We start from the raw sequence: 70,803 nt of genomic DNA, 5'->3' as shown, positions 1-70,803 counted from the left end.
GGGACAAGAAATTCAGTTGCATGTTACTTGTGTTCTAAGTGCAAAGTAGTACAAAATGAAAGAAGGAACGTTTTCTTACTTCTAGCTCTTGCTTTCTTTCTGATAAATCATATTTCTGTATATGCACACCCGGAGCCTTGGGGAGATTTTTCTTTGAATCAACAATTAGGAGTCATCAGCCCCATTCAAAAGGTAACATTCACGTCGTCTAGCCCATGTTCTACGTTTCGGACATGGGCAAATGGCAATTTTGGTAACATGAGAAAAAATCTGCTTGGGGACTTCTCAGAAGAGCTAATTTGCTTTAACAAAGATGCAGAGAGGAAATGGTCCTTCTGCAAATGTTTTCATGTCTGGGTGATGTCACATCTGCAACTCACGTAGAATCTTGCTACCACCTGAAAATGACCCGCCCCAATGGGGAATCAGAGAGCACCTGTTCCTTGGTGCTGCTGTGGAGCTGGGAAGTCCCCGCGGCAGCTGCCTCTCTCTGAGTTCTTTCTTCAGGCGCATCGGGACTTCCTTCTTACTCCCAGTTTTATAGAGGTATAACTGATAAATTAAAATTCTGTGTATTTAAGGTATATAGCTGGATATTTTGACATATGTATACATTATGAAATGATGAGATCAAGCTAATTAACATCTGCAACACCCACATGATTGTCATTTTCTTTTCTTTTTGATAAGAACACCTAAGATCTCCTTTCTTGGCGAATTTCAAGCACACAATTTTAAGTTTAGTGAGGCACATTTACATATGGTTTGTAATCTATCCTTTTTGCCTGGAGCTCTGTCCCTTTTTGGCAAGTACATTAGAGTTGCCTACTTGTTATGCATTGGGAGAGCATCTTCCCGGTTAATTCACTCCTTCTATTCAGAAAATATTCATTGTGCATGAACTGTACCGATTTGGTTCCATGTAGAATGTAAAATGAGGCAAAACTTGGGGTTGGCCTCAAGGAAATATACAAATGAAGGAAGAGTCCAGTAGCAGCACCCTGAAAACTACATGGCAGAATCTCCAGCTTTGCCCAATTCATTCCCTAATTCACCCCTTCAATAAGCATTTGATAAAAACCAATTGTACACCTGTCTCTGCATATACATAAGCAGATAAAGCCCACTGCTTGTCAATGGGAAAAATGTAATTTAAAACTTACAACAGAAGGAAATTCCTCCTACTCAAGGGTTCCTGTAGGTTTTTATCAGTACATTCATTATGGCACATGTAGATTTCCACATTTTTAAAAATCGTCATTCTGTGCGTACTTTTTTATTTTTCTAGTTTATAAGATTCTCGAGGGAGTTCATAACCACTGTCCAACTCCTCTTTATAGCCCCAGGATACCTAGAACATTGTCTAGAGCAAACACTGAAGTCAGTGTGTGTTGGATAAATATTTGTTGAGGGGACAGCCTTGAAGGACCCCCGCCCCCAACGCACCTCTCATGCCACCTGGGTCCTCTGACAATACACTGTGACTAATCAAAAGCCAAAGGCACAAATGTTTATGAAAAATATTTTAAAACACAAGGTTATTAACAGCTATTTTTGTTCTGGACTTTCTAACCAGCACTTAAAATATATCAAGTGCTCCATCTCTAACTTTTGGCAAAGACAAATTGAGTGTCTATCTCACTGATATTTGACCAAATAATGATATAATGATATCCCACTGACCTTCATCTAGCGTGATTTGTCACGTCAGCTGAATCTAGCCTGGTCAGACACTGACATATACTTTTCTGTAATTCAGTATATTTTTTGGAACTCGTTTTTCGTTCATGTTATTCATGATCTCTCACAACACACCTGCTGGGTCTGCCCAGTTTTAACACCTGCTTTTGGAGGGGCTACTCGGTGCTAGGTCAAAGATAATCTGATTTAGTACTCACAACAGTCTTACAAGATTTCCAGGTGCCCTCCACACCTATTTAAAATGCTAGTGACGTACACAGTGTGCCTTGCTCTGCATGGGGTGCTGCTCCTGCAAGGGTTTCCCCAGGCACTTGAGAGGAGCAGAGATGTGGTCCAGTTAAGGAGGAAGCTGATCGAACCCCCTGTTCTTAGATGCCCTAATGAATTGTTAGACTCACTTGCTTTAATTGCATCTTATTTGCAGATAAGGAGTAGGACCTCGCAGGGGCCTGTCCTGCCCAAATGAGCTTGGGGGAGGGGAGGGGTAAACTGGAGGTGGGCAGTGGTGGCTCTGGCAGTGAGACCAGAAGTCATGGGCATATTGGGAAGCTCTGTGAGGAGGGGCTCTCATGCCCAAGGCCCTTGAGTGTCCCACGCCGTGTTACAGTCCCACAGCAAAGGCTCTGCGCTGTCCCACGGCAAAGAACCTCCCTCCACCGATTTCTCCAGACGACAGAGGACCACGGACAGGTGAGTGCAGGTGTGTGCATCATCTACTCCTGTGCCAGGTGTTCTGCAGCACTCCAGGTGCAGGAGGTGACGGTGGACAGACCTGCCTCTACGGATCTCTTCAAGCAGGAGCGTAGGGATCATAGAGCCCGCGTGGCAAGCGCTGGCCGCGGAGTCCTCGTGTCCACTTCTGTGAGCCGGAGCAGTCAGGGCTCCTGGTTTCATTTTAGACATAAGCACATGGAGTGGCACCTGGTCCACAGGGCTGTGGGCTCTCATCCCGCCTTGGCCCCACAGATGTTCTCTGGGACCAAAATGACGAGAAGGGCAGACTGGAGGGTAGGGTGGTGGCGCCTGCCCTGGGGGCTGTCTGACCACCCACACACCACCCACATGCTGTGCCAGGTCCCAGGCGCCTCCCGGCCCTTCCATGTGGCTTTCTGCCCTGGGTTTCCTCTCGTCACCTCCACTGAGCTCAGAGTTTTCTTTGCATCTCACCACTCAACCTCTCCCCGCTGCGTCAGTTTTCCTTGGTGTTTTCCATCTCCATGGGGGTCAGCTAGGCTGTGCCCGTCATTAGATGCTCTGATCTGCGCTTCCTGTTTGGCTCATGTGACCAGACACTGAGTCAGCCTCTTTAAGGTCCTGAAGTGGGGCCGAGCCTCTGTCCAGCATCCTGAATTCAAGGATCCGCAGATCCCTTCTAAATGGGCTGTGGAGGGCCAGGCTCTCCGGCCACCCCTTGTCCTCCCCCTTTGCCAATGGAAGAGACTCTGAGACTAGAAATGGAAAAGGGTCACCTAGGGATGCAGAATATGTGGAGAGGCTCTGTCCTTTCTGTCTATTGGATGGGTTTCTCTCCTTGAATCCAAGGTCCGTGGAAAAGCCTGCCCAAGAATTGCAAAAAAAGGGGAATTTGGACGTGAAAGAAAATTATTGGCATTTCACTCCTCATCTGGTTTCTGCTTAGCTCCCTGACTCTGACCTGTCTTGTGCCACTGGAATAAGAAAAACAGAACTGGGAACCTCCCGGGAGTTGTGGCCTGAGGCTGGAGGTCAGATTGAGAAGCAGGCCAAGCCTTACCAGGTCACGGATGCTCAGAGTCCAGGCAGGAGCAAGACCTAGTGGGACCCTGCGGCCATTGTTCATCAAGGTGCAGCTGGAGACAAGAGTCAGTGTCGCTGACCAGCGAGTGGATAACAGCTCATCCTGTTGGGGGGTCTGTGGTCTATCCACGGGAGCCACAGACAGCTCTCGGCAGCACTGAGGTTGCGAAGGAAGGAGATGATCCTTGAGTGAATTTGATGTAAAGATTCATAAGTGAAAGGACTAAGCTCTAAAGTGAAACGAAGACAGTGGAAATGAAGAGTACTCAGAAGAGTTGAGAAATCCAGGCCCAGGTTTGTTAAGGGACCCCGACTTGGCTGGAGTGGACGAGACCGCACAGCGCAAGCCACCACTGGAAGAACCCAGTTTGCTTTTCTACCCAGTCACTGTCGCTCCCGCCAATCAGTTACCAGTAAAAAGACTGGCATTGCAGGCCACACTCCAGGGTGAACTTCCCCAGGGCAGGAGGCACGCTCCTGTTAGTGCCTCCTCCTCATCCTGTACAGAGCTTGGGTCGCTGAACACCTCATCGGTGATGGAGACCTGTCATCTAAATTAGGTGTGGAGGGCAGACAGCGGGTTTCCTGTGCAGTTCGTGGGTGCCAGGGGACATCCTGGGATACGTAGGAGTCCACTCACGTTCAGAGCCGGTCCTTCCATCTGCCTGCGGACCCCACTGTAAAACTCCACCCTTCCTGACCTTGGGGTCCAGTCCGTTGCCAGTGACTGCTGAAGGTCTGAAAACTGACTGCTTCGGCATCTGGTGCCATTGGTTCACCCACAGTCCTGAGGGCCCCCGTGCACCTCTCACTGTCACGGTGTACACACCAAGTGAGGAAAAGGCACGTCAGCGGCGGGCCACCAGCCTGGCCGGCGGACCTCAGCTGTCAACCCACTAGGGGGAGCTTGGCCTGGATCCGTGTGAGATCACTGCAGCCAACATCAGGACCTCACCTGCAAGCACCCTCCAGGGCGGGACCCGGCGTCTCTGAGGAGCCTATCGATCATTTCAGGAAAACATCAGGAGATCATTAATTCTAGCCTGATTTGACGGTAATGGGTAAATCACCTGCCCTTTCATTTCCCTCCTCCCCTCTCCTCAGCGGCATCCTGGGAAGCGGTTTCTGCCCACTTGTCACTGAAAACCGTTATCAGACTCTCCATGGGAACAGAACCAGGCAAACGGGCATTCAGATAGCGAGGTGCCGACGGGCAGGGGATGGTAGATGACAGATAGGAGGGAAGGAGGGAGAGTTATTGGGGAATTGCTTCACGTGACTGTGAAGGTCATGAAGTCCTAGGATCCGCCGTCTGCGGGGCGAGAACCAGGAAGCCGGTGTGTCCTTGGACATGAGTCTGAAGGCCTGAGAACCCCGATGGTGTAAGTGCCCAAGTCTGAAGGGCCCTGAACCAGGGACTCTGATGTCTGAGGTAGGGCAACGTATGTCCAAGGACTTCCTAGCTTAATAGGAGAGAACCACCTTCGTCTGCAGTTCTGTTCTCTGGGCCCCTGGTGAGTCTTGTGCCCATCCACTCACCCCACGGTCAGGGTGGCCCTCTTTATGCATCTACTGGCTCTGACACACGCCCAGAAGGAATGTTGTACCCTCCCTCCGGGGCATCCCTCTTCCCTGTCGAGCCCCATAAAACCAACCATCTCCCAGTCTCTCACAGTGTTCCAGGACGTGGTCAGGGTCCTGAGCAACATCAGCGCAGCCACACCGGCAGACTCCAGCTGGACCCCAGCTCACAGGAGGGGGGCCGGGCAGCCAGATGAGCCTCCCCGCTGCCTGGGCACGCCGCGCCTGGCGCTGGTTACGGAAGCAGCTGACCTTGATGTCCACTGCCACTAGTTCTTCCCAGTGTTTGAGGGGAGTGCCCTGAGCCACATTCTTGCAGAAGCCAGTGCTGAGTGACCTCTGGTTCAAGTTCCCGAGAGACACTGAGGATCAAGGAGCCAAGAAGCCCAACTCTAAGGGGGAAGGGCAGGGGGTCTGGTCCTGGCTGAAGCAAACCAAGAGTCCTTCACTGCAGATGCAGGGAGGAGGGGGGAGCAGGTGAGGGGGGTCCGCCGAGCAGCCGCAGCCTCGTCTCCCTGTCAGAGCAGCCCAGACGGATCCCTCGCAGCCTCCGCCCGGAGGAGCCTGGCTCCAGGGTACAGTACGGCATCTTGGAGAGCACAGCTGATTTATGTCCAGCCAGGGAAGGGGATTCTCCTCATAGGAATCCTGTATTAAAGGGCAGTGGCAGTTTTGTTGCAAAACAAAAGATAACATATAACCTTTTTCTTTTTTATTTGCTCTAATTAGTTATACACGACAGTAGAATGCACTTTGACACATCATACATACACATACATACATACATTACTTCTCATCTTCTGGTTGTACATGATGTAGAGCTACACAGGTCACTTAATCATGTATGCACATAGGGTAATAATGTCCGAATCATCTACTATCATTCCTACTCCCATGCCCCCTCCCCTCCCTTCATTCCCCTCTGCCTACTCCAAAGTACCTCTATTCTTCACTAGCCATCCCCCTTATTGTGAATTAGCAACCGCATATCATGGAAAACATTCAGCCTTTGGTTGTTTGGGATTGGCTTATTTTGCTTAGTACGAAATTCTCCAGTTCTATCCATTTACTGGCAAATGCCATAATTTCATTCTTCTTTAAGGCTGTGTGATATTCCAATTTCTTCATCCATTCATCTGTTGAAGGGCACCTAGGTTAGTTCATAGTTTAACTATTATGAATTGAGCTGCTATAAACATTGATGTGGCTGTGTCATTGTACTATGCTGACTTTAAGAACTTTGTGTGTGAACCTAGGGGTGGGATATCGGGGTCAAATGGTGATTCCATTCCAAGATTTCTGAGGAATCTCCATATTACTTTCCAGAAGGGTTGAACCACTTTTCAGTCCCACCAGCAATGTCTGAGTGAACCTTTTCCCCACCTCCTCACCAACATTTACTGTATTCTTGATAATAGCCGTTCTGACTGGAGTGAGATGGAATCTCAGTGTGGTTTTGATTTGCATTTCTCTAATTTCTGGAGATGTTCATGTATTTGTTGATTGATTGTATTTCTTCTGTGACGTGTTTGATCAGCTTCTTAGCCCATTTACTGACTGGGTTATTTGTTTTTCCAGTGTTAAGTTCTGGAGTTCTTTGTGTTCCTGGAGATCAGAGCTCTATCTGAGGAGCAGGTGGGAGTGACTTTCTCCCATTCTGTAGCTCTCTCTTCACGTTATTGATTGTTTCCTTTGCGGTGACACATACAGCCTTGAAAGGGTCATTGACCAGATGGAAATGAGGGCTGTGGCTTCAGCCTTTGGAGGCTGAGTTGCTCCCACCACCGCTGGGCTGGCTTCAGGCTTCTGCTCTGGGGTCTCTGGACTTGTCCTTCTGGTGATCTCAAAGCCAGACATGGGGGCAGGCGCCCCTTGGCTGTCCCTTGGCTTCTGTGGGAGGTGCATTAGTCTGACAGCCACAACCCAGGGCTGCCGTGAGGATGGATTGGAGTAACTGGGGCCTGGAGCTCAGGTGTGGTGGCCCTCCCTGGCCATGGGCCTTCTTCTAGGTGTTTGTGCACGGCGGCGTCCTCGGCACCTACGACAGTGCCAGGCTCCAAGTAGGTGCTCAATAAGTGTCTGAAAGTGAAAAAATGGCACGTGATGCTCCGCAAGCGCTGCCTGTTTGAGGTCCAGTTTCCTGGGGGTGGGGGGAGCAGGACAGGCGCAGGGTGGTGGCTGCTCGTGGGGCTTTGCAGAGAGAAGGTGTTGGAGACCTCGAGCTCCCTCTGCCTTCACCGTAGACAGCTGCAAAGCGCCTGGCCATGATTTTGAAGAATGCCGTATCTTTGCCCAGTGCCACTTCCAGGCTGGAGGCTGGGTGTGGTGGAGACCAGTGCCCAGCGGCTAAGGACCTTGCCTGGGATCCCCCTCAGCCCCGCATTGGTTGGTACCCTTCAGCTGTCAGAAGGTACACGAGGGAGAAAACACCCTGAACAGGGTTGTGGGCACTCGATATTTAGTCAGATTTGGTTATTACCACCACCTGACCTTTATCTGAGCAATTCTTTCTTTTTTTTTTTTTCCTGAGAGAAGTGATTCAGGGAAATTTCCCCTATGAAGGAGGTTGCCAGGATCCTCAGGTCCCTACAGGTGGGAGGTGATCTAGCCCTCACACTCGTGGCCTTTCCCCTGGGCCTGCCTTTTATGACGTTTTCCGTGGACTCCTTTGAGACAGGTAAGTTTGAGCCATTCTTCAGGTGAAGAAAACCGAGTGTCTGCCACGTTAAGTAACTTCCTGTGACACTGCGTTTTTAGACTATGACGGGGACGATTCGTGCCCTGGTGAAGGGCAACCCGGCCAGCGGCCTGTGTCTGTCTGCGCTGCTGAGGTGACGTGACCTGCACACAGCCGGAGGGACTGGCGGGTGCCACGTAATTGATAGAAAGGCAAAAATGTTAATTTGTGATCAAGATTCACACCATGAAATGCCAGAAATATCGCATCTTTAAAATGACTCATGCCAACTACGTTTTTTTGATATCGCACGACAATCTGAGAAAAAGGAATGAAATCGAACATGATTTAAAAACCAGAAATAGCCCGAGTGGTTCTCATGGAGGAAATATGTAAAGAGAGTTTGACGTGAGTGAACGGAAGCCCCGTGTCCCAGGACCCGATGAGCCTGCGCTGTCCCTTCTCCAGTCAGCCCACCTCCAGGGACTGGCAGATGGCGGGGAGTAAAGGGCTTTGACAGCTCTGAAGGGTCACCAGGTCCATGGCTCCCTGTTCCCTGTCATGGGCTTAGGCAGCCCACGTTCCCTCTGAGTAAAAGATCGTCATTTTAGGACGTAGCTCGTTGGCGGTGGTCTCCTTATACGGCGTGCCTGCCTGTTTTTAACGCTATTAAGTACACACACCGTTAGAAATTGATTGGGAGGCACAGTTAAGCTCCTTCTGGAAGAAAGCGCACAGGAAAGCAGAGCGGGAATCCTGTTGCCCAGACGCTAATTCCGCACCTTCAGCAGCTTCCCCTGAATGAAAACTGCGCTGGGAGCAGAGCTGGCACCGCAGGTCTGGCACAGAGGTCTAGAACCTTCCTCGCAGGGTGTGACCTCCATGTGAACTTTCCTTCTGCTCAAACTCAGGGGCTCTCATGCTTGAATGGGACCCGGGTTTTGGACGTCACCCCTTTGGCTCCAGGGTGGGTGTAGATTGGAGAATGCCGACTTTGTGCAGTTCATCAGGTTAAGGTGGAGAAGTCACTGTAAAGACCGCACTCTGCAGGGATCAGGCCCTTCCCTCTCTGTTCCTGGGGCTCAGCGCCTCCTGGGAGCCCTGCTGGCAGCCACCCCGGGTCCTGTGCTCCCATCTCCGGCAGCAGGTGACAACCCAGGCTCTGGCCTCCCCCCATCCCACTGCAACCCAGAGCTTCTGGGAGCACACTGTCCGGCTCCCTCTCTTCCAGAACAGAGGAGGCTGTTGTGCTGGCCACTGTGAGCTACAGCCAGGTGCAGGTCACTCCATTTCCTGTCTCCTCCTGTGAGTCGGCCCAGGCCAGGGGTGTCCACCCGTATCTTCTCACTTTCCACTCGAGTAGAAGCTATTATCTTCTGTTTGCAGGTTAGTTCCCCCAAATTCAGAGCCACTCTCCAAGGTCACTTAGCAGCATCCAGCTCCACGGAGTGCTCCTGGCACCACCCTCTGCCCTGCTCACTCAGGGGGTGACTGGTTGCCATTGTGTTTTTTCCCTTGGTGAAGGCTGTGGGTGGGAGGCTTCTGACAACTGCAAACCCAGCCCAGAAGAGTGGCACATTAAGCCCACAGTCACATCCCTCATGGGACTGCACAGCCCAGGACATTTAGGCAAAGGAACATGCATTATATATGTCTGTATGTGTTTTGCAGTACAGGGGATAGAGCCCAGGGTACTCTTCCACTGAGCTACATCCATTTGAGCCAGTTTAAAGTCTGGCCTCGAACTTGTGATCCTCCCACCTTAGCCTCCAGAGTAACAGGTAATGTATTTTTAACAACCAAGATTTAGCAGTGATTTTGAGTTTACAGAACCTTTTTTTGTAAAACATTTTCATTAGTTCATTTTAGTCATACATAATATTGGAGTGCGTTTTGACATAATTATACAAGCATGGAATAAAGTTCGTTCCAATTCAATTCCCAGTACTTCCCTTTTCCCTCTCCTCCTCCCTCCCCTGGTCCTTTACCCTGTTTTACTGATTTTCTACTTTTTATTTTATTTTTTTAGATTAGAGCTTTGTGGATGTGCATAAAGGTGAAATTCACTGTGGCACATTCACATGTGTACACAGGAAAGTCTGGTCAGATTCACCCGAGCGGTCCTCCCTCTCCCATCCTCCACCCCCATCAAGCCCTTCCTCTGCAACAACTGCCCTCTCTTCCATCCCACAGAAGCCTTCTTACACAGCGCCGTCTCATCCTTACCGCAGGTCTGTAGAGTATCCCCCCCTCCCCCTGGGTTTACAAATGGCGGGATGGAATGGAAGGGAAGGGAATGGAAGGGAATGGAATGGAAGGGAAGAGAATGGAAGGGAATAGAATGGAAGGGAAGGGAAGGGAATGGAGGTGGAGAGGTCTAACAGTTGGTCTGACGTCACCCCATCCAGTAAGTGGCCAACCAGGACCCACTTAGCTCTTCTGACTCCAGGTCCACTGCTCTGGCACCAGCTCTGCTGATTCTGAGTGATCTTCAGTGGTCCATAGGAGAAAGGGGAGTGGGGAAGAGAAAGAAAGGGAGAGAGAAAGAAATAAAAGAGAGAGAGAGAGAGAGAGAGAGAGAGAGAGAGAGAGAGAGAGAGAAGGGAGCCCCGGGCTCCACCAGCCCCAGTGTCTGACCTGCTCCCAGGTCCAAGCCAGCACCATAACCTGGGTCAAGGTATGACGATGATGCTACTGGGCAGGGAAGCACTAATTCACTACTCAGACATTTGAATGATTGGCCTGGATCATTTTTCCTGATTAAAATTTTAAGCATTCAATGTCACTCCACAAATCTTGAAAAGGTTTTCAGATATTTGGTACCAACAGAGTGTGGGAGATTGAGGAAGGGGTGGAGAGGCACGTGGCACTGGACTTCAACTTCAGATCACTGAATGCTGGCCACGCGTACGTTCAGCCTTTCTTCCCTGTGTTCAACACTCTCCGAGCACCTTCCAGCACTGTGTGGCAGGCGTCGCGTCGTAGACAATGCCAACAAATGGGCAGCCCCTGTCCTTCATGGAATTTACAGATGCGCAGAGATTTTGCTATGTAAAGCCCTGGGTAAACTAAATGATTTCAGACCGTTGCAATGCTGTAAAGAAATTAGCCGAGCTAATAGGACATGGGCTGTCTGGAAGGGTCAGAAGCAAAGGGGTGTTCCCGCTGGGTGCATCCGAAAGGCTTCCCAAGAAGGAGGAGGAGGCACTGGTAGAGGTGAGAGGGAGCCACTGGCCCCAAAAGGTCACTTGAAGCAGAGTGAAGTACAAGGGCTGAGTCACCAAAGTCTTGGGGGACTTCCGAGGACAGAAACATGGACAGTGCAAGCAGAGCTCAGTTAGCAGAAGGGAGAGCAGCAGGAGTGGGTGGGTGGACAGCAGGGCCGGATGACGGGCTCTATGGGGCCAAGAGCTTGGTCTAGCCTAACGGAAAGCCATCGTAGGACCTTAAGCAATGCAATCCAATTTTTATTTCAAAAGGGTTACAATGAAAAAAAGAGACTCAGAGAGCATCAATCCTGAAGATGAGGGACCACGAGGACTTGGACTAGGACCCGGGTTGGCAAATAATGGCCGGGGACCAAAGGGGGCTTTTTACGGAAAGGCTTGCCGGTGCTTGGACTAGGAGACTGTAAAAGTGATCGGGTCGAGAAACTGCTTCCACTGTGGAGGTGACAGGGTCACTAATGGTGGGCCGTGGAGGGGAGGGTGCAGGGTGACTGGGGTCTGGGTCTGAGCAAATGGTGAAAGCCACCCAGCCCCTGGGGTGAGGACCAGGGGCAGGAGAGCAGCTCCCAGGCAGAAAAGCTAGGGATGCCATTCCAAGCCTGTGTGAGCCAGGCCCTAAGGAAGCCTCCCAGGTTAAGTCGCTTTTGTGCACTAATGTGGTCATATGATGAGCAGAGTCAACCCTGCCATGGACGCCCTCACTCCCGTGTCAGGAGAGAGGAGCCTGCTCTCAGCCCTGGCCCAGCAAGACACCCCACCAGCCCCTCGCAGGTCCTCAGCAGGCACTGCCACCTCACCCGACTCACTCGGCCGACTCCGCTCGGAGCATACGGGTGCACCCCCCCACTTGGCTAGGAGGGTTGCTGGAAATGAGCGGCTTCCTGGTCTCCTGGGCTGCACAGTCTCTGCTGACCCTTGGTCTCACCTGACAAACTGACTTGTGCTCTAGCAACTTCTCCAGCCTACAGCCCCTTCCTGGGCATCCAGGCCTCCCCGCCAGAATGGCCTGTCCTCACCTCCAGGAGGGCTTGTGCGGCCCTCAGCAAGGACGCTCCAAGTCCCCGCCCCTCTGCTCAGCAACGGCCACTCCTCCTCATCTCTGCTCCCCTGCCCTCTGTGCGGGAGGACGCGCTCCTCCTACCAAGCCCACTGGAGTCTACTGCTCCTGATTCCCTAGGGACCTCGCTCCATCCATTATAATCAGAACAGAAAACACGGAGCCTGTCAATCAGAAAATGAAGAAAGGACCAATCCATCTCCGCACATCCCTTTATCTCTTTTCCCCTCTTCCCTTTTTAGCCAAGCCACTGGAAAGGGTCTTTTCTGCACTGACATCATCCTGATCTCTGGCACAATCAGCCGCTGGCGGCTGAGAGCTGAGTCCTGGCTCCAGGGACAGCTGATCACAGTCATCATCTTCTTCCAACCCTGGCAGCACAGCGGAATCACAATGCTTCCCACATTCTAGGAGGAAACTGAGAAAGCTTACTTTGCCCTTGTGGCTCCTCGTACGTGGAGTGCCAGGACCAGACCAGGAACACCCTCCACGTCCCCGCAGCCAGGACAGCCAGAGGCCTGCGTCCCCACAGCCAGGACAGCCAGAGGCCTGCCTGAGCTTGGTGGCCTGGCTCAGGACGTGGAAGCTCTGGAATAGGAGCCCACGTTTCCCTTTGGCTTTCAGCTCTAGGAGACTGGCTGGCCTGTTTTCACTGTGCGGCTGCGTTTCCCTGTACTGCCTAGAGAAGGGAGTGGGGAACTTTTAAGAAAACAAGGCCTCCTGGGTGGTGACTGGGTGGTGACTGTTCACAGCCGGGAGTTGCTGCTTCTTGCTGACCCTCCCCCCTCCCAGCAGAGCACAGTACTGCTGACGTCAGCCCACTGACAGCCTCGGCAGCCGAGCTCGGCGAGCTCGGCGAGGACTCACAGGTACACACACGTTGACGACGGGATTCAGAATGCAGCTCACAGACCTGGGCAAAGCCGAGAACCCTGTCAGTATGCAGCCATCCCTCGCAGGGGTCACGCCCCGGCCACCTTCTGCCCACCTGCCTGACGGATGCAGTCGGGGCATGGAGGAGGGCGACTGTCCGGAGTCTGGGTCCTGCTTATGCTAATTACCTGGATGCAGAGTCCCAGATCCTAGGGCTGGGAAAACCCCTAAGGGCTTCAACTTAACTGTTTTAGAGGTCGAAAGGTCAAGTTCAATGTCAGGTAAACTGCCAAACCTGACACCCGATGTGACTGGGTCCGGTGTAAAGGGCCTGGTGGAGACGGGGGAGCTCGGACGCTCCAGCAGGTCTGTCTCTGATCTGTCCACGTCACTCCTGAGCCAACCCGATGATTTCCCACTTCCTCAGTTGCTCCTGGGCCAAGTAGGCTCTGATTGCACTCAGAGGCTGCTCTTGGATCCTGAGCTTTTCAGTGGAATGCATCCCCTTCGCCCTGGGCTGGAAGAGCAAGGCACAACAGGGTCCCTGACTGGGCAGCGAAGACCCCAGGAACTCACCTTGATGTGGTGTGCTGGGGTGGGGGGGGGGGCTGCAGCAGCCGGCCAAGCCCCCAGCCACATTGGCCACCTCAATTAATTAGGTCCTGGCTGAAAAGGACAATTGATCTCTATAGATCCTGCCTGCCAAGCTCCAGGATCTTTCTTTATGCTGATCCACCGAAAACTTGGAGCAGAGAAAAGAAGACCTGAAAGGCTGGCCCCTCGGGGAGCCTCCCAGGCTGCGTGCTGCTGCGAGCTGACTCATGTTCCTGGCAGAGAGGAGGGTGCCGGCTCCGTGCCCTAGAAACCCTGCTGCCCCTGGGAAACCGGGGTCCGGAGAGCAGCCAGTGTCTGCCAGGGCCTGGGAGGCGTTGGAATGAGACTTCCTCGGGGGCTCACCTTCTCTTCCCTCACATCCCATCTTCTCCTCTAGCCCTTGGGGACCTCATAAAAACCCAGACAGTCTACCTGCCATAGTGGAAAGGGCAGGCGACGGCCCTTTTAGTTCCCCCTCTCCTCCTCGTCAGTCCTGAGCGAAGTCCCCTACCTGCTTGAGCTTTGTGTCATTTTCCTGTGGCCACTGTGGTGCTTACCACACAGGCACCAGCTCAGACACGGTGTGTCCTCACCTTCCCAAGGTCAGAGTCTGAAGTCGGCATCATGGAGCCGAGATAAGGCGACAGGGCTGTGCTCCCCCGGGGCTTGGGGCCGGGCTGGGGCCCTGTCTCCTCTAACTCCTGGTGACTGGGCATTCCTTGGCCTGTGGCTGCATCACTGGGTCTTCAAGGTCAGCATCTTCCAATCTCTATCTTCACATCAGCTGCTCTTCTGCACACCTGTGTCAAATCTCCTCAGCCTGTCTCTAAGGACATGTGGTTCTCCAGGATGATTCAGCATAATCCTCATCTCGAGATCTTTAACTTGATCTCACTGCAAAGACACCCCCCCCACCCAACATAGACAATGGATTTCTGGGATTAAGGTGTAGTATCGGGGGGCACTTTTCAACCCACGGCTGGCTTCTAATGGCTCATTCATTAACACGTCAGCCCTTTGCACTACGCTATTTTGCATGCTCAGATACATATCAATTGCAGAATAGTCCACATTTAAACCTGTCCTGAAAAAAGCTGACATTATAATGTTGGGCTTAATCCAGGTAATTCCTTTGTACTCTCAGTTTTAGTTACTCGGGCTACTTGTCACATTTGAAAGAGTTCATATTAAGTCTCTGGGGCTTGAAATCTTGGAGGAGGAGGAACTTACAGAAGACCACCTACCTACTCTCCCTCTTTGAGAATGAATCCTGTTCTGAAGACTGAACGAAAAGTGACTACATTTTAATATTGTTACTGTCCTGCTTGGTTCCAACCTTTTTGGGATGTTGGATGTTGGTTACAATGAAGAGCAAAAATGTGTGTAAGGGTAGCTACAACAGGGAGGGCTACTGTGTCTGGGGGAGGATGAGTGAGACATTGCCCGAGGCACAGAATCTAAGACAAAAACACAAAATTTAAGACAACACACATGCACAGCTCTGTAATTAATGGAAATAATATTTCACTGTTACAATTTTAAAACTCAAAAATGCATGGAAAAACCCATGATGAAAAACATCACAAGTTTAAATAACAATGAAAAGAGCAATCACCAGTTGAAAATGGAGAAACTGGAATTAGTGGTTCTATTTTTAGATTTCAAACTAAATTTTGCAGTTACCTGGATTCTCCACTCCAAACTGAAAGTTTAGCCAGCCAGGAGGACTTTGATAAAGGGCAGGCCCCTGAAAGGCACTGACACCCAGTGGACATGATTCATTCTGCTTAACGAATGTTTGTGAAGCAGTTGCATTGTGGGTGCTGGGAGTACAGTCATGACAAGGTGGCAGTGTAGGTCTCTGCCCTGTGGAGGGCAGGGTCTAAAGGCTCGTGGATAATTACGGGACTCGGCAAGTGAACTGTCATGGAGAGGAGCAAGATGTGCCTTGGGTGACTTCCACCCCTTGCCACACCTGTGACGTCCCGTGGCCCCTCAGAGCTCCTGCTTGCAGGAGCCTCCTGTGATCCAGCCAGTGAGTGTATACACCCAGGCCCAGATGCTTATCCCGAATCCCCCAAACCCCACATGTTATGGGGGTTTGGATATTAGGTGTCCCCCAAAGGCTCATGTGGTGCAAGAAGGTTTAGAGGAGAAATGATTGGTTAGGAGACCTTAACCAGTGCATTAATCCCCCGATGGGATTACCTGGGTGGTGACTGAAGGCAGGTGATGTGTGGGTGGAGGAGGTGGGGCTTTGGGGTGCGCCTTTGGGGTATATATTTTGTCGAGGCGAGGCAAACTCTCTCTGCTTCTTGGTGTGATGTCCTAATCCACTTTCCTCCATCACACTCTTCCACCATGATGTTCTGCTCATCTCCAGCCCTGAGGAATGGAGTCAGCCATCTGTGGACTGAGACCTCTGAAACTGTGAGACCCCCCCAAAACTTTTCCTCCTTAAATTTGCTCTTGTTGGATCAGCAGGAGGACTTTGATAAAGGGAAGCGCCTGTTGGACCTTGTGGTCACAGCAACGAAAACGCCGACTAAAACTCATTTCACTTCAACTGTGTTGGTCATACTCCATCTACCTCTTGGTTGCTATGTTAAAACCGTGGTCTTTGTAGTTTCTTGGGGTTTTCTTAGCAGGTCTCAAACCCAGGATGAGGGCAGGAGAGGCTGGACTCCACTCAGCGAGGGCAGATCTACACTCAGTTTTATACCCTGAGCTTCTAAACAGGATGCCACATTTGGTAATAACTGGTCTTGATCTGTTAGTTCCCATCTTCGCTGCAGTAACAGATTCCTGCTGTGCTGTGCAGATGCCCCACTGTCCCCCACTGCACTCCTGCCCAATGTCCAGGAGGTCCACAATGGGGTGCAGCTGTTCGCTGGGCAACAGACGCACAGTGAGGTGTGGGTACCCAGGCTTTTTCACTGAGTTGTCCGTTTCTTGACAGTTTCGGATTTGCCTTTATGTGTGTCTCAATGCCAGAATACAGCAGGCACTCATCTGAAATCTTGGATCTTCAAGAGTATCCGTTAGGAAGACTGGTTATGTTGCAGCTATAAAAATAACAAAACGAATCTATATACTTAAATATACCTTCATGTTGTGTGACAGCTGTCACAATCAAACCCACTATCCCACCCATCGCCACCCATGCTGTCCATCAGACCCCAGAACTTGCTGGCCTGTAACTGGAAGTTTGTACCTTTGATCAGCATCTCCCCGTTCCCCACCTCCACCCTAACAGGGCACCATTCCACTCTTGGCTTCCGCGAGTCTGACTTCTTTAGATTTCACATAGAAGTGAGATCATGCAGTACTTGTCTTTCTGTGTCTGGCTTATTTCACCAGCATAAGAACAAAACAAATGCTATTGGCTCATTCAGCAAGATTCATGTGTCTGTCAGGTGCAGGGAGCTGTTTCTCTTCTCCTCATCCTGGGATCCAGGCCAATGGAGCAGCCCCCACCTCAAATGCGGGGGATCACAACAATGGAAGAAGAAGAGGGTCCTAGTGACCCACACTTAAGTGACAATGTCTTTTGTGTTCCCAATTTTTGGACTGTGCTATTTATATGTCCCATTTCAACTCTAAGGGACCCAAGAAATGAAATTCTTCCATTGCTTGGAAACGAGTCCAAGGAACACTTGGTGGACAGTAGTGAGGACCATCACAGTGACCTTGGTGGACAGTAGTGAGGACCATCGCGGTGACCATTGGTGGACAGTAGTGAGGACCATCGTGGTGACCCTTGGTGGACAGTAGTGAGGACCATCACGGTGACCTTGGTGGACAGTAGTGAGGACCATCGCGGTGACCTTGGTGGACAGTAGTGAGGACCATCACGGTGACCTTGGTGGACAGTAGTGAGGACCATCGCGGTGACCCTTGGTAGACAGTAATGAGGACCACCCCAGTGGTCTGCAGACTTGAGCCCCTCGTGGGAGAGGCGTCCTCTCTTGGAGACAACCCAAAAGTTCCACTTGGGCATGGCATGCAGCTGGCAGCAGAGGGGCCCTGGGGTGCAAGGCTGTCTCTACACCAGGACAGGAAGCTCGCTCGCATCCATGCCAGGTCTGGGTGTGACTTATCTGATACTGACAGGGGGAGTGTGTTGGCCTGGTGCTTCTGTGGGGGCTGTGAAGGTTCTGAATTTTAGTGGGGAATCCACCAACCCTGTGCTCAGGTGGGGGTGAGGCACCCTGTGTTTCTGAATGGTGAGATGGCCTATTGCTTTTGCGGTGACTCCCCTATACTCATGTGAGTGAGCAAGGGTTTTGAAGGTGCAGGTCCTGCATAGTGTCACAAAATACTGTAACAAAATACCTGAGGGAATCAACTTATCAAAAGAACATTCTTGTTTGAGCTCATGGTTTTGGAGTTTCCATCTCACGACTGGTTGTTCCTATTGCTATTTCATTCTCAGCAAGGCCACACGTCACTGTGGGACCACCAGGTGGAACAAAACAATTTACCTCAAGACAAGGGAGTGAAAAAGAGGAAGAGGACCCTACCCTTCAAGGCCGCACCCCCAGGAACAGGCCCCACCTCTTAAAGGCTCCACCATCTCTCAATAGCACCAAGAGCTGGGGACCAAGACTCTAATAAGGACATTCTGGGAACATCTACTCATACCATCCACATAGATTCAGCTGTGAATTTTGCTAGTTAGTTTATCGGGTCAAACCATTACTTCTTGGACTCATTCAGGAAGCACAAACATTTTCTTTAAATCAGGAGGACAGCAGAATAAGGGTCTTGGGAGGTCAAGGCCAAAAGCATTCTAGCTGAATGAAGACAGTTTCAGGAGGTCTCTCATCTGACCTGTCAGGGGGAAGGATCGAAGAGGTGTTTGTGCACTGAGTCCCAAAAGTCGTCAGTCATTATGTTGAATCCTGGGATCTCTATGTACTTTATGTCCCAGGTAAGGACTGAGCTTCCTTGGCCCTCGCTGGGTCTATGTGCCCTCACGGCAGCCGGCGACATCAGGACTACGGCGTGGAGATCAAGTGGGTTACTTATTATTGACTCCAAGGACCCGCGCGGCTTAGCTCTGTGCCACTGGCTCAGGTCTCTCCTGAGATGGCAGCCAACTGTCCATCAGGGCTGCAGGCACCTCAGACTTCAGCAAGGGGGAATCATGTCCAGTGCCCTCACCTGGCCACGGGCAGTGCTTGGTTCTCATCCTGTGGGGCTTTATACTCAGCCTGGAGTCGTCCTGATGGGCAGCGACTCTCTCCAGGGCGAGAGGTTCCGGGAGGAAGCCAGGCAGCCCCCGAGACGACAGGCACAGTCACGTGGCCTTTCCACAGCCTGCTGCCCAGGAGCGTCGCCTCCTCAACCCTGCCAAGTGTTAGTCACTAACCCGAGTCCCGTCCACACAGGGAAGGGTCATCGATATCTCTTTCTAGAAGAGTCTGAACTAGTTTTCTGGACATACCTTTTTAAGCTACTGTATCCATATCATCTGCTGAAATGAGAACATTCCAAAAATGCTGAAATATTGGGCTGTCACATGATCTTTTTCTCTGACCCATAACAAAGGTAATCATCATCTAGACCTGCATTTATGGAGAATGTCAGTGTATAAACTGAGCAGAATTTACCTCTGCACTGTCTGCCAAATATGCAGAGAGGCGAGAACAGTCTAGTTTGCATGGAAGCAAATATTAAGAATCTTTTGTTCTGGGTTTTCTGAGGCTCCATTAGCATCTTCATAGAATCCAGAAAGATTTGAAATCCGATTGTTCAGATCAAAGTACAGAAGAGGTGGGGGAGCACTTTTCTGTTCCTTGATCCAATACATCTCTGAGAACTCCAGGAAGATGGCCAGTGGTCAGATCTGACAGATCAACCATGCATTGTAGGAAGCCAGTGTATCTCTTACCTACATTTTCTCTTTAATTCACTGTCAGGCATTTATTTGTAACCTCTGAGTTATAAAGTGCAACTTTGTTTGATTCACAGGGAAATCAGGGTAGAGACGGCAATGTGTGTGTATTTATATGACACACCCAAGCCAATCCCACGGCTGCTGTTTTCAACCTGAGCATTGGCTGCCATTGAGGGGACAGCATTTTGATTGAATCGGAAGTGCGGCTGGCCTCATCCTGGACGTGTGAGACTCTCCCTGCAAGACCTTCTCCCGTCCTCCCTGGCTCTCCATCATCCAGCCCCACTGCTTTCTCCAGGTGGCACAGCATGCGGTTTTGGGCACACCCTTCTCTGATCCATCTGTCTGCAGTCCATCACAGCCCCTCGGCCTTTCTCTGGCTTTAGCTACCACAACCATCCTCACTGTCTGAACTCATAGGAAACGTGGTCACAGCAGCACAGTGTTAAAAGATTACACCAGCAAAGTGCTATGGTTATCATACTGCAAAACCCAGACTGTCAACATTAGTAATCTCAATGCATATAAACTGCATGTTTAAGTCTCATCTCTTGGAGAAATGTGACAGTGAATGAATCACTATTGCAAACTTCAAATTTTGACTGCTAAAATCAGGGGTCATGGAGGGAAACCAAACCTCAACACCATTACAGAAGCAGATGACCTGTGTCACATTCACTTCACCCTAAAGCTGTGCTGCTCTCAGCCTGTAAATTTTGGATCACTGTTTAGGTTTTGTGCTTTTCCCCCTAATTTTCTCTATCTACTGCCCTGGGGACTCTCTGAGTCCCAAGGAAGGTTTCTGGAGATATGAAATTTTCAGTGATAAATCGAGAATAATCCCAGGTAAACTGAAACGATCGGTCTTCTTACATTAGAAAGAGACCCCCATGTTTAAAAAGAATCCATGTCTTTACCTGGCAGGTGAACACCTATCACGAGACACCCCCACGCCCACTTCTGAGCTTGGCGTAACCATCTCTGCTCACCAAGCTCTGCCATGGGTTTCCCAAGGAACCTCTTCTCTCTCTACCTTGTTCCCACTGCCTCACTTCACACCCCTGTGGCACACGGAGCGCCCTTCACTCTAAAGACAAAAGTCACTCTCTTGCTTGACCGTGAGCCGCACAGCAGAAGGGAAGAGTGGACAGGTCCCTGCAAGTCTGGACGCAGATGCTTCTCGCAGATGTTCATTTGAATCCAGGTGGAGATGTGTGCGGGCCTCGGAGGGGCTGCTCACTGTCCCCGGCCGTGCGTGTGGCTGTGTGCAGAGCTGTCCTTCTGAGCCTGATGGCATTGAGAAATGCCCCCCTCGAGGCCTCCCAGGAAGGCCAGAGGCTCTGCAGACCAGCTGCCCCCGTGAAGAGTCTGGAGGAAAGTGGCCCTGGCTGGTCTCTGAGAGTCACCTTTGTCCTTCTCTTCCCTGTGTCTCTGAGGAACTCTCCATTTCTCACAGGCTTGGCAACAAGGGCTCCTCAACCCTTTTCTTTCTTACTGATGAGTTCCAAATCTTCTCCCACCCCTTGGTGCCACAGTCAGAATGCAGGGTGGCCTTTTTAAACTTGGGGTCCACTTTGTCTACCCTGCAGTTACACACATTTACTGTCCCCTTTCCCCTTCCCCCTTGCCTGTTTGTCCTCGAGGTGCAGACCCGCCTTCTCCACCGTGGTCGCCCAGGTGTGCCATCCTCAGGAGGCCTCTGCTGTCTTTTACCCACCTGAGCAGGGGCTAAATCTTGCCTGGTAGCTCATTTTCCTGGAGCCAGCGCTGACTGAGAGGCCTGGCAGGCGGAAGAGCAAACAAAAAGCCTAACTGAGGATTCCGAGGAGGCTGATTTTAATAAGCTCTTTAGGAGTGTCTTCTCTTGAAGAGAAGCCGTTGCCTTAGCGGCCTGCTGTCCCAGAGTCTGCATTTGCCAGTGTCACTCATTTATAAAGGTGCCCACCAGCCAACTCAAGAAGTCTGCAAAGTTTTCAATGGAAAACGAACCACAACAAGCATGAGAAGCCCCGTGCTTTTCTGGATGGTATTTCAGTGGCACTGAGATGTGCCGTGAACTGTGGACAGGTTTGGGGGCAGAAGAGAGCCTCCAGGAATGAGGAACAGAGTCTGGGTCAAGATAAAGAAAGGCATGGCCCAGCAAGCCTGGCCTGGTGGCCTCCGGTCCCTTGGTCACAATGACGCCCAGGCTAGCACAACTCTGAGGGAGGGGAGGACACTGCTGGGGTCCCGGGAAGATTTTCAGTGTGGAGGTAGGAACAGAGCACAAGTACTCAGAGCTGCCAGGCGGAGCTCAGGGCGATGCTTTAGATGCTGGGATTGTTACGACCGTGTTTTACCCAGCTGCCTTCAGTGGTGACGAGATGTCACAAAGCCCAGCAGTGTGTCTTGTGGTGCTATCTGGGAACCCAGCCCTGGCTTTGCAGAAGTGCTGGAGAAAGCCCATTCCTTGGCTGCAGGAATGTTCTCAGCACCAGGCAGGGATCCTTGCTTCCTCCCTTTTCCAAGTTTTAATTTTCTTAGCAACGGTTTGCAAACCGAGTTCCTACAGAGCAACGTTTCATGCTCCGTGACTGCAATGTTTAGTGCTGAAGAGTCCCACCGTTGAAATAGAGAGGAGGGAAGTCACACCCCAACCCAGACACAAGGGTGCAGAGCAGGAAGATGGCTGAGTTTAGCTGTTGCTGCCATAAATCTTTTACAACCCTTCAACACCGGAGAGAACAAGTAGTTCACGAAAATAAAAAAGCAGAAAATATTTATTAAGGTGATTGAAAATATGCCTTTTAGAATCTCATCTCTACCACTTATGTGGATAATCTAATCTACTGCTCTCCAGCTTTCATTTTATCATCTGCAAAATGGGCAAACAAAAATACTAAGCTCATTGGGGTAGTTGTATTAAATTAGATAATAAAAGACAAGACCTTCGTACATTAAATTGCACATTACAACTTAACAAATGCTCTGCTACAGAGAGTTGGAAAAGTGAAATATAATCCTCCAGAAAAATATTTTGTGTCCATTGAACAAATTGACTCTAAGATGTTTTCAGGAAAAAAATGTTCACATTGGTCCTGACCTTTAGCACTTCATAGTCTAGTCATGGAGAAGACATAGGTACAAAAAGAAATATAAAATACATGAGGAAATGTAGACTTTCCGCCAAAGTCGAGGCCACTGCTGTGTGAATCCAGACACAAGGCAGGCAGGAGATAGGGGGTGCTGAGCCCCAGCGCCAGGAGGACCAGGGTCCTGATAAAGGACATCGGCCCGGGGGAAGCAATGGACATCCAGAGACTGAACCAAGAGAAAGCTTGTCCCCTAACGGAACCACTCCTGAGTGGAGGCCAGAAAAGAATGACAAAATAACGGAAGAGAAACAGAAGGGCAGAATCCAAATGTTCGGTCTTGGCACAGGCCACCCTCTGCCTGGAAAAGGTGGGCATGCTGGCAGCGAGTGAGGAAGCGGTTTGAGTCCCTGTGACCCCAAGGCTGGAATAAGACAATTCTAACTGCTGTGATGACAGGTTGGTCAAGAGGAGGCGGCCCTGGGGTGACCCAGAACTCAATGAAACACTCATGCGGGTAATTCTGTGGCCCAAATTAGGAAAACGCATTGAACCAACCCAACGATTTGTCTCTGCAGGTCAGAAATTTCAGTTGACCCCTAGGGGTCAAATTCAAATGTTATTTTGTTTTTCTTAGTAGTTTTACTTTTGAGAAAGTCTTTATAAGTCTCTCTCTGAGAAGAATGTTTTTATACAAACCCATGATTTCTCTGGAAGGTGGCTTCGTCTTCTCTTCTCGTGCCCCAGGGAGGTCGAGAGAGAGCAGGTGGAATTTGAGCCCACCATGTGTTCCTTATCTAGGGTTCCCGTCTGGAGCTACTGGCTATTTGGGAATCACCGGCGACCATTCAGCCCAGACAGCGCTCCCTGTTTCGCGGTACACAGTTTATTCTGGTTCTACCACTTGCTCTGATTCATGGGCTGTGTATGAAAACATTCAGCACCTCCCTGGTCTCCATCAGCTCTGCTTCACCATAAGATCCCCTTTTTCTTTCTGTGCCATCTCCTGGCATGCGCCCTCCAAACCCACAGTACCCCCTGGAACAAATGTGACGTGACGTGAAGCACCAGGAGAGACGTCAACACCATATGTTACGCTCCTATTTGCTCAAACTTATGTGACTTTATCAATTTGATCAGAATAATTTCTTGGTAACTAATATGTTTCGACTTTTGGTTACAGTATGTTTAGTACAATTATCAAGGGACAAATTATTCAATTACTCTGAAATTTCTTTCCTGGTTTTCTTTTCTGAAATAAATTTACATAAGACCTATGATCCTGATTAGGGCAGAATTTTTTTTGGCAATTTATGTTACAATGTTGTCCTTCAGAATTTTTTTGCAATTTATGTTACAATGTTGTCCTTCAGAATTTAGCAATTACACCACATGGCCAGACTTAGAAGTCAGGTCACAGACTGCAGATGCAGGTGGGCCATGGCACTGTAGCCCAACAGGGTCCCATGCCTGAAGGCAAATCAGAGGCTTATGTCCCTTTGCTGCACCTGGGAAGTCTCACTTGCTCTGATACTTCAAAACTTTTCTCATGAATGGTCCCTTGAGAAAGCAAATCTTGGTCCCTGCCTTCTCAGGGTTAACCCTGGGGAAAAAGAATAACCCCAGAGGCATTTGATTAAAGCTGGAAATTTGCCTCAAATATCCCCCAAAGAGCTTTGAAATTCTCTTCATAGCGATTCGGATGAATAGACTAAGGTGCACTGTGTCATGGGGAAGTGGAGAATTCTATGGACATTTTATGTGAGTGATGCTCAAATAATAACAAAAATAATACACTCGGTAATTTAATAAAAGTTAAGAAATAAAAATAGCAAGTTATATGAGAGTATAGAGATACGAAAGAAGTCAGAGGAGACTAAGGAATATTTTTGAGTCATCTAACTAAATCTTAGTAGAACCTCTAGTAGACGAAATGCAGCTTTAATGAGGACACAATGGTGTTCGGGAACAGGGATTTGGCATATCCAATCTGATAATACCACAGGATGAGGTCACATGGAGCTTGCTAAGACTTGGCTTTGTTTTACTCTTAAGTAGTCTAATATGCTCAAAGCCTCTGATTCAATAAGACATATTGTTTGTTTCTTCATTGCCGGGACTGAGGGCTTGAAGAACAATTCAGTCCTGACGGCTGAGTTACGGCTGGGCTGATGTCACCAAGGAAGCCCAGAGAGGGCTGTACTTTTCACACTAGAAGACACAGCACACCTCCTGTCATCGTAACTGCCTCGCCTGCCTCAGCAGAGCCAATCTTCTAATCCCGTGTTGCAGGGAGTGTGGAAGGGCTAATGATACTTCTTGGCAAAATATGACGCTTACCTCCTTCATATACTGGAAAGGGCTTGGGGATTTGGTTTTAGAAGATGGGTTTGAACCCTAGTCCTGTCTCGTACAACTATGCAATCTCCAGGGGCCTCGGGTATAAGATGGGAGCAGGAACTCACACCACGCAGGTCTGTGGAGAAGCTCACGATTTGCCGCCTCTGCTCACTGGGAGCAGTCACACCCAGAACACACTGCCCAGCCTCAAGTTGGCCCTGGGAGACGGAGCTGAACTGGACCAGACTCTCAATTTCAAAGCATATTTGGTAAACAAAAGGAGTGACAAGTGAAGGAAGCATGTTTTCTCTCAAATTCTGTGAAAATCCTCCGTTTCCACCTATCTGAATCCTTTCCTGAGTTCCACTTTGCCATTAAGCCTTCTTTTTGTCGGGTCTGCAGTGGTTGGTTAATCTCTGAGTTTTATATTTATAGACTCCTTCATTGCTCTTGGGTGTCTCTTTGCTCCACCTAAATAATCTGTGAGCTTCTTGAGCATCAGTAATCTGCTACTTCATTATTTCCTAGTGCAACCAACGTGGTGCTGTCCCCACAAGATGACTTTAATAAGCACTCGCTGACCACTGGACTGAAACCTTGCTTGCTGCTCGGAAGCCTCACGTGGTGCCTAATGAGCTGGAATAGGCAATCGGCTGCTGCATATCATACCAAGGAATGCCGTGGTGTTAATGTTATGTATCACTCACTTTGAAAATGCATATTGAAAAACTCTTGCTTTATGCACTTAACTGCACTTTACAAAGATTATTTGCATTTTCATTTTCTAATCATTTTATGATATCATCAGAGTTTGATTGGTACTACAGAGTAGTCATAAAATATTGCTTTCAGTTGAAAACACTTGATGAGGAATGCACGTCCCCTGACATTCTGGAATACCTGGAGCTAGAAGCCCGGGAACAGGCTTGATCTTTATTGGAAGGTTTGTTTTCCTCTGCAAATCTTTGTTGTATTTGTATTTGTTGATCTATTCATAGATCCTGTTAATTCAGTACCTATTAAGAAGTAAGGGACCAGAAACTTTGGACCAGAAACCCTTAGCTCTAGGGATTCAAAGCTAAGTAGGACAGTCTTTGTCCTCTAGATGCTGACTGTCTGGCCGTGGGACTCAATATTAAATAATTGCCATAGAAATGAGGCAAAGGCAGTGATGTTCCTGTGCAGGGTGTGGCGGGAAGCCCTGAGGTCTTGGTGCTCCGCCTGGGAGGGAAAACGGAGGCAGGGTAGAGGACCAGATGCAGAGGACCCTGCTCCGTGGAAGGAGTGGATGACTTGAACCTGAACTTGGATCCATACACTGTGACACTCTTGCAACGGGCAATTATGAAGGTCATTGCCATCTGTGTTAGGTCATCTACCACAGAGTGTGCGAGTGAGTCCAAGGAGAGGAGCAAAGATGGAGGCGGGGAGACCAGGTGGAGAGATGTGGCAGTCATCGGGGAAAGAGGCATGGCTGCACTTGTAGTCGTTCTCCACGGAATGGTGGATGCTCTGGAGTTGGAAGGCCCTGTATTCATTCTTTAAATACCTACACAGTTCATGAGGACCTTCTTGTACACTCATCTATGACCTTCTGGGCACTGAGAACAAAGGGACAGTGTTATAGGCCAGGCTACATGGGCAATGGCCAAACAGACTCCATGTTGCCCTGGGACTCCATGTCCTATAAGAAACGCTTCTCCCATGGGAGCACCCCGCCTCGGTGCCCATCCACAGTTCTTAGCACGGCATGTTTGGTGACTCATAATGGCAATTCTTATACAGTGTAAAAGTGTTCTCTCTTTGGTGCCCATTTTTCTTGGGCAGTGTACCCTGTCGGAGAGTGAATGTCTAGATGTTAGAAACCATTCTCTAACTTGTTCTCAACTAGGGACGTTTTGACCCACTCCCCTTCTGCTTATGATTTTAGATCTCATGATGTTTATTTATGGTTTCAAATTATAGCAACAGCCACTTAAGACATGGTTTTGGACTACAAAAGGTGTCCTCAAACCCCAAGAGGAGGTCAGGGGTGTAGACTTGCAGCCTGTCCCTTGGCCCACCGGCTGGTGGATCTGGCCCACAGGTTGGTGAGTAAAGGTTCCATCTCCTGCTCTAAGATGGACTTGGTGACTTATTACAATCTTTCCACAACCGCAGGAGAACATGGAAGTGTGGCCAGTGCTATGTGGTGGGTGTGACCAGGTGTGTGGCACCAGGAAGGGACTATTAATCCACGCGGGGGCCAGGAAACAGCCCAACAGCCAGCCAAGGAGGGCAGGCACAGAGGCAGGTGGAACAGTACATAGACACCTGCTCTCAATTCCCTGACACCAGTGTGGAGTGCCCTGGTCTGTGCGGGGAAACACGGCCGTTTCTGCCTGGCCCGACTGCCTTGGGGAGGGATCGTGTAAAAGGTTCTATGTTGTGGCAAGCAGTGTGTGCTGCCTGGAAGATATCTTAAGCCAGGATTCCTCCTACTGACTCTGTGCCTGGGAAGCTCTTCCCCCAGTAGATGGATGGATTTCCTGAAGAAAAGACTGGGGCTAAGGAGACCCGGAAGCAGTGAGAGGGTCTGAGTAAGGCAGGAAGTAGGAGATTACACAGAAGAGCTCAAATCCAAGAATCAGGAATAGGTGAAGGTTGTAGGGAGTGATGGCACAGTGCCCAGGGCATGGGCAGATGCATGGCCTCCTCTCAACAGGAATGCAGGGAAAGAGGGTATTTTCCCTCTGAGCTGTGGGGTTGAAGTCCAAAGGGCACAAGGAGTGAAATGTTTGGGGTGTGCAGGGGACAGCAACAGTGAGAGGGTGTGAATTGACAGAAGACCGGTGAAGAGTCTGGGAAAGACCAGATGACTAAGGGGATTGCCATCTACAGCAGCAGCCACGGGTCATCGTGTGTGTTGGGGAGTGAACAGAGGCCTCATGCAGGCCAGGCAAACCCTCTGCGCCTGAGTTACATCCCCATAAAGGCCTCATAAAGATTTCTACTGAGCACCAACATTATGCTGGGTGCACTGCTGTGTGCTGGGGTAGGGACCATGTGGGCCAGGGGAGGGCTGACTGGCCCTGAGGTTTCTAGTGAGCTCTGAAGGTGAGTTGGCTTAATGCAGGTGCTGGTGGAGCCCTGGTGGAGGGAGAAGAGGGGACGATAGCAGTGCACACATGTCCTAACCAAGGCAGCATGGCACCGCCTACACTCTAGTCTCAGGATAGCAAAGAATACCCCAGGACGCCCATGCCCCGGCCACATCCAGGCCTGAGTCTGAATTCTGCTGCAGTGTATGAGGGGCATCCCTAAGAAAGGAGCTCAATCACTGTCAGGTTTGCTCACTTGTAAGAGGAAGATAGTGAGAGCCACCTTTGAAGTCTGCGACCAGCATTCAAATGAGGTGCGTATCAATTTCCAAGTCAAAGGCTTAGCTCAGAACATGTGCAAAAATAATGAATTCTTGTCATCATGATTATTTGGTATGTTTATTTGGAGACCTAAGAGAATCAAAGACTTGGAAAGTCAGGTGATAGACACCTGCTCTGAATTCACTGACACCAGTGTGGACCAAAGTATACATAACGTCAGAAGGAGTTCACAGCCACAGAGACTGGCTTTGTGTGGAAGGACCTCGGGTTCCCATTACTGTCAGTTTGCTTACTTTTAACTTTTCTTTTAGTAAGTAAGTTCTGCGTGATGTCTAGTAGAGCAGGGCCACATTATGTGACTTCCTTGCACGAGGCAGCCCAGTTCCCATGCTGAAAACTGAAGCTCAGGAAAATGAATCTCAGGAAAATTAATAGAATCTGTTACTACTACCACGCCCCAGAGGTCAGCTTGGTTTGTGGAGCAGGTTACCAGCACACTCTAAGATGCCTGCAGTGTGTCTACCATAACCCTGTGGGCATGTCTAAGAGGCTCTAAGAGAGCATTGAGAAAGAGCCTCATAAGACCAGGGTGGTGGGGAGAGCTTTGAGGTCAGCCCGATGCTCTGCCAGTGGACTGGGCATCCCGGGGCTTAGTCAACTGAAGAGAACGTGGTGCTTACTGAGCATGCTGGGTCTCCAAGCAGAAAACTTCCCAGAGCTCACAGCAAAGATAAGCAAGGCTGGGACTCTGTGACGAGCCAAAGCAATTGTGGGGCCAGGAGTAGGGCAAGCAAAGACAGTTCTGTCTCAGTTGTCGGGGTAACTCTGCCTATCCAGCTCAGACTGCTGTTTAGGGACCACTTTAGAAGTCACACGAGGAGAGTATTATAGCTGCAGGAGATGCTGAACCTGACTTATTGTGGTGGGTGGGGTCTACAGTAAGGAGGAAGGGGAGGGGGCAGCATTACGCCCTTGGGGCCACTCCTCTGCTTTCAAACCCTCTAGCAGCATCCTCCAGATGACCTTACACCATCCCTCTCCCAGGACAATATTTAAAATATTGGAATAAGTTTCAGCCTCATTCCTTCCTGTTGTGCAATGTGCAGCTATGGAACTATAAAAAGCAGAGTTTAAAATTGCTCTCTCCTCCCTCCAGAGAGATCCCTGACTCCAAGTGAGCAGGGCAGAGACAGCTGGGCTTTGAAAACAGCTCAATTTGGATTCGAGGTTCACTTCATCAGCGGTGTGGCTTGGACAGGTCACCCACCATTTGGGGAGTCTTTGGCGCCATTTGTCAAGTGATGGTAAGCACGCCTGTCCAGAGGGCTGTGAGGGACGGATGGAAGTCCGTCAGGCCACAGCACGCGATCTCAGCCTCTTCCTGACCTCCCCCAACACTGGGCAGGAACCAAGCTAAGATCTGGGACACGTCAGTTCCTTGCCTGTCCCCGTCAGTCACTTACCCATGGGGTGTTTTGAGAAAACCACTGGCCTTGCTGAGCTGCCCCTGGAGGCTGGAGTGGGAGCCGCGAGGTTCTCTGAGCGCGCGGGGCAGCACGGCCCCCTCGGGTCAGCTGGGGTTCTCTGCTACGGCATGGACTCCTTCTCCTCCCTGGTGCCAGGGCTGTCTGTTCACCAGCCGTGCTGACCCTCCTGCTTCTGAGATGGCTCTGGGTTCCCTGGCCAATCACCCACTGGGCGCCTGCCTGTGAGCCGCCTCCGTGTACTCACTCAGCTTTCCCGTTTCAGGGCCTCTCCCCCTAGCACAGCAACCAGCTCTCTGAGAGAGCGGGCTTCAGGCTGCTTGGCCTCTTTCAGTTTGTACCCGGGTGGAGGTTGGTGATCACTAAGCCCTTGCTGCAGGGAAGCCAGGGTTTTTGTATAGAAGCAGCCAGGTCACCCTGTCAAGAGGGAAGACTGATCCCTAGATCTCTTGTCCACTTTTCCTACTTTTTCTGCCCCTCTGCAGAGACTTACCTTTGTGAGGGGAGAATTTCTCTGTGAAGTCCTTCTCCCACACAGGCTGTGCTCTTGGACACCGTGAGAGGTTTTCAGCTCCTTCCTCCTGGAAGGCTCCGGGCAGAGGCCATCTGCATGACATGTGCTCCTGTGGTCGCTGGGCAGGTTGGCTCAGAGCTTGTCCGACTTCCAAGAACATCTTTCCATGGGGTAATGAGCTCACCTTGGAGTCTGCCGGCAGAAAAGGCCCACGGAGACAAAATCAACAGATTGATTAATGCGCTTCTTGTCCAAGGACGGCAGCCACATCATGAAGCACGACACAGATGTGATGTGCAGGGAAAGCAGGTCGCGGGACACGTGGGTGCTTGAGCCAGGGACCCATCCCCCAGCCAGCCCTAGGCAAGCTGCTCCACCTTCAGCAGCTTCTCTCTTTTCTGAGGTGTAAAACAGAGACAGGGACGTCTATCCTGGAGGTTATCAGGCTTAGATAGATCAGGGTATGCGATTGCTGGAACACGAGTGCGTGAGTGCGCTGCTGCGTGTGGCCTAATGGCCTTGGTGGGGACCAAGGCACCAGCCTCGGAGTCCCCCCTGCCCTCCCAGTCCCTTCCTCAGGCGCCGGCTGCACTGTGTTCAGGCCTCTGTGGCATCGTCTCTTCCAAGGGCACGAGGTGGCACTGACCTCCAGAGCCACGTCGCCATCTTACCTGGCTCTGAGTAGAACCTCACAGTTTTTAAGGGGCTTTCAACACATAGTTTCGATTTTTGCTTGCTTAGAGCTCTGAGAAGTCTTCTCAATCAAAACCGGAACCCACCAAGCATCGAGGATAATCCTACAGCGTGTATCTTGGGTGCCCGCTGTGAAACACACCTCGCTGGGTCCCAGAAGCCTGCCAGGAGGAAGGGAGACAGGACTCCTGCCCTCCAGAGGGGAACAGGAAGGTGGAGTGCTCAGGGAGCCAGCAGGGTGGGCAGTGTCCCCGCGCAGAGCTGCGCTTGGCCCACACAGGACTGGGGTTGGGGGCGTGGATTTCTAGCTACATGTTGGTCTCTCACTGTTCCCGCCGTCTCTGGGGATGGCGAGAGCCGTTGGAAAGAGCAGGTAATTCTGCGTATTAAATCACAACCCACCAGGCGCTGGTTGGATGAGAGGGGCTGGTGGTATAATCTCATTCTTTCCATGAAGTGACCATATGGTCACCTTTCCGCTGGAACACGTCCTAGCGCCGAGCTGCTTGGCAGCTGGCGACTTTTTTTGTTCCATATGATTATAAAGTGCTTTTATTTTTTAATTATAAACAAAATCAATGGTAAATCTTTTTATTAGTTGAGGAAGCCAGAAAAGTCTGAAGAAGAACAAAGAAACCCAGCACACTGCAGCCCGAGGAGGGCATCCCGTGCACTCTCAGTTCCCCTCAGCCCTGTCCCCGAGGTGGCGCTTCATTCACATGGATAGCCGGCTCCTCGCGGGTGCTCAGCCTGCACCGGGTGGTGGATCCGGGGGCTCAGCGCGGGGGCACCTCACGGAGAGGGTCCAAGTTGGAGGGAGGATTTGGGTTGGCCAGTCTTCAGGTGATATTCCACCCAGGGAGAGGTTGAAAGCCGAAGGAAAATCCAAGCTGTGTGTGAACACTTTATTATCCTTCCCTAAAGTGATGTTTGGGGCAGGTGCATTTCCTTGTCCCTGCTTTACCAGGGAATAAACTGAGTCACGACCAACCAGGTGCCGTGACACTCATCCACGGGTCGGGGGCCATTCTGTCAAGGTCACACTCACCTGACCTCCCACTCAGATCCAGGGTGGTAAAGGGTTCAGGCACCGCTCCTTGTCAACGTGCTGTCCTCAAAGAGACCCAAACAGGAGTGGTTCAGCTAGAAGCGACTGAGACTTGGAGAGGAGAGTGCACAGTGGACCACGTGGCTGGCGGACTGTGGGTGAGTGCACTGAGCTGGGCGTGCTCTCTCTGAGGGTCCGCAGTGGAGACCCCAGAGCAGTGCAGCTGGACATGGGACCAGCTGGAGTCCAGGGAAACCCCCAATTTCAGGGTGAACAAGAAAATACACGGAAGATGGAAATGTCTTGGATTTTAAGGTTTCTTTGGGTGTTTTTCTTGCTTTTGAGTTTGTGCTTCTGCTAATGGTTTGGTGGGAATTGTTCTTTGGAAGGAACATGGAAAAGTGCTGAGATAATCGTGTCTGGAGACATGAATACGTCTGGCAGAGGAGCACTGGGACAGCGCGTGTGGATGAGGAGCCAGGGTGAGTGGAGGCCAGCGCAGGCCGGGGCGGGCTGTGGGTTCATGTGTGCGCATGTGTGGGATGGATGCCTCCTCCTTAGATCTCTAAGCCCAGAGGCCCCAGATTCTACCTGAGTTCCAGAGAAAAACAATAAATTACAGTTGACAGCGAAACTAGCGTGTGTGTCTTACGGTGCTAATGTGAGCTGCCCTTCCCTCCTGGGGGCCGGGTGTGGGGCCTCCCCGGTGGTTTGGTTGCTGACTCCTTCACTCTCTGATCCTCTGAAACGCAGGACCCGGGCCTAGTGTGGAGGCTGGTATATGATATGACCTTAATTTGTGGCTTCAGTGACGGAGCAAGGGAGTGAATGAAGCTGAACTTAATGCCACCTATTTTATGAAAGTCTCCTCATCACAGGCCTCTATGAAAATCCACCTCACCAGGACTTGATTCCTGACCTTTACACCACTCTTTGCCTTCTCTGACTGTGTTTATTGGGTACTTATTTATTGGGATCTCACTTATTTCTTACACTAACCCCATGACGTTATTATCTATAGGTAAGAAAATAGCCAGGAAAGACAGGCGACGTGGCCAAGATCACGCGGGATGCTGGGAAGTGGCGGGCCGGGATGTGGGTGCCCAGGTACCTGGAGTCCAGAGCTTACAGTGGGTCCCCGCCCCTGGAAGTCCTGCTTGTCCTTCAGGGCCACTGCCACCTGGGCTCCTCGGGAACCTGCTGCTCTCCCCTTCCCTGGGCGCTGGCTCCCCCTCAGGAGCCTGCAGGCCCTGGAGCCAGGGTTCATTTCTCTCTTCCCACTATCTTTCCATGTGGCCACCATCTTGAGAAGGGGTATGGGAAGGGATTTGTTTCCAGGCTGGGCAAGGGAGGCCAGGGCTCTGGGGATTTGTCTGATATTATGCAGCCCCTGTCTGCCAGAGCCAGGGGCAGGACCCACATCCTCCCCAGCAGTGCCAGGCTCCTCCCTGGCGGACGGTGCCTGAGCAAATCCTCTTCTAAACAACTCAGGGCCCATGGTGGAGCTCACGGCCTCCTGGAATGGCCAGGAAGCCTGAGGTTACCTAGACCCATATCCTCCTTTTAGACGTCGGCCTAGAAAAGCAAGGTGACGTACCCAAGGCTGGGAGAGAGCTAAAGACGGGAAACTCCCAGTCAGAGGACCTGGGATTCAGGCCTCGCTGTGGCACTTAGTTTCTGCTGACTAAGGTAAAGCAGTAAAGTGTAAATTATTCACCTTCCAGCCAAGTGACCATAGCTTTCCTGCCGTTGTCCTTGGCCTACATACAAAGTGTCTCTCTGTGGAAACTCCATGTCCTCTGTCTGGCACTGCCTGTGGGTCTATCTCCTGGCCAGTCTATCTCCTGAGGGCCCTCCCAGCCCCACTGCTGCCCCGTCCTCTCGCCAGCCCTCTGCTCCACCTGGGACGCCCAGTCAGCCCATCAGCAGCCGCGCCAGGGCTTGGCCCCCTGCCAGCTGTGTTCTGCAAGCCCAGTGCAGGCCCCTTGCTGCTTCTCAGCCTGAACCAGCGCTGCACGCACTAAAATATTAATGGCTCCCTTTGTGAAGGATAACACTGGGAAGCTTCTTATTGTAAATTAAAATTGTCAGGGAGGCAGAAACCACGACAGAGGAGATAAAGCAAGTTTGCAAAAGTATTTCAGCGGTTAGGACCAAGGAGGGCGCCGTGAGCTCCATCTTGCCCATCAAGATGGTGGGTGCTGGCAGTGGGAGATGCAGTCACCCTCCTGGAGGACTGAGATTCGTGATCTTGGCCACCTCGGGGGGCGTGTGGAAGGTGCATGCCTGGGGTTTTGCCTAGTACCTCCATTCCAGGTAGAGAGGAAGAAGGAGGGCAGCATAGATGGGAAAAGGCAAACTGTTTGGTTCAAGGAAATAGGGGCTTCCTGTGGTTAAAACTGCTGTGACACATCAGGGTCTGGATGGCTGAAGGAAGCCCCGGGGGAGAAACAGCCAGGCTCAGAGGCAGAGAATGTGCTCCCGCCTCTGGGATCCTCCGGTGAAGCCAGCACTGGGCACTCTGTCTATCTGATCCCGACTCTGCCAGCGTCATCTTTGTGTTCCAGGGTCCTGGGCGAATCACAAGGCTGGGCTGGGTTTGCAGAATGAATGAATGACTAATCAGAAAGGGGAGGGGGAGGGAGCAAGACGGACCCTTGCTATTTGCAGCACAGTAATGTTAAAAATTTTATTCCTTTTATGAGGAGGAGAGTACAAAGGGCCAGGGACAGACATATATAGGAGGAAGAGCGTCTCACCTCAGCAGAGGACACCCGTGCTAACCTAGGCAGGAATCCTCAAGACCACCTTTCCCACCCAGACACCCAGGCCCAGTGCAGGAGGCTTGGCCAGCGGCCCCAGGGCTGCAGGCATGTGCCAGCCCCCCCGGGAGTCCTGGGCCTGCCTCTGGCTGCCAGTAACCCCACACTACTTCCATTCCCCAGAGCGACCCGGCCATGCTCATCTCGCCAAGCTCCCAGTCTGAGACCCACTCTCTGACCTTCCTCTTGACATGATTCTGCGGCTCCGTGGCCCCTGCGCGTCCTCATTGTGGTAGACGGACCTTCACCTTTGAGTTGAGGAGGTTCAACTCTGCCCTCACCCCCTCCACACCCCCTTTCACTTGCAGGTCTCCTGGAGCACAGAGACCCTGTGGAGGGGGGTGGAAACACGTCACTTCGAGGCAGAGGCCTGCTTTGTGAAGACCCTGGGTGTCATTCCAACAGACTTAGCTTAGAGCACCTGTGCTACACCCCTCCCCAAGTTCTGCCCACCCGCCCTCTCCCTCCCTCCCTCCCAGGTCACTGTGAGCTCATTTTACAGTAAAGCAGCAGCAAGGCGAGCCAGGCCCCAGGAGGCGGCCTGGGAGCCCAGTGGGCACGTGCCCTGCAAGGAGTGTCAACAGTCACGGGAGACAGTTGCTACGGAATATGTTGAAAGCGAGAAACGCAGCTTAATTGTGGATGTCCTTATAAATGTGGTGCCATGAGAAAGACCCAGGCGGCTGGCACGGCTGTTCCGCATCAGGGAGAAGAAAGAGCTGCAGAAACAGCTAGGGGGGGGTTCCGGCTGACGTCACAAGCAGGACATTGGGACTCCCGGCCCCTTCCCTTCGCCCAGGTCTGGCGGGGGCGGATCTAAGCGTTTGCAAATTCGCAGTCGTAATCTGTCATGCGGCACATGATGAACTTCCACTGGCGATCCCTGTGGGGACAGTGGGAAAGGAACGTCAGGGAGAAGAGCCACCCACCAGCGGAAGGACCTGCTGGGGGACAGGATGGATCTGGGAGTGCAGGGACACCAAAGCTCACCGTGTCCTTGGAGGACTTGTCCATGAAGTCCCCAGAGAACCGAATCATCTGCAGGAGGCCTGGCTGCCCCTTGCAAGGGGACAGCGAGGTTCCAGCCACACAGAGGCTCCTGTTCCTCCCTGGTGGCCAGCTCCCCACAGGGTCCCCTGAGCACCTCAAGGACCAGAGGCTAGCGGCGTGGTGAAAGCACTTGTTTGACACCCTCTGCCTCCACTGTGACGAAACTTCTTTCTCTGGGGCCACTGTGTTCTCGTGGAACCCCTCTTGACTGAGCGCTCACTGTGCCAGTCCACCCTGCACCTCTTGTGTGTCTCTAAAGAAAGCACTAAGCAGAGAAATGAAGGGAGGGGACCACGTAGGACCCCCCTCCCCAGGTGAAAAGGAAATGCCTGCATTCTGGAACACAGGAAATGGAATGGCCCTTGAGTCCTAGTGGGGAGGGGCCCAAGGGGACACAGAATTGCTCAACTTTGGTGTGGCTACATGTCAGGGAAGGTTCCTTGCTAAGAACAGGGTCATGTCTTCATTCAACCATTTAATTACGATCTCTTGGGTGCCACCCTGCCCGACGCTCTGCTGACCCAGCACCATTTAACAGTGTCACTGGTGACTGGACTGGAAGCCCCTCCAACGCACCCAGCCTGCTCTCTCAGCATCCCACGTGATTTGGGTTGAGGGGCAGAGGCAGGCTGGGAGGGCTAAGTGATGGCTTTTAGGGAACACGAGTAATAGGTGATGGTGTCAGACTCCAAGTCTGCTGGACCTCACACCATGCTGCCCCCCAGCAAGGTGCCCCTGTCATATACCCTTTGCCCAGTCCCGATAAAGGGCAAAAATAGTCTCCCTGTATTCAATCATTCAAACCCTCCCCAAACACCCTGGGATCCTTTGATTCAGAGTTAACTTCTGAATGGGAAGTGGGATGACCACCGGTTCTGGGGATCGATGCGCCCGCTGGAGCAGCCCACGCAGGCTTCCCAGTGCTGCCCACTGCTCCAGGTACCTGTGTAGGACAGTAGGGAGGAGACACCTAGCACGAGCCTCTGAGGCTCCGGATGATCTATCAGCTATTCATTGGTGTGTGTTTCTACAAATGTCAACAGAGGACATGGCTTGTTTTAGATATTTAGCAGATTGGCGGCCAGTCTTGTGTACCTATGTACCAAGAAACAGAGGTAAATCAGACTTTACAGCCCAGCATTTCTACTGATTTTTAAGAAAAATCAACTAATTTTTAGTTAACTAATTGCCTAATCAATGCCAAGAGAAATTCTTGGTCCTCAGAGGAGCAAGCTCTCCCCCCAGGCTCCATCTCTGGTTTCCTTCCAGGACAGGGTTTTCATCCAGGGGTGCCTTTGCTCCCGAGTGAATGTTTGGCAATGTCTGCAAACAGTTTTGCTTATCACAACTGGGGATGGGACACTAGCGGCATCCAATGTGTACATGCAGAACCACAGGACACACCTCTGTCTGTCTGTCTCCAGATGTCCACAGTGGTCGTGCCAGTCCCCGAGTTCTTTACTAAGAGGGAACCGCCATGATTTGCATATGAAGGCGGGCAGGTGCCCAGGGAGTCTCACGGCCGTACCTTCCAACCTGGGCCTCAGCATCTTCACAAGGGCCAAGAAACCCAACTTAGAGATCCTTAAGCCGCTGATATTAGCAACAGCAGCAGAATTGCATGGGTGTACTCATTTTATTTTTTTTGGGGGGGGGTATTCATTTTAAAACAATGCAATGATGCATTCCTCAATTTTCTATGATTCTAGATTATCCACAAGACCGAACATTTCCTAACTATCAGGAATTGCACATTTGAACTGCCAAAATATATTTATTTTGCAATAATTTTGGATGCCCTTCTCTCTGTACTGTATTCTTTTCTGCCTTCTTACCCAGGAAACGCAGAATCAATTTCTTTCTGACCTGGAGACACTGTTAGGAGCACTGGACACCCTACTATGCGGCAGTTGCCTGTTGCACTGTGGGGAACACCTCCCTGCCCGATGGCACAGTTTCCCTTGTCCACTGAGTTCTTGGCCTTCCTTTTGTTTAAATATTTTTGTTGTACGTCGCATCATTCAGCTGTTTCTTCTCATTGATGAAACGGGTTTCATTCTAAGTAATATTCTCTAAGTTGCTCTTTTTAGAAAATAGGTAACTAAGTGAGTTAAGTTATGATAACTGTGGGTCTCTCCTGTGGGTGTTTTGTTCTTCATGGAGCCTCCAATATCTCCTGGGGTTTTCCAGAGCTACTTAATGTCTTTCTTAAAAAACAAAAAAAACTCTATGCCATCTTAAATAAGTTATCTTCAGTAAAAGGAGGTGTAATCTCATTTGAAAACATAAATATACACAAAAGATAAGTCACACTCAAATTCAGCATGGTTATCTAATGAGCTAATGTAAGTTTTATTCAGTTTGCAAAATATGCACTGGTCATTTTCTAGGAATTCACTTCTGTACAGAGTGACCACCACCTTACTAAAAATAGGCAAGCCAATCTTTGACCCCTGAATACCTTGTACCTCTCTATATCGTAGTGGAACTGGGCCGAACTCCAGGGGAAGGACATATCTGCAGGAATTTTGATTTTTGTTTTCTTATTGTTTTGTCTTGATGTATTCTAGATAGGGTTGGGAGCTGACCATGAGAGAGGGAATTTTAAAAGCTCATTTTTTTTCTTTCTTCTTTAAAGTTTCCTCTTTCATGAAAAAAAAAAAATTCTAGTGTTGTCAAGGATTGAGGTATTCCTTTTTCATTGTAATTATGTTTAGTGGGTGCCCTGAGGTCTGACTGTTAGTGCCTCACGCCAGATTCCTAGTCTGGAACCTGACACCTGGTGTACTAGCATTAAGAGGTGGAGTCTCTTGGGAGGTGACTAAGTCTTAGCGGCTCTGCCCTCACCCCTGGGATTAGTGCCCTAATACAGAGGCTGAAAAGGAGCTGCCTTGTCCAGTCTGCCTGTGAGGACACAGGAAGTGTCCTTTACAGCATAGAACAGTCCTTCCCAGACACGAATCTGCTGGCACCTTGATCTTGGGCTTCTTAGCCTCCAGAAGGTGAGCAATAACTTTCGTTCTTTTATAAATCACCCAGCCTAAGGTTTTATGTCACAGCTACCCACTGACTAAGACAGTGGGCCATTGTATTCCTTCCCTCCCATGCCCCTCCTCTCCTCTCTTCCTTCCCAAAGTGGGGGTCATGTAGCATCAGGATTGGACAGGGTCCAGTGTGACAGTGGACACTCTGCCAACCATTTTTGCCTTCTTCTTCTGATGTTTGGTGAGAAGTGCTCTTTGAAATCAATGTGGGGAGGAGCTGGGGACATCAAGGGACACCAGGTTTAGGACTCCCCTGGGAGCAGGTGGGATCCACCCTCGTCTCCCAGGGGAGCCGCCCTGTGAGCAGAGCTCCTCACACCAGCTCACCTCTCCTTTCCTCCTGCTGTCCAGCCAACTCCTGGGCTAGCCCTTGACCGAGCAGGAAACTCAGGGAGAGAAAGCCCAGCCAGCTGTTCCTGCATGATCTCATCTAGAACCAGTTCCTACCTCTGCTGCCCCCGACCCCGGGGAAGGGGTCCCCACCTCACCTTTCCACGGCAGAGAAAGTGGTGGTCGCTCCTCGCATGTAGTAATCGTAGTTGTAGGAGATCATGTCTATTTCCTCCCCGTAGTGGCCTGGGTATTCTGTCGTCAGCCTGTGGGAGCACAAAGAGGGCCGGGGGAAAAGATCAAGCTGGCCATGATGGCAGGGAGCAAGCAGAAAACCGTACGGAGAGAGGCGAGGGGGACATCTTGGGCTACAGCCCGCTCCGAGCCCCTCCAGGCCCCAGGGACTGCAGCCTTCTCCCGTCCCCACCCTCCAGTTCCTGGCTGTACAAGAAGAGCCACAGACTTCCTAGCTTGGAAGCAGCATCAAATAGTAACATTCTAGTCAAGCCACCCGGGATGATGCTCACAAAATGTGGACCATGACTCATTATTAGATCATAAAATTGATTTGGCTATGACCGCTTTTAAAAAAGGAAGAAATAAAAAGACCAGAAGATATCAGAGAATGCATTGCATGCAATAAAGATCAGTTAGTATGGAGATGTAAATTTTTTGTATGGATATGTATATTGATGTGATGTACCTATTGTGTGATAGTTCAATACATATTTCTTATCATGGGTCACAATTGAAAAAGTGTTCAGAATTATTCAACTAAAATGTAAGCTCCACAAATGTGAAGTTTTTGTTGTGTACGTTTCTCTGGCAACTAAAACAGTTCCTGGTACATAGTAAATATTTGCAAAATAAATAAATGTCCTTGGGAGAGTCATTTAATCTGTTTTCTGTTCTTATAAAAGAATGGAAGCCACCTTAATACCAGATGTGGAATCATTAAAGATATCTGTTTCTTCCTCTTCTTCCTCTTTTTCCTTCTCTTTTTCCCCAAGGTAGGGTCAATTCTAGGTTTCTCTTGAGTAGGCTTCTTGTGGTTCATCCTAGAGTAAATCTAGAGGCCCTGGGTTCTCATAAGGGCTTTGATCCTGGGGTCTTCAGACCAAGAGAGTCTTTTCAGTGTGAAGTGGGTTCTCCAAGTCTATCCACATCCCCAGGGCTGCCCAGGAAACAGCTAGTGAGTGAGCATCAGGGATTCCATTTGGCTTAGGTTGACCAGATCATTGCATATGGATGGTGGAAAGATCTTCCCCACCGTAGACCGATGATCTTCCTCTTAAGATGAGAAGGATGGTCATGAAATCTTGAGAAGCCTGAGTTTTCAGCTGCAGGGGTCCTTGGAGGATCCTGGTTTGGGTGCAGCAGGACAGTGGTCAGCCCAGGAGTTCCGGACAGGAGCAGAAACCAAGGCCACCCCTGGCTCATGGTCATTCCACCCACATGGCTCATCTCCCCTCCTTCTATCTTTGTCTTTCTCTAGACATGATTATGCTCTATCAGACGCTAAGCCCAGGCCAGAGCAGGCTGCGTGTGTCTGTCTGACGTGCAGATGAAGGAAAACCAGGCTGTTAGTTCAGGGGCCCATTGGGGCCTCTACAGAGACCTGGAGGCAGGACTTCCTCTCTCTCTCTCTTTTTCTTTCTTTTTTTGTTAAAGATTTGTTTTTTAAAACCTTTCTTTCTTTCTTTCTTTCTTTCTTTCTTTCTTTCTTTCTTTGCAGTGCTGAGAATCAAACTCAGTGCCTCTCACATGCTAGGCAAGCGCTCTGCCACTGAGCCACAACCCCGGACCCCATGGACTTCCTATTTCTAATGAAAATGTCAGTTAACTGTCCCATCCGTGGACCTAATCGGGCCTCGTTTGAATCCCACTGCTTTGTGATCCTTGAAGGTTCTAATAGGGCTGAGCTGATGTTTACCCCCCTCCCCCAAAAGAGGGGATTACTGAGAACATGAATATTGCCAGTGAGTTTTTCTGTGAGGGAAATCCTTTTATTTCAGGGAACATAAAATGCTTTCCAGAACAAAACTGTTTGCACATGAGGTAAAAAGGTTAATAACCAATCATGTTTTCACTTCTGCCAAGAGAGTGTTCTGTATTTGGCAATAGTGAATTGGGCTAAATTCAATTGCCAAAACTATTTGGAAATAATCAGGCTAGATTTTCATTTCTGAAGTTTTTATTGGCCACTACAATTTGCCCTCTGATTACTTGGTAAGTTAAATATATTTGGAATTAAGTGGGGAAGAAAAACTTGCGTATTTTGATAAACAGCAAGAAGCGTTAAGCCCCGAAGCGGGGAAAGATGGTGCAATGCTTTCATCAATGAGGACTCTATGAGCTCATGTCTGACCACAGACAGACCCAAGGCTGCCTGCCCAACTGGACCGTGCTTCTGAGAAGCCTCCTGTAGACAGGGATGCTGCCCAGGGGGTTTCTAGAATGTTCTGGGGAAGGTGTAACACATGCTCACTGGTCCCAGTTGGGTTCCGTTTTGTTTGATGTTTGGCTATTGCTTTGTTTTGTATCATAAAACCATGAGGTCAAGTTTAGAATTGCTTCCAAAATCCTGAGTAAGGGAGACCGTAAAAGAAGTTGGGTATTGACAGAAATCACCCCTACTTTCTGAAACCAAGAATACGGAGGGAGACATGACTCCATCACTGTAGGATGAGAACCTCCAAACACCACCCATAGCAAGAACTTGTTTATTTATTTATTTATTTTGTGGCGTGGGGATTAGAACCCAGGGCCTTGTGCATGCAAGGTGAGCACTCTACTAACTGAGCTATCTCCCAGGCCAAGAACTTGTGTTTCGATGTGGCCCAGGAGGCTGTATTTTGGAACCAGATGGATGTCTCCATTTAGCTGTTGATGATCTCGTTCCCTCTCCTCCCTCCCTCTCTCTCTCTCTCTCCTAATAAATGAAAGGCCCTGTAATCAATAGCTCCTCTGAGAGAAGAAAGAATTTGGACTTTCAGAGCTAGACACTGAGAGAGACAGGGTGTAGGGACTAGTCGGGAAGACACTATGAGGAGGCCCCATGGTCAGGGGCCTGTGGGATGTGGCGTTGGCCTTCCTCAGGACAGGGGTGGTCCAGCTTTCTTGTGAATTTCCAGGTCACTCCAGGGAAATGTTGGCACAGCCACTTCATACTGAGCCTTGACCCACATTTCAAAGAAGCCTTCAGCGTGACATGATGGAGGGAGGGGGTCCGGAGGGTGGCTTTGCTTAATTTGTGGACCTGACTAGTGCCTAATTTTAAATATCCTGTTCTGATGTCCTCTGGCAGGCCAGCCCCACATATTCAGCATTTGATTAAAACAGTGTCACCGTGTCGTGCTTCCTGCTGATGGCCACACGGTGAGCTCAGGGTCATCGGCACGTGGCGCCACGCACTCCTTCTCGGAGCCTGTGTAGGAGAGGTCAGGGGAACCCCACACTCAGCCAGCAAGAAGATGCCCCATCCGGACAGCAAATCACCGAGAGCTTTCTTGGGTCACCCCAGCCTGCTCATGATCCACCCTCTCTACAGAGATTCTCCAGCAAAGCAGCCGGGAACGAGAACCTGTCCGAGGAGGCCGCCTTGTCCGCTTCAGTGATGCCCTGGTATCACCAACAGGTGTTGCAACAGAACCATTTCAATTATTTTTGCAAACATAGGAAAAATAAAACCCATTGCCTGACCCTTACATCTCCCTTCATCCCAGGGGTTCTGTGCCTCTCAGACGTCGCATTCCCCACTCCTAGCTCCCCAATATAAAGAAAGGTGCCCACGAAGGAATAAGTACCCTGGTTACCCCCAGAGGGCTGGGCTTGGCCAGTGGGGCTGAAGGACCAAGACCTCTGCCTGCACCCTGGAGCTGGGATGGGAGAGCGAGTGTCCGACGTCCCTGGCCGTCTTCTGGTGGCATCTGGGGGTTCATGTTTCATCAGTTCGGTGAGTGTCACCACCCAGGGAACACAGTCCCAGGGATATCTCCGGCTTACGTTGGAAGAGGAACATCCCTGAGCATTCTTCTCCTTGCTCTCTTGGAACCGAGTTTCTGGCCTCTGTCCCAGCCCAGGCCTGGCCGGCAAGCACCTTTGTGGTGACTCAGTTGACTTCATCAGCCACAGGATGTCACGCCAACAGCCCCCTCCGCTGAAGTGACCACCTCCTGGCTCTGCTGCTGCTCCTGGAGGTCTCTTCTTTCCTCACCAGGTGAGAGACGGCTCGGCGCTGTGCAAAGAGATGGCCCTGCCCAGCCCTCCGAAGAAGGTCGCAGCCGCTGCCCTCAGCTCCGGCTCTGTGTGATAGTGTCGCAGCTCCTGTGTGTGAGGTTCCGCGACCGACACATGAGCACAGGCTCCCTTCCACAGCAAAAGCCGCCCTCCTCCTCCCCATCGGGAGCTCAACCCAAATTTACAAATTCTACTCACTTTATATCCACTCACGTTCGTGGGCCGACTGGTGAGCAGTTACTGTGTGGAGAGCTGAATGGTCGCCTCTGGAGCCCAGGAGAGGGGTGAGGCCCACGAGGTGGAATGAAGGACCAGACCTGCCCACGGGGCCTCGTCACTTCCAGCAGCCAGAGGACCCAGACTCGGGTGAGCCGCCAGACGCAACGGAAATTCCTGTGTCTGAGGTTGGAGTCCCGGGAGGGGGACGTGGCGGGAGGCCCTGGCCGTGTGTGGCAGCAAGGACAGCTCTGAATTATGAACATGGCTCAGTAGTGACACGGCCACTCCAGCTGAGGAAATGGAGGACCCGTTCTGCCCAGAGGGGCTGCTGTTGGGCAGGAGGAGGGCCTGGTGGCTTGTGCCACACAAGGTGAGGCTGTTAGTGGGGCCTCAAACCCTGGGGATTCCCAACACTTCCAGCTCTTGGGGAGGAATCCACAAAGAACTGCCCTCCCACCAGGCCTCTGGGAAAGCCGGAATCAGAGGCTACCCTTCAGGGGCAGGGCAACAGCACAACGGAGGGACCTGTGAGTCCTTCCTGTCCCTGTCACAGCAGGACGGGGAGAGGGCTGGCAGACCCACCGCGTCCTGCACTGAGGTATGGACTTGAGGACAGGCCCTGAGCTTTGACTGGATGCTCTGGAATGGGAGAGAAAGCAATGGGCAGCTTCACCGATTCTGTTGTTAACTAGGGCTGTCCAGGACCTCGGGAAAACCACACTCTGGCTTGGGACTTGGGGACGGAGATTGGGGAGCTAGGAGTGGGGAATGTGACGTCTGAGAGGCACAGAACCCCTGGGATGAAGGGAGATGTAAGGGTCAGGCAAGTTGATGCCTTATTTTCCTGCCAAGATGTATTTTCCAGAGAACCCGCTAAAGACCGCAGACCATTTAGAAAAGGAAACAATTGCTCAGTGCAGGCCTCTGGCTCCGGGGACACCCCCGGTCCCTGCCCGGCCAGGAGACAGGCTGGCGTGCGAGGAGCAGCAGCTGGGCCTGCTTGGAGAGTGGAAGTGAGCCCAGCGGTCTCTGAAGGGCTGGGGCGCCTCCAGGGACATGTGTTTGTGGTTTGCGGACCACTGGACCAGGAATTTAAATTCTCCCTCACAAATAAGTACATGCAAGTTCACACGCTCGTCCGATCCGGCGGGGACCGTTGGGTCACCGTGTGTCCGCATCCATCAGGAATGTGCTCTCTAGCCAGGATGAGCGAGCCGCACTGCCTAGCCAGAGACTGCACAGGCCCACATCAGAGCGGCACCTTGGTTCCCACCAAACAAATAAATCCTGCACTCATTTGGGAGTTGGCTCGTGATCTGTTTTTTCCAGCCCAGAGTGGTGGCATGTCCAAATCCCTAAATGCTCTCAGCACAGAGATGCTGGACACTTTGCTAGTTCAAAACAGTGCACGATGCTTTCCAAGGGGAAGAGGGTGGTCCCCACTGTGGGAGCCGAGTTCCCTGGAGGGAGACCAGCCCGTTACAGTGATGTAAGGGGAGGTTTTGTGTCAGAGAGTCATCAGCCTTTCACGGTGGGAAAGTGCTGCACCCAGTTCTCACTTCCCTCGGCAAGGCTGTTAAAAGGATTCAGTAAAATAATGCACACAAAAGATGTCTTTATCGACTGGAAAGCTCTATCACAGCCGCCAGTCCTCCCCAGCGCCCGTCCCTAGGCCGAGCAACGGGCAGTTACTCATTTCACAGGTTTATTCAGGGTCGACTTTGTGCCAGGCCATATGCTGAGAAGCTGAAGAAGTGTGCCCCAGAGGTCTCAGCCAATTTAGAAAGACACTCTAGAACGCCATGACTCGGGCAGTTTAAGTCTGCCCCTGAAGTGTCTAGACACGCGTGGGCAGTGAGTCTCACAGCCTGCCCTGGTGCTCAGTAGATGCCCGTTCTGCCGCTCCTGCGAGGTTTCCTTGAACAGGCACCATTTCCTGTGGCCAGGGCAGCTCTCAGCTCTAACACCATAGAGAAGTAGAGCCCTCCAAGTGGAGGTACACCCAGGGGACTCCCCTCAGGGTCCGCTTGCCCTGCCCTCCTGAGAAAGTCCACCGTAAGCCACTCCGCGTGGAGTCTCAGTTCTGAGGCCGGATGATCCCACACCTGTCAGCACAAATCCACAACACCAGGCCCAGCTGCAGGACACAAACCGATAAATCCATCTGGTTCAGGAACATGACCGTCCGTGCGCCAACCTGATTAATCAGGGGCACGTGGACGCCTGGGCAGAAAAACCAGGCGCACAGGCTCATGGAACACAGCAGATCCTGAGAAGAGGAGCACCCAGGACGAGTCAGAGGCACCTGACCCCATCCCCTGTCACTCCTCAGGAGCCTTGCCCAGGAAATTGTCAAGGGCCAGCTGTGCTTGCCGCCCAGGTAGCTTATTGACATCTTGAAGGCTTTGAATGCCAGAGGGAGGCTGGTTCCATCCTGAGACAAGCAGATGGGGCAGGAACACAGCAGAAGGCCACTCCTCAGGCCCCAGCAGGCTGGCAGTCTCTCACCCCCTCCCCTCTCCTCTCTGGAACCTTCATCCTCTCTTTGAAGACAGTGCACCTCTGGAACTGAGGCATCAGAGGCTCGGAAGCCCTCAAACACCTGGTTCCCAGCCATCATCCATGGATGGCCTTGAGGGAGGGCGGGGCTCCAGACCCGGCAAACTTCTGCAAAACCTGCTTAAGTGCACCACCCCTCTGTCCCCCAAAGACACTGTCCCCCAAAGCACTGAGGCTGTTCAGAGAGTAAGAGGCTGTGCTGTGGGGAGGGGAGGAGGGAGAGAGAGGAGAGCTTGCAGGAGGACACACAGAGACTCCTTCCACCTACTCCCTGGCTGGGACCTTCGATTTGGGACTCACCAGGACCAGGTGCAGGAGGCTTTGTGGAAGGAGGTTGGGGAGCTGGGGAGCTGGGGAGGGCGCTGCTCCTTCAGGCAGCCACAGACCTCAACTGAAGGGACTCTGGGTTCCCTGTCAGTGCTTCAGGCTGTCTCTCTCCCTAGGGACACCGCAGCCTCTTGGGCCTCTGTGGAGTAACACTGTCTGATGGCAGAGGCACACAGAACCCGCCAGGCTGTCCTGCCAAGCATCAGACTGCAGAGATGAATCACTAGCCTGAACCAGCCTTCAAGTGTTGTGACATTTTGGGTCCCTTTGTCCAAGGCAGAAACACCAGGCTTGTAAGGACGTGGGACTGAGTTATCTGGGTGAATAACAAACACATTCTCCCGGTCCACTGGAAGCTTAGGTCGGTGGACACTGGACATGAGCCGAGGAGAGGAGAAGAACAAAACCTCACAAGCTGTGATTTCAAATTGATCCAGAAAAGAGCAGCAGCTCCTTTTCTGTCTGTAACTATATCCTAGAACTAACCCACGACAGGGCTGGTTTCTCCCAGGGGGACGCGGGGATCCAGGCTCCCAAGTGGGTCTTGCAGCCTTGGATGTGACAGGGAGCTGGCATGGAGGAGGGAAGAAGCACAGGCCCACGGTCGGCAGGCCTCAGCTCAAGGCTCAGCACCCCTGGGAAGTGGCTGGGCCACTTGGGGTCAGGCCCGTCCTTGCTCCATGTTGTCTCCCTTCTGGTCAGAGAAGGCAGCTGCCAGCTCCCTGCAGTGCAGCAATTCTAATGCGATCCCCCATCCTCACGGGCTTCCCTGCAGCCCCAGGGTCAGGAGGGACTCACCAGCAGGAGTACGGGCACCTCTTGCTGTAGCGGCAGCAGTAAAACTGCCACTCCCGGTCCAGCACCGACTCGAAGTAGCGGCTCTGGAAGCCCGCCACCAGCCCGTTGTTGGAGCACGTCTGGTACCTGAGGAGGAGAGAGCAGACCCAGAACCTAAGACGCTGACACACAAACAGACCTTCCCGAGATCCCCCTGACACCACCTGCTCCTTCCCTGGCCTGATCCTAACAATATAGTCCCTTTTTATACAAAAAAAAATAGAAGTTATGTAGAAATGACAAATGCTCACCATTAATATTCAAATGACTCAGAGTCTTTCAACTGGAGGAAGTTAGGGGACACTGCTCCTGAGACACCTCTATGGATATGTAGTTAGGTGAAGGAATACAAAAACAGGTGGTTATGAATTTTACAAATGCAACATTGTATATTTTTCAGGCCATTTAAAGTAAAAGATAATATTAATCATTTTACTGAACTTAAGAGGTGGGAGAACATCTTTACTACACGCATATGAGATAGTGCACTATTTCCAAGATACACAAAGAGCTCAAAAAACTTAACACCAAAAAAATAAATAACCCAATCAATAATTGGGCTACGGAACCGAACAGACATTTCTCAGAAGCAGATACACAATCAATCCACAAATATATGAAAAAATGTTCAACTCCTCTAGTAATTAGAGAAATGCAAATCAAAATTAAGATTTCATCTCACCCCTGTCAGAATGGCAATTATCAAGAATACAAGCTATAATAAGTGTTGGGCTGAATGTTCTCTCTGATATGCAGATGCTGATGCATAATTAGGGACAGGACATGGGAAGAATGGGGGAACTTTGGGCAGAGAGGAGGAGAGGAGGTATGGGGGCAGGAAAGATGGAGGAATGAGATGTACTTCATTACCCTAGGTACATGTGCGACTAAACATACGATGTGACTACATCATGTACAACCAGAGAAATGAAAAGTTGTGCTCCATTTGTGTACAATGCATCAAAATGCATCCTGCTGTCATAACTAATTAGAACAAATAAATAAAGAAGGAGGAGGAGGAGACACATATAAATCCAGAGAATTGAGGAACTCAAATCCATGGACTATTCTCTGCTAACAGCATCCAAGCCCAGAAGTGTGCAGGGATCTGTCCAGGGCTACCACCCCAGGTTCTCAGCGTTGTCCAGGAGCCTTGTCCAAGCCCTAGTGCCACAGGGTCCCCAGCTGCCCCAGTGCTGCAGAGAGGCCAGAGAGGTGGAGCACTCCCCACAGAGGAGCAGCAGGCCAATGGAAGGGTCCTTCCTGTCCTAGCACCAAGCCCTGCTCCTCACACGTGGCAGCTCCGCCCCGTCCATGGTCCAGAAAGCAGCTTCACTTGTGCTCAGCTGTGCTGTGCTGTGCTGCTCCTGGAACTGTCCCTTGTATCTGACGGCACCTTCTTCACTAAGGGTGGGCTTGGAGCAGTGCAGATATTTCTTCCTCTGTCCCATCTCCAGCACCACCTTCTCCCATCCCCCAAAGCCCACAGCACCCTAAGTTTTGCCCCTTTCTGCTGGGATGATGAGGGTGCTGCTCAGAGGGTTCTCACCTTACACAAACATGACCTTCACGGACTGCCCTGGCCTGTGTTCTATTGCCATCCAAATACCTGGCTCAGTGGTTTATAAAGAGGAGAGGTCTCTGTAGTTCTGGTGGCTGGGAAATCCAGTCGCCTGGTCCTGAGCTCTGGACCTTAATGTGGCGGAGGCCATCTCAGGCCAGGCAGAGCGAGTAGGCCAGCTTGGGCCTCTATTTGCCTTCTTAGAACACCCAGTGCCATCATAGGGCCCCTCCCCCATGACCGCCTCTCAATGGACCCATCTACATGGATTTGGGGATAAAGTGTCCCATACGTGAACTTTGAAGGACACATTCAACCCCAGAACAAACTCTTACAAAATAGGTCTTTAGCCACCTCCGTGTCTTGGCATTTTCGTCCCCTTTCAAGAGTGGGCACAGCAGGTGGTTTGTTACACAGCCTGATGGCTGCTGGGACACAGCCTGTTTGTCCAGAAAAGAAAAGTCCCCAGAAAGTCTCAGAAGCAAGGTAACAGTAAGTGCCCGGGCTGGCCGGGGAGAGGCCTTGCTGGCACACAGACCAACGCTGTTGGCAACTGGATTTTATTTTGTTCCTTTTCATTGCTGGAAATGAACTCGTAGATCTGAGGAATCTAGACATTAATTAGGTTGCTTTTCCCTGGTTGGAAGGCGTCTTCCCTTTCCATTCGTTGGGTATCCGGGTACTCAACCACACACATGCACATTTGGGCTACTGGGGGGAGCGCCGTGGGTAGCTCTGGGGCCCATCTCCCAGCATGCTCTCTGCTGCCCAATTCCTAGCAACGTGGGGGAGAGGCGACCTCAGCAGGAGCTCTAAGAGTCAGAGCCAAGCTCCTGCGTATCTGGGGGGAGAAGGAGCAGCACATGGTGCTGGGTTCTGCCTCTCTCCAGCGCTGGGCTGCGGCTTTCCTCTGACAGAGCCCTCAGGACTGGGCTGGGCTGTGACCTCCCTGGAGCCACGGTGCCACAGCTCCCATTGTCCTGTGCACTCAGCAACCCTCAGCAGACAGGGTTCCACGGCAAAAAGTTCCCTTAAGTAGAAATAAACGCAGGGAGATAAGCTGAGCAGAGTACTGAGGGCAAGCCAAGTTCCACGAATTCCCCGCTGGCCGGCAGCCAGTCTGGTAGCCCGTTGGCCCCAAGTGGGAAGCGTGCTGTGTCACCTTCTCACACACCACCTCAGGTAACACTGCCCAGAGGAGACCGACTGGACCCCACAGGCGCCAGGCCTAGGAACACAGGGTGAACTGCCAACCTGCTCCTGCATCAGTTAGGCTGCCTTTCGGTAGAGTGAGCCTGCTCCAGGAGCTGGTAGTGAGAATCATTCCTTCCAGGACGGGGTTTTGGAGTGATGCGTTTCCACGGCGTGCAGAGTGGTGCAGCAGAGAGGCTCAGAGCAGGGGCCCTGCTGCCACTGTTAGCCCTGACACCTGGCACCCTGGCTTCCTTCCCCAATGGCCTCAGTGTCTCATCTGTAAAGTGGACATAATAGTTGCACATACTTACCAGCTCACTGTGCAGATCACATAAGACAGTGCACATAAGGTTCCTAGGAGAGTGGTGTTCAATGCTTAATAAATCTCTCCTGGCTGTCATTATTAATATTATTGTTTGGTTCCAGGGACTGAACCCAGGGTGCTTAACCACTGATCTGGGGCCCAGCCCTTTTTTATTTTTTAGTTAGAGACAGTGTCTTGCTAAGTTGCTTAGGATCTTGCTAAGTTGCTGAGGCTGGCTTTGAACTTGCAATCCTCCTGGCTCAGCTCCTGAGTCACTGGTATTAGATGTGCACCACTGCACCCAGCTCCAGGCTGTCATTGTATTTCATCTCCTCTGCAGTCGCTGGGGGTGCACTTGGTGAAGCCACTCCCCTCGAGTGACAGGTGGACTCCCATACACCCTAGCGACTGCCTCCCTGAGGCAGAGCTCGCTGCTGTAGGAGTCTGGCCACCCGCACTGCAGCACAGATGCTTTATTATGTCTTATCACCTCCAGAGGAAGTGCAGTCCTGTGGGAAATAGTCATTTAATCTTTATTTTGCATTCCTCGTAGGCCCTGACCCTGGCCCTGCAATGTTAATGGAAGAATGGATGAACTGTGACTGACCAGCCATTTCCCATTTCAGAGGCAGAAGTGACTTGTAAGAGCCCATCACTCAAGTCTGGGAAAGGCCCTGAAACTCCCTCCACGGGTTTCCATGGAGCTGGTGAGCCATCTGCCTTCTCCCTCAGCGGCCTGCAGAGGGCGGGGCGCCGGGGTGCTCTGCTCCACAAGCCCTCTCCTGCGGGGCTCTCTCTGTCCCTCACTGTTTGCAAAGCTTCTGGTGCAGTGACACCTGCCCACTGACCTCAGCTGCGGGATCGTAGGCACAGGGGCCAGGCCTACAGAAAGGAAATGGGGGAGCCTGACCGGGCGGGGGGGAGCTGGAGGGCCTACCTTGCTACCGTTACCCCAACTCGATTCCAAAGGAAACAGTGGTGCGAGGAGGTGCCGAGCCTCTGATTCACTCCACGGCACCCACTTGTCTCTCCTGAGCGGTCTGCAGGACACCCAGAGAGGCGCCTCCTGCTTCCCTCTCTCCCCTGCTCTCTCACCGTCCCCCAGAAGCCTGAGAGTCAATTTCAGTGTCACAAACTGCAGCAATATTAGCCCTGCTCCACCTGATACTAGAGACTTCCTAGAGGAAAATCACTGGGCAATTACTCCTCCTCTGACAAGAACATTTTCAGATTGTTCTCAGAAAATGACCTTTCTGAAAATGGCTAATCTCAGGCCATCACTCTGAAAGCAAATTTCAGACAGAAAATTTCTTCTGCCTCTGCAATAGCAAAACAGAATCAGCAGGACACAGAGAAGGAGCCCCTTGGAGGTCAGCAGACAGAGTGCTGGGCCCAGCTCTGACCTCAACATGTTCTGTGGAGCCCCACCTAAGCCACTGAGAGGATTCCAGGACATAATGCCAAGGTGTAACTGAAGGTCCAGGATCCAAGTTAGGATTTATCCTCGGCCAGAGCTCATGCCTGTGAGCTTTGGGGGAGCACGAAAATTAAGTCTATATTGCCCTATTTCCGGTCACTCTGGCCAAGCTTTCTCATTTTGTCTGGATTCTGCATTAAGTCCAGGGCCACTGGGCAGGAAGGACAGCAGAAGCCAGATCTGGGAGGTGGGTGAGCCTGTGGTTTGTGTGTGAGCTGCTGCATTGAGCTCCGGTCCCTCCTTCCCTGCTGGGCCCAGGTTAGACTTACAGAAAGTGTGACCTCTTGGCAGCTGCAGTGGGGTTGGCTTGGGTGTAGAAGGGGGTAAAGGGACACAGAACCGCTGAGGTCAAGAGCTCTCAAAGTCTTACACAACAGACAGGCTGGTTGTGCTGGTTGTTTTCATCCCAGCTCCCAAATATACAGGTGCAGTCAAGGTGTGCTGTCCTATCCCCGACCCCACTGCAGAGATGGGCCAGGTCAGTTCTGACTGTGATCCACACCAGCGACTGGCTCCCTGCGATGTGGGGGCCGTGTGGCGTGGCCTCCTAACTCCCTCAAATTTCCTCCCATTTCCTAATGCTGGATGGGGCTCTCAGTTGCACCAGGAGGGCTTCATTCTTTCAAAGCTTGAACTTTTGGCAATTCTGTTCTCCCCAGAATAATTCTTTAATTTGCTGTCAGGCTCTCAAAACCTGGTCTGCAGAACTGTGGAAGGTTCGCTGAGTCTTTCCACAAACATTCCGTAGAACCTGCTCTGTGGATGGCGTCGCATGTGGTCTGGGAACCTTGCTGGAGGTCTGGTACCGATGAGCAGACCTTGTGGTGGTAGACATCGGAGACAAGAAGCAGATGGGGACCACCAGGCAGGGAGGGCAGGGCAGGGGCAAACCCAGCTGGGAGGCAGGTTGCCCGGTCAAAGGAGCTTTTAGAGTTCTGGATTTTTCTCTTATGCCCAAACCCAATGACTCCACGATCCATCTCACCCTTCTGCTGACACATGTACCCATCTCTGCGAAGTGACAGGATCATGTGAAGGGGAAGAGATGCTGTTTGTCAGCTGTCTGCACATGCTATTAAAAGGCAGGAGAAGAGCTAGTTATTATTACTATGCTCATAAATATTTATGCTTTAATAGAAAGAGGAGCTACACACTAATTTCCTGACACCACTTTCTTTGGGGCTTGCAATCAGAGTTGTCAGGTTGGATGCTTCCAGGGGACCATGAGACCAGCCTCAGAATGTAGATCCCCACCTCCCCGACTCCAAGAGGTCCTCCTTCCCTGACACTGCAGCTCACACTGCTTTGTCTTCCTTGTGACAGGTCAATATATACCTCATACAACATGTCCTGTCACTGAGCAGCCTGTGGCGTGTCACCACCTATGACCCATCCTCCTTCCAAAGGTAGGGCGTGAGCAAAGCCCCGCTGTGCCCAGTCTGCCCCCCTCCTGCCTGCAACTAGGTAAGAGTCCTGCTGTCCACGTCCAGGTTCAGGTCAGCAGTCGGGACCAGGCATCAAGACACGAAGCAGCTTCTCTGGATGGAAAGACCTGGCACAAGATAGAGGGCGAACACCTCCCTAAAACAGAGGTCCTGGCCCATTTTGGAAAAATTCAAGTTGCGGAGACTACCACAAAGGCCCTAAGAAGATCCAGAGCATCTTGAGAGAGGCGTTCTCTGTCCTGGAAGCAATTCCAGGCCTTTCAGGCAAGGTCCAATGCTACTTCAGTGAGTATTAAGTTGTAACAAGCTACTGATAGCGTGCATTTAAAGTTTAGAGATTATAATTGAACTAGGTGCTTTAAAAGCAAAATGGTAGGTATCAGACAATCTGTAACCCAGCAATTTGGATTTCTGCTCCAACTTTGTAAGTTGTGGACAATGTGATGTTTATCCCCACGAGCCCTGATTTCCACAGAGTAGTCATTGTTGGTCACAACAATGTAAATGCAGGTTTAGAGAGGCTAGATAATTTTCCTAAGGACACACAGCCAGTAAAATACACGCGTTACCTCATTTAATTCCCACAACCACCGTGGGGCATTGTTTCCATAGATGCAGAGCCTGAGGGTTTGAGGGTTGGCCTGGCTGGGTCAAGGACGTGCTGGGGCTATGTTTGGGGAATTTTCTGTCTGACCCCAAAGTCCTTAGATCTTCAGAAGCACACGCACATCTCCCGACTCTGCAAGTCTCTTACTGATTGGAGGATCGTAGCGGGCAGGAGCCCAGAGACAGGCAAATCTCTGAAGGAAGAAGTGGATTTTGCCTTCCTCACAGGAGCCAAGAGCGCTTTGCTCCCAGACTATGGGTTCCCAGTACTGAGAGTGACTTGGAGGGAAGGAAGGTCAGCAGGAGTCCTGGATCTGCCAACCCGCTCTCCCCCGCGGCCTTCTTGCCCTCAGAAGTCCTGGCTTTGTGGATTCGATGACTTCTTTGGCTCAGCCCACACCACGGCCTTATCAGCACCTCTCCCCGGCCCCTGACCCTGGATGTCCAGCTGGCTGCCCTGCCCTTCCTGAGCAATGAGCCGGCGGTGGGTCTCCCTCTTCAGAGCCCTGTTCTGCCGTGTTCCGACCGACACAGCGAGTACGCCTGCTTTCCACTGCGGCGGTGAAGGCCCACAAGGCCGGACAGGACCTAGTCCAGAGCACAGACCCTGTGTGAGGGACCCTCAGATCCCTTCAGTCTGCAAAGTTAATGACCATAAGCACTGGATGGAGGAAAGCGTGTGAACAAGGACTAGATCATAAGCCACCCGTCCCCACATGGATCAGGCTCAGGACCACAGCGCTTGCAGTAATGTCCCGTTTCACTGCCTTCTCAACTGCTACTTCCTTGGGGCTTCACCTCCTAATCTGTGGGGCAAGAAGACTGCTCCCGGGGCCTTCCAACCTGCGATTCCTGGTTTTGGCTATGGTCAGTTTGCCTTTTAAATTCCAGGTGTACTCCACAGCCTTCGGTTTTACGTGCCTGTTAGCCTTTCATTTTGAAGAAGCTTTACACTTACCTAAGAGCTTTAAAGACAACACACGAGACTGATGTCTGCCCTCCATCCTGGCTGCCCTGGGGGCTACCTTTCAGAACCTGGGGGTGTTTGTGACTCCTAAGGAAGTAACCAGCCCAATCTTCAGACTTCACTGGGATTCCACCGGTTTTTCTACTAATGCCCCTTTTTCTGTTCCAGGATTCAAACCAGATGCCGTGTGACATTTGGTCTTTATAGCTTTTGAAATAAAGAGTTCAGTGGTCTACTTTTTAAATCATGGAGACAGTAAGACCATGGGAGAATGCCAGCTGAATCGGGGACGCATCCTGCGGCAGGAACATGCGTCGGCAATCCCCCTGGCGTGTCTCCGAGATCCTCAGGAGGTCTTCAAAGACCATTCTGCATCTTGGCACATGTGGAAAACCAAAATGAGATGTGAACAATAAAGCCAAGCTCTTGTCGTAGACTCGGGAAGGCTGGGAATCAAAGACAGAGCAGAGTGACCTCCTTCACGGGAACCTTGCAGGGAATGGGGGCCGGGGTTGGAACTGGGAGCACCCCCAGCACTGAGGAGACATATCACTCACCACGTGCTTACGGGGCCAAGGACACCAGCACCCCCTGGGCCATAGGGCTACTGCAGTAGAGGAAGCTTAGAGGGTGGGCTGTGCTGACCCAGGGAAGGCGGGGCCCTGCCCTGACTCAGAACCAGGAAGGGGGCGGCTGGCCTGGGTGGTGCAGAGCCTTGGGCTTCACTACAGTGGCCATGGAAACCAAGTTCCCGCCTGACAAGTCCCGCTTCCGATTCCCCTGGAAGCTGACACAGCCCTGAGGGGCAGTTTTCCTTCTTCTCATTGTCTGAACTGTCGTGGGCGAATTCATGAATTCAGCTCTAGTATAAACGGTGCCCGCACACAGGACACTCTTCCTCCAAATTCAGTTCTGTGAGGTCTGCTTTGCCCGAAAGAGGCCTCATCAAACGCCTCATTCACTAGATCTTTCTGAGCTGCCCATCGGTGGGAAGTCATGAGCCAGGCGTGGGTCTAGATGCAGACCTGTTTTAGAGCGCTGGGTACCTTTTCCTGTAGCATCCCCGTTAACGCCCTCTACCGGCATGTGAGGTGGGTATCCTCTCCTCCTCTCCTTCCTGTGCCAGGGTAAGGAGCAGAAGACAGAGGAGTGGAGGCAAAGGCAAGTAGAATGCAGTGGTTCTCTCTGCCCTGACTCCATGTTCTCTCAGTTCTCTGAGGCCGCGGAGCTGAGAGATGACACAACAGGCTCCCTGGTCCCAGGTCCTTCCACCACACAGCATCCCAGACTCCCTAGAACATTCCAGCTTTGTCTTGCTTTACACAGGACCATGCCAACCCAAGTCAGCGAACATCCCCTGGGAGTAGCCCAGGCCTGTCCTCAGGGAAAACACACACCTCCTGGCCATCATTGTGGTGGAGGTGGGCGTCTGGGCTTGGGAATCCAGCATCCCAAGAGCGGGTTTTCAGCAGAGAAACAGGAGGAACCCTGGCTTTACAGGCACGGGGCTCTGATGGCAGTGTCCTTTAGAGATGGTGCCCCATTATCAAGGTTCTCCGGCAGGCCCTGAATACTGTTGTCACACTTGTGTTTGCAACTCTCCCCCTCTTAAAATAAAACATACGCTGAATTGCTTATGTAAGGTGGCCAAGTTGCACACAACCATGGACGCTTCCCCCAGAAAGGACAAGAGCTGGCAGCCTATGGGCAGACGTGATTGCTCCCCAGCCTGTGAGCAATTTCTTTCCTTTCAAATATTTCACTGAAACTGGAGTCTGAGTTAAAGTCATAATCATCTGAAAAAATACCTGGGGGTTAATTGGCATCAGTCTGGGGTGGCCAAGTCCCACAGGAAAGAGGCTGTTCTGCATGTTCAGCCTGTGATCAGCGGAGGGGGAGAAGATCAACAGCAGGTGGAAGGGAGAAAGGAAGGGTCACTGGACCCTGCACACCAGAGTGTGGAGAGGAGGAGGGGAGATGGCGGTCAGCTTGTCTCTAGGCTCCCAGGGGCCAAACCAAACCTGTGACGTCACCTCCTCCCTCTCTGCTTGGGGGTTCCTGACAAACCAGCCGTGAGCTGGCACGGTGAAGACTAGACATCCGTGGCTTCCCTCTCTGGCACGGGGGACAAAGGATCCGCAGACAGCAAGAAAAGCAGGGCACTTCCAGGTGCGCCGTGCCTCCCCCGGCCGCAGAGCTTGCCCAGGCTGAGTGCCCATTTCCAATGAGCTGGGAGCCCGGAGAGCGGAGCCCTGGGCCAAGGTCACGTTGCACATGGTCACTAGCACCAGGATCCACGCCCAGTCCTCCCAACTCGGCACAGGGCTGTCCTGCCGCGTTTGAGGAGCTCGGCTGCGTGCTCCTGTACGGCTGCCCTACAAAGGCTGTCAGAACGAGGCCCTAGCCACATGAGGGGCCTGAGACGGAGGCCTGGAGGGACAGTGTAACTAGGTCATTTCCGTGCTGCATGCCGGCAGCGAGCCTGGCTGCGGGGAGTGCTGGACTCTGTCCTGTCCTCAAGCAGGCCTGATCTCGGAGCCAGCCATCTGTCTGAAGGGGTTTGGGATCGTTAAATCTGCCTGCCAGAGGCACAGGGATGGACGAGGATGGCCACTAGGGCTGTGCAGGCAGCCTCTGGGCCCAACTCCCTGCCCACAGCTATCCCTCCCCACCCTTCCCCAGACCCACGGGTCCCCTGCTCAGCTGCAGTAACCAGGCTGGCTCTTCAGGCTGGCCCTGAGCTTGAGATCCGCCTCGCCCAGGATAAAGGGCTAGCCTGGCGCCGGTCCTGTGGCCCAGGCTCTGCCAACAGAGGGTGGGCTTCAGGGCCAGGGCCCTCGCTGGGTGGCAGGAGTGCCTCTCAGAGCCTGTCCCTGCAGCTAAGCACATCATCTTGGGAGCTAAGACTTTCTGGATCCAAATCTCAGCTTCCCAGCTGAGGAGAAGCACCAGTTCTAAAACCACAGTTTGTCTACCTATGGAACGATTCATGGATTTGTTTGGAGCATTAAATGAGATAATCCATACAGAGGCTCAGCCTGGTGCCTGCTTAGGGTCAGCACTCAATAAACAGCAGCTGTTTTTGTCAGAGGCCCCTCTCACCTGGCTCCTCCACCCACGGGGGTCTCTTCCTCTTGGACTGTGGTCGTGTGACCCCTGTTTTATGATGGAGCCTCCCCACCCCCACGCCACACAGTGCCACTGCAGCCCCCATAGAGCCGTCTGGCTCGCTCCACAGACACACCCTGGCAGCTGGCCAGTGGACTTCCTGCTCCCCAGGCCTGTCTCCCCAGGTTGGCCTCTGCCCTCTGCCCTCTGCCCCAGACCCCAAAGCCCAGGCTCCACCCAGGTGTTGTGAAAACCTGGTGCTGAGATGGGCTTCTGATCAAGTGCCCCTGGAGCTGGACCTGGCTGGGACGGTCACCCCTACCTGCTCTCACTAGGGGAAGTGCAAGCTGGAACCTGTCCCATACCCTCAGGGGAGGACAGAGAGAAGGTTCTCGGTCCCCACAACTGAGAGAACATGGAGGCAGGGCCGGAGAACCACTCTTTCTCTTGCCTTTGCCCCAGTTCCTCTCTCCTCTCCCCAGTCACTTCTCTAAATCAATATTTCTCAAACTCTCTGTGTGGAGGGTCCAATTGTTTCTTTTCACCCAACTCCTGGGGACCAATGCTTTTGTAAAATAGTTTAAAAAATCACAAACTGGAAATGGGATTCCAATGTCACTGCAGTGTGAGGTCACCATAACGTTTCTTAAGCAATTTCAGTTCCTGTCCGTGTCCATTCTGCAGACCCCACCGGCCCCTGGACCCAATCACGAGTAGGTTCTATCCCTGGAAGGAACAAAACCTCAGGGAGCCCACCTGCCCGTGGCCACCTGGGGTCTGTGTCCTGTCTGTCACTGGGCAGCCCTGCCCCACCTGAAGCACGCTAGGGGAAGGTGCGGGGAAGGCGAGGTGCAGGATGTGCCGGGCGGTGGGCACCCCATCCCCTGAGAGTCCGGGGCCAGGGGTGTGAGCCCCACCCGCAGCCTTACCATTCCATGCCGGCCCTGTTGATCTCCTCCCACCAGCACTCCGTGGGCTCCCCCAGGCGCTGCGGCGTGGGCATGCAGGCATAGTTCCACTGCCGGTCAGAGCCCTCCTTCTTGCTGAAGATGCTCCTCACGGCCACCACGACCTGCCCGTGGGGACACTGGAAGCTGAAGCCCTGCCGGTTCAGGTTCACCCACCCGTCATCGCTGTAGTCCTGGTACTGCTGGTACTGCTGGTACGGGTACCAGTCGCCATACTGGCCCCAGGCCACGGTGACCAGCGGCAGGAGCACCCATAGGACAGTGAGGTCCATGCTTGCTGGCGTTTGGCAAAAAAATGTCACCCTAGGTCTGCCGGGCCGACTTTTATACAGCTGCCGTCGACATGTGGCTTCCAGATGTGGGTGAACGGGGTCCAACTGCAGTGTGTCATCGCATAAGTGAAACTTTTCCACGCTGAGGAATTGGCCGTAAGTACATCCAGCTTGTTTTAAGGTGGAATTCTAGGAACATGCAGGGAGCGTGTGGGCTGGAGAAAGTCCCCGGAGAGAGGAGGACTCTGTAGACAGATGACAAGAGCCAACTGGTCCTCTGCCCTAGGAACACTGGCCTGGGAAAGCCCCTGTCTCTCGGCACGCCACCCCCTGCCACGCCACCCCTCACTGCCAACCCCTGGACCTGTGCCCCACACAGCCCCAGTCACAGAGATGTCCACGGTGCTATCTCAAGAGGCAAAATAGGGGGAAGAAGGACGGCGTCTCCCACAGCCCTGCAAACCTGGTTGCCTGGTCTTAGCCCAACACTGTTGAACCCCAAGACCAAGTGTGGGTGTCCTGGTGGCAGGGCGGCTCTCGGGAGGCCTGAGCTGCCTATGGAAGTACTGTGGCCTGTGGAAAGATCAGTCGGCATGAGTCCACCCTTGAGCATCTGCTATCGGACCTGCCCACATCTAGAAACTGCTCTGCTCTCAGATTACACCGTGGGTTAAGTCTGAATAAACCACTTTTACCCTTCACTGTCCTTTCCTTTACACTGAGCTGTCTCTTGTTGAGGTACAATTTATATGTAATAAAGTCTCCTTTTGTGACCTTTGGCATTCAGTTGGGTAAGCAGCACCGTAATCAAGGTACAGGGTCCTGTCAATCCCACGCACCCCTCTGTCCCTTGCAGCCAGGCCCTTTACGAACCCCGGGTCCCTGGACACAGTGACCTACTTTCTGTCCCTGCAGTCTTGCCTGTTCCAATGTCAAATGAATGGAATCAAATCTGCGTACCCCGTGTGTCCTTCTTGCCCTTAGCATACCGCTCTTCAGATCCACTGTGCTGTGCTGTAGTTCAGTTCTGTTATCGCTGAGGAGGGTTCCCTGGTAAGGATGAACCCAGGTAGTTCATACCTTTACCATCTGAAGGGCATTTGGTCGTTTTCAGGATTTGAAAGTTAATTATGTAAAATTACATAGTCATAATTATGAACAAAGTTGCTATAAACATGTACAGGTATTTGTGTGAAGGGTGAACAAATTTTTTGTTTCATTTGGGTAAATACTTGGATTGGGATTGCTGCATCATAAGGTACATGACATTGTGGTTATCGACTGATCATACCTGAAGAGCCATGAATCTCCTTCAGTGCCAACTCCTGAGCTCTATCTCTACTTTAAACACGTTTTCCAGTGGTTTTTTAAATTTTTTTTTTAGTTATTGTTGGACCTTTATTTTATTTATTTATATGCAGTGCTGAGAATCAAGCCCAGTGCCTCACACATGCTAGGCAAGTGCTCTACCACTGAGCCCCAACCCAGCCCTCCAGGTGGTTCTTATTCACACCAATGTTTAAGAACCACTATTCTCAAGAAGGTAGAGTCAGTGAAAAATTATCCTCTGAGTCCCACCCTGGCCCTACCCACAGCCCACTTCCCAAGAGGCATTCAGGCCAGATTAAAGATCAAGGTAGCCGTAAAGGAGAACCAAAGTCACACCTGGGAGTTAAGCCACTGTGTGTGTGCGCGCACATTATGTGCGTGTGTGTGCATGCGTGTGTGTGTATGCGCGCGCGTGTGTGTGTGTGTGTGTGTGTGTGTGTGTGTGTGTGTGAATGTGCCCTGATGATCATGAACAGGTGAACAGGTGTGTGAGTCCCAGTCTGGTTCTCAGCGCCACCTTCTCCCACTAATCTATTCTGTTCCTAAGTAACTGCCCAGTGCTCGCAACTGGACACCTCCCAGCTGAGAGAGAACTCAGATTCTGAGGGTGGTTCTCACCATCGTCTGAGCCACCCCCACATCGCTCAGGCCAGAGGCCTCCAAGCAAGGCCCAAATGATGGGATCCTTGGAAAGCTCCTGGTGTGGTTCTCCTGCATGGTCCGGGCCGAGGACCACGACTCTAAAGTGTTTTTTTTCTTTTTTTACCATCCTGATGCTCGTGAGCTGTATCCTGCAATCAGGACATGGCTTATGAAAAATTTTAAAACTTAAAGAGCTCCAAGAGACCGTGCAAATCACTGTAAGCATTTATCCTTATCATCCATTCATTTTCCAACATTTTCCAGGCCCTGCCTGGTCCACATTCCCTGCAGACCCCTCCTGTTTGACAATCAGGCTGCTGTGGCTGGACTTCCTGCAATGTGCAAAAGCAAACACTTCATACTTGAGGCCTATTTGGGTGTAGATTCCTGCTGCACAGCGTGGAAAGCAACTCAGCTCTTGCAGTGCCTCAGGGGACTCCAGACACAGCAGGAGCTCTGCTAGAGTTGAAAGCCAGGCAGAAAGCGGTTTCTGAGAGCAGGGATAAGAACTCTGGTTTCATGCACTGGTAGTCACCAGGCGTTTCAACCAGGTTAGCAGATTGTCTTCCTCATGACTTTCTGGCTCGTACCAACGAGGCATTGTGGGGACACATTTTTCACAGAGAAGGAAACTGCGGTCCCAGAATGTTTTGGACCAAATTCCTAGAGCCGGAAGGACATGACTCCCAGTCTTCTGGGTCCATCTCTGCGATCACTCCCATCATTCCATCAAAGCGGTGGTCACTAATTATAACTCAACATTTAGAAATTGCCAAATAAAATAGTTTTTCATATCTTCACACCTGATTTTCACTGTTGATCTCTGCAGTTCTTTGCCAAGTGCACTGGACAGGCCCTGGGACTAAATCTTAATGAGCAGTTTTCAGGGTGTGGTCCTGGGGCAAGCAGCATCAGCAACACCTGATTGTTAGAAATGCAGATTCTCTGGCCCCACGCAGACCAATGAATCAGGGGCTCTGGCAGTGTGTGTCCTAATAGGCCCTCTAGGGGTTCAAACATGTTAAAAGTGAAAACATTGTATAGAAGATACCCAAATTCTAGGAGTCACTAGGTGGGTAGGTCGGGAAGCCTGTCTGACCCAACTCCTCCCTCGTCACTCCAGAGCCCACGCTTGTGACCACTGGACCTTAGCACCTTCCCAAAGCTGAAGGAAATGGAAACATCTCTCCCTAGAGTATCGAGGTGGTGGAGCTGAAGAAAGTGTGGCTGCAGGAGACTTCCTGCTTCCCCTTCCTGCCTGACGAGGGGACCTAGACCCTCTTTTTCTGGAGATGACTTTCATCAGCTCAGAACCAGAGGGATCTGCCGCAGGACTGTCTCCCCTAAGCCTTCCCAGGTGCTTGCTTTAGGTGCTGTTCCTGCCCTCCTTTGTCACCATGCTCCACCATTTACCACGCTCTGTCTTAAGGGAACAGAACCATGTGGCTCTGGCGGGTCTCAGTCTTCACTGTCCTGTGGGGATGCCCACGTCGACCTACGCTGAGGACCTGCACGCTCCTCTCTCAACCTGTCTGTGTTAATTCCATCTCTAGACTCAGCTAAAGACCCGAGTGGAACAGAGCTCTGGAAGGAGAGGCTCTGGCCTCGGCCAATGTGCACTTGAAAGCCTGCGGGACCGGCTGCCTCTTTCTTCCTCCTCTTCCTCCTCCTCCACTTTCTTTCCCTTCTTCTCCTGTTTTTCCTTCGTATTCTGCAGCTTTCTTGAGATAGTTCAGACAAATCTCCGATAAGGTCCAGAATCCAAAGGTTTTAGTATATTCACGAGGCGTACAACCACCGCCACAACCTGCCTTAGATGTATGATCTGGTTCTGGGGATTCAACCCGCGGTGCTCCACCACTGAGCTATGGCCCCAGCACTTTTTTATAAAACGTGGCCGTAGCTCTCTGGTCCTGAGCACGGTCTGCGTATCCATGCTTTCAGGAGCTCCGTGGCAAGTGTCTGCTGAACCACCCTGTGCTCCTTCCAGAAAGACTGTTTTCCAGCTTCACGTGGCTGAGGAAGGTCCTGAGCACCTCCTCACTCCCCAGTGGGCTGCCCTCTGCCCAGCCCTCCACCCCGCAGACTCTGCTTTCCTTAGGTCTTTATGGAACCCGCTGTCATGTCCATGAGGTGACCCCTGGGGTTTTCCTCTCTGGAGGTAGCAGGAGAACTAGTGAGAACTGAGGTTGAGGAGAAAGAGGAAAGCAAATTGGGAGGGGTGGAATAAGGTGGCCTTACTCTGTCCTGCATGCTCCACCTTCAATGGACCAATTTCTCTTCCAACAACTCCAGGATGACCATTTTGTGGAGAAAGGTCCAGAGGTCAATTTTCCCAGCTAGCACACAGGACTGGATTTCCTCCGTTTGATTTCCTTAGTGAGGAGACTATTTTCCCAGGTGCCAAATAGCCGTGGCAGGGCCTCAGAACAGTAGCAGATGGTCCTGGGAGGAGTAGGGGTTCCTGGAATCCAAATGTCTGAGTAAGGACCCCGTGAGTAAGCAAAAGTGACACGGCTCCTGGCAGCCTCAGAGCCGGCCTACTCGCTCCTGCCCGGAAGCAGCCGTGGGCAGCAGAGTGGGCCCGGTATTGCAGAGTGTGGTTTAAAGTGTGACCTGCAGTCCAGTGGAGGCCACCATTCAGGCATGGTGGGCCTGCGGCACCGTGAGCCCAGGTGCCGACCTGTCACCTTTCGGCAGCCAGGCCCAGGCATGGAGCAGCTGGGGCTGCAGAAGCCGGCTCCACACAGCAGTACAGGCAGGACCTGCAAGAATAGACCATCCCATGACCTCAGCCTCCCACTCTCTGACCCTGGGAGAGGACAGAAGTGGGGCAGAGCTGAATGGAAGCTGACCAGCAGCATCGTTACCTTTCCAAACCCTAACTGGCCTATGTTTGGAGCAATAGCAGTGACCCAAGTACTACCTAAACCCCTAGGCTGGCTCATGGGTTGGGGAAAATCTGTTATAGGATTCCCTCTTGCGGTGCAAGAGTCATGTTTCTTTTCTTCAGTAAATTCTACTCTTTCTCTCACTCGTCCTGGTTTGTGGATTTCATTCTTTGAATCTGTGAGACAAGAACCCAGAAAGAAGGAATGCTGACAGTGAGTTGCTGAGTTCTCTGAAATACTGAAGGGCACAGCCCACCTTTGAGAGCTACGACCTTTCCTAGACTCCACCTGCCCACAGACGCAGAGAAATGCACTCTCACCTGCCAGCAGAAGCAGGGGATTGAGTTTCACCCCTGAACTTGTTTCAGAGGGACTTCAGACCAGGTTCTCTCTACTTTGGCCACTGATGTGTTTGGTTTTGCTGAGGAGACTACACTGGGCACTGTAGAATGTTGGGCACTTGCCCAGCCTCTATCCACGAGACGTCAACGTATTTCTACTGGTCCTGTGGTGACCGTTACAGGTGTCTCCAGACATTGCTGAAAGTCCCCCTGGGAACAAAAGCATTTCTGGTTTAGAATCACCGAGGCAGGTAAGTCTGAGACCCCTGCTGTATCTGTACAATGGGAGGTGATCACAGAACTTGCCACTCACCCAAAGAGAGTGGTGGGAACCCACCAAGCAATGGTTCTGCCCGGCCTCCGTAAAGGGCAGAGCTTGATACACATGTAGGTTGTCATTATGCCTCAGAGAAGTACCAGAAACCGAAGTTGAGCGGATCATCACGTAAATCAGTGTAATGAGCAGCCCTGGGGCTCGCAGGGCAGCCTGGGTCTTGTGTGGACAGTAACTGCAGGATTTGGGGAGTGAGCAAGGCCAGGAGGATGGGGCTTCACCCCTCTCAGAGGCTCCGTTAATCATGTGGGTGAGTGTGATGGAGTGGGCTTGGGGAAGAAGATCGGAACAGGCTGCGCACCGAAGGCAGAGAGCAGGGGAGGCTGGGAGGCTCTGGGGCAGCCCAGGTAGAGAAGCCACATTGCTGGAGATGGGAACCAGGATAGTGGCAGGGAGGGTGTCAGGACAGGTGACCCTGAACCACATCAGCTCTGATGCCCAAGGAGGGAAGCGTCCAGGTCTGAGTGCGTTATTACAGTCCTGGGTCGAGACGTGGGCTGCTGGAGATGACCTGCAGTGAACGCAGCGTGTGCTCCTAAGACGAGCAACAGGTATCAGAAGACCTTCTACAACCTGGAGCCCATGACCCACTGGGGCACATGCTAAAGGAATGTCCTTTGGGGACATTAGGGTACAAACATGGGGAAAGAGAACACAATTAAATCAGAAAGCATGTATGTGATGTCATTCCAAGACAAATTTCCTAACTTGAAATCAGCTTTATAGGTGTTTGATCTGAAGTTTACAAAATTAACTACACTTCCTTTCATTTGTGTAGCATTTTGCATACAAAATCCAGCAGGTAGTAGGAACTCAATACATATCTATTCTTTTCTATTTTCAGAGAAAATGATCAACAATGAACGGCCCACCATGTGGCCCTCAGTTTGTCTTTGCATTAAAGGAGGTAGTAACTCTGGCTTCACCATCTCCATTTTACCTATTTAGAATAGACTCTGGGAGGTAGAGCTACGCCCAGAGTCAGAGAGCTCTGGGTGATTGGATCCAGACACAGCAAACCCACATGTCCCAGTTCCAGTTCAGGATCTCAAAGCACCCCACACTGTCCCACACGAATCTGAAGGAGCCCCGCCAGGTCTCCCAGACTTGGCACTAGAGATTTGGTGAATGTGTCCTTTAGGGAGGCAAGGAGGCTGATCCTCGGTGTTGGAAGAGCAGAATCACAAACATTGAGCAACCCCAACCCTCTGATCCTCCTGACTTGAGGCGAAAGGGGCCAGGACTTGGCCAAAGTAACGTTCCTGAAACAAACTCCCTCCAGAGAAGACGAACCACCTTCATCACAATCATGTACAAGTGGCAAAGGCAGATTCTTGAGTTCCTGGCCACCCTAGTGGAGTAGACCCTGGAGATGGTCCCTGGAATTGGCCTTTTTCAGTAGCTCTTCCATGACTTTTATACATAGCAAAGTCTAGGAGCAAAATCGAAGGTGCATATTTATTTCTCGAGGATGTTTCTCACTTCTTCATATTCTTCCCCAGGTTTGAGACAGAACAAGACAAGTCTCTGGTGCCTGTGGTCCACTCTGGGCAAAGCCCAGCGGCTCCTGTGGCTCTGTGGCCCGTGGGCTGGGCTCAGGGCCTTGCACGGTCATCCTCTTTCAGGAAGCCCACCTGCCACCCGCGGGCACTGCCCACGCACAGTGACGGTGGAGCTGGGGCTGAAGCACAGGAAGCCGCCGGCCTCCTCCACCCCCAGCAGCCTGGAGCCCCACACTGCGCACTAATTAGTCCTATTTTCTACCCCAGCTTCTTAAAATGCTGCAATATTAACACCTACCAAAATAATTCCCTTCCCTACGTCAATGAGCTGGCTGCACCTAAACAGAGGCACTGGGAGACTGCAGTACTTCCTGCTGTGTTGTCGGAGCCCGCAGGAGAGTGTGTGTGTGTGTGTGTGTGTGTGTGTGTGTGTGTTTACACACATTCATGCACTCACACGTACACGCACATGCTTTTCTTCCAATTTATCAAGACAATTTAATGAGACAATACATGAAAGTGCTTAGAACAAAGCCTATTACTTAAGACAAAAAGCATATTTTGCAAGAACTAGGGGAAAAGGGTCAAAATCTTGGTTCTGTAACTGGCTCCTGCTAGGCAAGCCCTGGTGGGCAGTGGCTGGGCCTCTGCACACAGCCTTGGCTGCTGTCGGCCGACCCCTTCTTCCAAAGTAGATGCTCCCTACGCCTGCTGCTTCAGGGTTGGGGTAATATCCCAGTGGCTTAGGGGTAGCTGGCCTGGGCTGCTCGAGCCTGGCCGCTTCTCACATCCTAGTGTCTGACCTTTTCCCTCAGGAAGACAAGGGCAAATCTTCTCCTGAAAATGCACGGGGACTCCCTCTGGTCTGTCCTGTGTCTGTGGGTCAGGTCCCCCCAGCCCACGGGATCCTTTTCCCCAGAGATCTTCCTGAGCGAAGGGAGCAGGCCCTGCTGCTGCCTGCTTGTGTCCATGTCTGTGCACACCCTTCACACTCGTCATTCGAATGTCATCTTCATACTCTTCAGCGGACACATCACCCCAACTTTACAAACAAGTGACCGAGGCTTAGAGAGAAACCTGCCCGGGTCCCCAGCTGGGGGAGGGTCTGTCTGGGCCTCCTAGCACACAGTGCTGGTGCTCTCAAAACGGGGAGTGTCTTGGGACGGCCTGGGGACGGCCTGGGGAGCTTGAGCCAGAACCCTGGACCCGGAGCCCTCCACAGACTGACGAGGTCTGGGGAGGAGCGGGAGAGGGCCTGCTGCGTGTCTGCTGCCTTGGCCCGGGGTGCTCATGTCCTGCCCATGTCTGGAGACCTTCTTCTACGGTAGATCTTGACTTCTGGGGACGTCTTCCTGACCCCCTGGACACAGAAAATCCAGCATCTTACACTCTGCACAAACCTCCTTCCCAGCCTCTTGGCAGTCACGACTTTCTATTCATTTGTGTGATTATTTGATAGCCTCTGACTCCCCACACCAGACTGAGTTCCAGGAGGGCCAGTCCTGGGCCTGTGCACGCACACTGGGGCTTCTTCAGTGGAGAGTGGTTCCTGGTACATTGCTGACATTCAATACCTAACTTATCAGATGTCTGGTGACCAAAATCAGGAATAGGGACCAAATGACCCCTGAGGTCACATTCAGTCTTCTGGCTCTATGAATGCCATCTACCGTCAGGAGCAAGGAGCAAATTCTGTATGATGCTTCCCAAGAGACCAGATTCAGACTAAGAAGTAGCTCAGGAGGCACAGCTTTCCTGACATCACTGGTTGACAGATGACCCCAGGATATCTGAGCAGCTGCTGACCACTGAGCTGGGAGATGAGCCATCTGAAAGCAGGGAGCGTGCTTGCTGTGGGCACCAGTGTTTCCCCAGAGCCCAGATCAGAGACTCTCTTGATGGTAGAGGCTGGAGCACATCTTCTTGCACGGATGATTGAAATAGGCCACCATCCACGAAGTATAAGCGTGTTCTACTCCTCCTTTCTCAGTTCATATCCCTCTCCTCTCAAAAGTGCTTTTAGGAGTCACTGAAGCAAGACTTGAAATATGTGTCCTTCTGGCTAGTGACACTACAGAGAAAATGATCAACAATGAACAGCACACCATGTGGCAACATCCCACATGAGATAGCTTTGGGGGGAAAATGCAGTTCATGGAGCCAAGAGGCAAGGGTGCAAAAAATGCTATGCTTTGTAAACCAAAACGAGCAAAGCTTCAAAGAAAAGCATCAAAAGGGATTTGCACAAAAATTCAAATTTCTGGTCTTTTTGACTCATATATATATATATATATATATATATAAAGAGTGGCTTGCAAGACTTAACGTCCTCTCCATCTACATATGAGCACATGTGTGTTTCATGAGATGCACCCAAACCTGCTTAGATCACCTCTGCATCAACATGTCTATTTTTTTGTGTGTGTGACAGTATGGCTAGATCAAATGCATGGCAACTAGTAATCCTCAGTAGCTAACAAGTGGCTTAATTCTGATAAATTCAGTGATCTAGTTATCAATACATCCTGAGACATTCTGACTCTCAGGATGCCTCCCCGAGTCCCCAGAAGGTCGTGGCTCTCTCTTGGGCAAGGACGTGCTACTCTGTTATTCCGGAGCAGCGAGAGCCCTGGTGCTTTCTTAAGGCCTGGTGCAGGGAGTTTGGGTTAAATAGTGTCCTCCCAACATTTCTGCAAACCCAGAACCTTGAAATGTGACCTCATTTGGGATAAAGATCTTGCATACACAATTAGTTAAGAATCACAAGATTAACTAGGTTAAGATCCTGAGGTTCATAACTAATCATCCTGATCACCTTAATGAACTCATCCTGGACGAGGCTGGACCTGTGGGCTGAGAGATGACGTCGTGTAAGAAGAGAAGGGACACACAGGGACAGAGCCTGGAGGAGGCGAAGCAGGACCCTGGCCTGGAGCCTAGAAGGGACCAGTACCCTGACCACACCACGATGGTGGACTTCTGGCCTCCAGAATGGTGAGAGAAGACATTGCTGTTGTTCTAAGGCACAGGTTTGTGGTAATGTGCTATGGCAGCCCTAGAGAACTAATGTGTCTGGATGCGGGGGGGTCTACCATTGGTGGGGGGGCATAGTCATCCTCGCAGCTCCTGGTGGGACAGGCACAATCCTTGCCAGCCTCCTAGGTCCCCTGGGGTACTTCTCTCTGACTCACCCTGCAGGTGGGTTTGCACAGTTGCAAGAAGAGGTTCCCAGACTCTGCCATCCCCGTCCACTGACTTGTCTGGTGATCAAGAGCCACACGAGTACGCACTGATCTCAGCACCCGAAGGAGGCCCACGAAACATCCAAAGGCGCTTCCAGAGACCTGTGATTTCAAAATTCCATATTTAAAGCACACCTCTGCAAGCCAGAGACACGGAGGGTGAGGGTCCGAGGACAGACGACTTCAGCAGCCCCGCTCCGCCGAGGAAGCCGAGCCGCTGCGAGCAGTGCGTCTCAGCAGCGGGCACCCGAGGACCCCCACCAAGCGCCTCCCTTCTTTGGGTCTCCATCTGCACCCTGGGTGTAGGCATGTCCCCCTCCTGGCCTGAGACTGACAAGCGGGGCCACGTGGTGGGAAGGGCAGGACTTCCCTAGGCTACAAGAAAGGAACCAGGCTCTGCCACTTCAGCAAATCCCTCGCACAGGACATCGACACGCACGGATTGTGTCGCAGCTGGAAGGGACAAGAGCTCAGGCAGCAGGTGTCCCTGGGGCTGAGATGGGAGGTGAGGAGCCTGGATGACCATCAATGTCTGGAGGTTCTCCTCCGTGAGGCATGGGGTCAATAATTTGAATCCGCCAACTAGCCGCCTGTCGGAATCATGAAGGCGTAAGGACAGAACATTTCCTTTGGTAAGCACATGGCAGTGGACGCCTGCTCAAGAAGGGAGGGATACAGTGTGTGACAGCACCTCACGTGTTACGGGAACGGGCTTCTATCTCCTTCATCCTACCTTCCTGTCCAGAAGGTACTGTGATAGCAATTACCCCAATGGCTCAAACACTTCAATGGCGCTGATTTCTAGAACGACTTCACCGGATTGTTTATAAGTGATCCTTTCTCACTCTGAGCAGGGTTGTGTGAGTGCTCTACCTAGACGACTACACCTCTTCCACACCTGCATTTTCCCACCTAGAAATGTAATGTATTTGTGCATTTATTAAAGTAAAGCATTCACTAGATCTTGCTGGAGTCTCTGGGCTTCAGTTTCCTCGTTTGTTAAGTAAGGAGATTGAATTAGATGAGAAGAAATCTCCAACTCAAACATTCACTGATTCTACATTTAAAATACATTCTTTTCAAAGTACTTTTTTAACATTGACAAAACTTCTGCTTCAGAAACCTTCCAGGTACTATGGAATTATCGGTCGGCTGGTTCTTCTGTGCTTTTGTTAGTGAGAGCTGCCTAATAAACTCCTGCATAGTTAGGCTCCCCTGCAGGTTCCTGGGCATAGACTTGTTCCTGGCCAACTAGATCCACAGTCTTTTCACTTTTCTGGCTTGGAAAAGTCT

At 51.5% G+C, this 70,803-nt stretch overlaps 1 protein-coding gene across 1 annotated transcript; it reads right to left on the bottom strand.

The window, feature by feature from the left end:
- Positions 1 to 35,207: 35,207 nt before the first annotated feature.
- Dpt (dermatopontin) lies at positions 35,208 to 59,275 on the bottom strand. Its single transcript, XM_076831759.2, has 4 exons — positions 58,919 to 59,275; positions 47,289 to 47,414; positions 39,305 to 39,412; positions 35,208 to 35,605 (listed from the first exon to the last, which is right to left on the bottom strand). Exons 1-4 carry the CDS (start codon positions 59,227 to 59,229, stop codon positions 35,539 to 35,541), a joined length of 612 nt encoding a protein of 203 aa, XP_076687874.1. The 5' UTR covers positions 59,230 to 59,275; the 3' UTR covers positions 35,208 to 35,538.
- Between the last annotated feature and the right edge of the window lie 11,528 nt (positions 59,276 to 70,803).

The sequence above is a fragment of the Callospermophilus lateralis genome, chromosome 13, assembly GCF_048772815.1.
Source record: "Callospermophilus lateralis isolate mCalLat2 chromosome 13, mCalLat2.hap1, whole genome shotgun sequence".
NCBI classification, from domain to species: domain Eukaryota; kingdom Metazoa; phylum Chordata; class Mammalia; order Rodentia; family Sciuridae; genus Callospermophilus; species Callospermophilus lateralis.
The sequence above is the reverse complement of the archived record's forward strand: the minus strand, read 5'-3'. Positions and strand labels throughout refer to the sequence as shown.

What these genes read in the sequence shown, in the direction of transcription:
- Dpt (XM_076831759.2), bottom strand. Translation starts at nt 59,229, where the DNA reads ATGGACCTCACTGTCCTATGGGTGCTCCTGCCGCTGGTCACCGTGGCC. An exon ending in AGGTGCCCGTACTCCTGCTG is followed by an intron (nt 39,413 to 47,288) that starts GTGAGTCCCTCC and finishes GTGCTCCCACAG; the next exon opens with GCTGACGACAGAATACCCAG. An exon ending in ACTTTCTCTGCCGTGGAAAG is followed by an intron (nt 35,606 to 39,304) that starts GTGAGGTGGGGA and finishes CTGTCCCCACAG; the next exon opens with GGATCGCCAGTGGAAGTTCA.